The 72,089-nt window shown below is 43.0% G+C and overlaps 3 protein-coding genes across 3 annotated transcripts in view; 2 read left to right on the top strand and 1 right to left on the bottom strand.

Moving 5' to 3' along the window:
* Positions 1 to 17,754: 17,754 nt before the first annotated feature.
* Positions 17,755 to 23,347, top strand: pnp5a (purine nucleoside phosphorylase 5a). Its single transcript, XM_079490873.1, has 6 exons — positions 17,755 to 17,990; positions 19,182 to 19,351; positions 19,852 to 19,955; positions 20,806 to 20,981; positions 21,142 to 21,332; positions 21,495 to 23,347. Exons 1-6 carry the CDS (start codon positions 17,965 to 17,967, stop codon positions 21,710 to 21,712), a joined length of 885 nt encoding a protein of 294 aa, XP_079346999.1. The 5' UTR covers positions 17,755 to 17,964; the 3' UTR covers positions 21,713 to 23,347.
* capn1 (calpain 1) lies at positions 22,950 to 69,027 on the bottom strand. The gene is made up of 23 exons (XM_079490872.1): positions 68,819 to 69,027; positions 60,489 to 61,295; positions 53,380 to 53,449; positions 48,973 to 49,091; positions 39,656 to 39,789; positions 37,885 to 38,053; positions 37,470 to 37,553; positions 36,099 to 36,184; positions 34,738 to 34,812; positions 33,740 to 33,900; positions 33,143 to 33,303; positions 32,640 to 32,651; positions 31,979 to 32,190; positions 31,113 to 31,152; positions 30,662 to 30,727; positions 30,256 to 30,313; positions 29,913 to 29,977; positions 28,339 to 28,407; positions 28,038 to 28,116; positions 26,871 to 26,987; positions 26,385 to 26,443; positions 25,041 to 26,110; positions 22,950 to 24,980 (listed from the first exon to the last, which is right to left on the bottom strand). The coding sequence occupies exons 2-22, from the start codon at positions 60,741 to 60,743 to the stop codon at positions 26,084 to 26,086; spliced, it is 2,118 nt and encodes a 705-aa protein (XP_079346998.1). The 5' UTR covers positions 60,744 to 61,295; positions 68,819 to 69,027; the 3' UTR covers positions 22,950 to 24,980; positions 25,041 to 26,083.
* A 741-nt stretch (positions 69,028 to 69,768) lies between these two features.
* sf3b2 (splicing factor 3b, subunit 2) overlaps positions 69,769 to 72,089 on the top strand; it is a 21,238-nt gene continuing 18,917 nt past the window's right edge. Inside the window, 2 exon segments of the mRNA XM_079491412.1 lie at positions 69,769 to 69,997; positions 70,616 to 70,662. Of these exon segments, the coding sequence (XP_079347538.1) occupies positions 69,865 to 69,997; positions 70,616 to 70,662 (180 nt within the window). The 5' untranslated portion in view covers positions 69,769 to 69,864.

The following is a 72,089-nucleotide window of genomic DNA, read 5'->3' as shown; positions in this document are numbered from 1 at the left end:
CACCCCTGCCCACTTTGACAGGCTTGAATGGCCATGTGCAACCCAGATTCGGCACAAACAGGGACTACATTCTTTTCGCTCCTATGCCACCAAAATGTGGAACTATAGACACACAAAAGTGTCTATTTGTACGTCTCTAAATGTTTTGATTAATTGAACAAGGTGGACCCTCTTGTAAACAAGTGTATTGCTTTATTGGGTCGTCCACTCACAGTCTTTGTATTGAGTTGTGCTTGAAATGTACTGTAATTCTGCAAACTGTTAATAAATATTTCAATCAATCAATCAATAATTAGTTACTAATTTTTCTAATGTACTAATTTTTCAGTGGGCCCAAAAAATCTGTATACTGCTATGCTCTATATCCCTGGGTCATTCACATCCTGCTCAGGTCATTCCCATAAATGTTACCAAGTACACAGCCTTGGCAATACACCACAATGCAAACACCAGTCAACCATTAGTTAACCCTGACCTGCACAAATAGTGCATGTTAGCCTTGTACACAGATGCAGAGATGCACATACATACACACGTGTGTGTGTGTGTGTGTGTGTGTGTGTGTGTGTGTGTGTGTGTGTGTGTGTGTGTGTGTGTGTGTGTGTGTGTGTGTGTGTGTGTGTGTGTGTGTGTGTGTGTGTGTGTGTGTGTGTGTGTGTGTGTGTGCGCATGTGCATACTTGCATGCACACACACGCACACACACGTACGCACACACTGACACACATCGTTGCATCCTCACCCAAACGCATGTACACACACACACACACACACACACACACACACACACTGTAATTCATTGAATAAGCACAGATCGACTCCTTGCAGTACTGTGTGTGCGTGTGTGTGTGTGTGTGTGTGTGCGCAAGCTTGCGTGCGTGCGTGCGTGCGTGCGTGCGTGCGTGCGTGCGTGCGTGCGTGCGTGCGTGCGTGCGTGCGTGCGTGCGCGCGTGCGTAGGTGTGTGTGTGTGCGTGCATAGTCATGTGGCTCTTTTCCCATGTTTCTCCAGTTGCAGCAGTAAGGTGACAGTTGAGTTGATCAGTTACATAATCCCCTGTCTGTCTGTCTCTCTTTCTGTACAGTAGCCTATTGTTGACATGTGAACCAGACATGCATCACGGCTCCAGCAGTGTTTGCAGTTAACCACTTAAACCCTCTATTCCAGTGGTTTTCAACCTTTTTAATATCAAGGTCCATTATTTATTCAGCATTTGAGCCACGGACCACCATCTGATGACATTTATCCTTGTAGACACAAAACTAAAGAATATTTTGTTGTCGTTGAGATGAGATTTTGTCCACAATTCCATGCTGTATTGATGTTTGTACCATTAGGAGAGGTAACAGGCAAACGTTGATCAAAACATTCTTCTACATTCTCTATTGTGTAGACTTCTTGAAAATAAAAGTAAAATGAAACCAAATGGACCCAGTGATGGTCCATTTGGTTTCATTTTACACTCTCAAGAGTTAAAAATCTATAAGGATCCATTTGGTTACCAACTCCATCATTTAGCTGGGGACCACCTGGAACCCCCTCAAGGACCACTGGTGGTCCCCGGACCACTGGTTGAAAACCACTGCTCTATTCTTTAGTCAAACTGACCTGAGTTACAACTGCATGCAAATGTACTTGGACCACTTTTTTCTGTCTGCACTATATCTCTTCGTCAATACATTGTGGATGTACAAGCTCACATTGACTATATATTGGTGAATGTTCCTTCACAGCATTGAACCTCTCTCAACCTAATCTGAATTCCACGTGTGACATTTCAGCGTTATCATCAATTAAAACGTGACCTTTGGCTTTTATGTCTTAAGATCGTTCGTTAACAGATCCTGCATCTTTGGCTCGGTTTTCGTGGTATCGAGTTAAGACTACTGCAGCTTATGTAATGCCACAAATTTGCGCTTGCACTAGAAGATTCTCACTTAGTTGAAAGATTACTAGACATTTTGGGAACGCATGCCACTTCTGTTATGCAATACCTGTATGCAATACCTGTATTGCATAACTCGTATACATACCAGTATCGCACAGCGATTTTGAAGTTCGGTTCTCAAGATGTGTTGGAGACGTGCACACTCTCACACACAGTGATTTTGTGCATGTATATTCTTGAAGGATTTAATTTATTTTTTATTTTCGCCTACAATGACATCCCCAAAATAGAAAGAGTATTTTATTGACATCAAACAATGCACATTAAAAGCACCAACATGTCACAAAGTCACAAAAAAATTACACCTGTGTGAACTGAGCGGTGCAACTATACATTTATCGTTATAGTTACTGTACTCTACTGTGCTCTGTACTGTATTGTAGTGTACTGTGCAGGGGTCCCCGGAACATCCAGACCCCCAGGAACGTGGCCAGGGTGCTGGCCCGGTTCCGGCGAGCCGTGTACTCTGTGCTGTACTGTACTGGCCACTTTAGGTGTTGCAGCTTTCCATGCTCGGACTTACATACAGACACAGGGACAGACATACGGACACACATAGCTCCGTAATGGACCGGAGGCACCGCTCAAAAACCGAAAGCTTATTCGTCCAAAATAGGCACACCAATACGTGAGAGTGTTTAAAGGGCCACTTCACCTCTTTTGCAACCAGAGTTTATTTTAATGATGTTTAAGACACAAGAAACACTTTCTTGGGGTTTTATGTGTGTAATATGTTTTTTTTTTATATTTTAGTTATGAAGCCATGTTCATGACCAAAAACATGTCATGAACATGGTCTCACTTCCTTCCTGGACTACAAAGTCACCTCCATGCAGCCTCCCCCTCTCCACAAGGAGGGGAAGTGCACTGAAGCATTATGGGCATTGTAGGAATTCAGCAGTCCAGTCAAACACACATACTTCATTATTTTTCTGCCCATAGCAGGGTGCAAATTTCAATTTGTGCTACTGTTATCTACTACAAATACTATTACTAAATAATATACTATATGAGTGACTGCAGTGTCTTCTAGCGGTGAAATGTCCCTTTAATTTGGTCCTTGGACCCTGTGCACTTACTGCAAATACACCATCCAAATTGTCCTGTGTGTCTGTGAGTTCTGTTGTCCACGGTAATGTACTGTCAGGCTAACAATGGCCATCACACTCAGACACGGTATTTAGCACAACAGTAAACGCATTGGCCATGACCTAATTGCAGTACATACTGGTCTGTTAATGTTATTATTATCATTATCATTTTATGCAACTTGTGTTTTACTGCTAAGGCAGCATGTGATATCCATATAGAGCATCACAGTCCCGCCCCCTGCGAGGGCACCAGAAGAGAATTTACCATTAATTTCTCCTATAGACGTTTCAAAACGTATTTATTTAAAGACCTTTAAGCCTCGGACAAAGCCAACTCGGCTCCTGACAAATCATGACAATAAACACAATTTTTTGGGCCGAACAAATAATTAGAAAGAAGAAAAAAAGGGCAATGTACAACACTTTATTTCCTTTTTTTTTTTGAGTAGTCACTGCTCTTTTTAGTATTCTTTGTGTGACCTTGCGTTATTAATATTATTATAGACATAATAGGACAGTGGATGCGAACTCTGAATCCTAAATAATGCAGTACTGTTTGTCTGGGAAATTATGTAACCATTCGTGTCTGACAGCTATGGAGACCACAGGCGTCATGGAGATATATGATTTCTTAATGGTGGCATATGTCTGACAAGGCTTTCAAACTGAACTGAGCTGAATCAAATCAAAATCAAATCAATCTGTGCTTTACATTATACTGTACCTTGCTGAAAGTTTTCGATGTGGCTTGATAAGGTCTGTAGCTACACTCAGTGGTAACCGACCAGTGACGTATAGGTAAAACGTACTTACATGTCCAAAAGTCAAGCCTGTTTTCACCCGTTTACCCCAGGCAGCTTGTAATGTCGTTAGTCTTCTCTATCTGTAAAATACTCACCTTTGAGTCAAAATCACAAACAACATTTGCCAAATACAGCAAATGTTGTCGACTTTGGTGGAGTTACACAACGGCAGCACACAGCAATGCACATGTCTGGTTTAGGAACAAGAAAGATACATACTGTATATACAGTGTACAGTAAGGGTAAGGCAGATATGAAAAATGAATGACAATGAATTTGTGTGAGAACCCAAACACGAATAATTACGATCAAAAAGATATAGTGAACAAATGTATGTAGCCAAGTAAGTATATCCCGGCCAAGGGTCTTAACCGTTTTTCAGCCCAAGGAGAGAGAGACCACCACTACTTGTTGCATAAAATTGTGTTGCAGATTTAACCTTTTCATAGTCGTAGTCAACTTACTTGACAGCAGGCTTGGCTCTGTACTTGGGATGTTCTTTTTCCTCCTATAGTGCACAGACTCTCCGAAAATAGCCAATCTACAAGCTCACACACTATGCGTATTGTGAGCTTGTAGATTGGCTGTTTTTGGCTAATGTTCCCCTTCACACAAAGATTTGGCAGACCCCCTGTAGTAACTCTTGAGGACCCCCTAGGCGTCCCGGACCCCCTGTTGAAGACACCTGATATTTACGTAATCTGTACAGTCGTGGTATAAGTGGTAGAATTCACAGGTCAATGGCTCTAGCTCAGTAGAGACGACTCACTCAGCATCACAAATGAACCAGTGTCAAGAACACACCAGCTAAATGGCTAAAATGTAAATAATGTGAATGTCCTCAGATTGAACTAGAGTAGACTATGGGCATTCAGAAACCTCCTTTGTAGTCCGGCAGCCAACAGGCTTCTTTTGTTTAAAGTGGGGAAATTTGGTATATATATATTTTTTTATTGCCGTAAAATATTGTCTATATAGTTTAGTTTAGTTTAGTTTATTTGCACATATGTACATAATAACAATATGGTAAAATAAAATAAATACAGAAAGCAAATATTTCAATAAGAAACAGATTAGTTACATACATGTGCTGGAAGTGCCAAAAAGTGGTCTTCCTATAGAAGCTACCAGTTGAGCTTAAATAACAGAAATTAAGATATACATAGATTCATGAATCTACTTGCTGACCGACTGTCGGTATTGAGCAATTTTTTATAGGAGGATTTACAGTTTGTGACCATACCATTAACAATCTATATTGGCAAGACTCCGGGGCAGACCAAGGCGCAGTTGGAGGAAACGCATCGACTCACTGGCCTTGGAACGTCTCGGGATCCCCCAGGAGGAAGTCACTAATGTTGCTCTGGAGAGGGAAGTCTGGAGCACTCTGGTGGAGCTGTTGCCCCCGCGACCCGACTACGGATAAGCGGTTGAAGATGGATGGATTGATGGATGATGGATTCATTGCCTTATATACTGGGTTGGTCACACATAAACCCTTATAAAAAAAAGCTTAATACCGACAGCCGGTCAGCAAGTGGATTCATGAATATATATTATTGACAATATTTTAGGGCAATAAAGAAAAACGATATACCAAATTTCCCACTCCACACCCCCGGCTATTGCCACATTCTCTCCTTTCAGCTGAAGATACTGTTTCCGTATTGGCCTCGGTTGACTCTGATGGGAGCATGGGAATCTCATTTACAATAATATCTTAATCACCGTCGTTTGCTTGAGATGAATCTTGTGTCTTGAATAAGCCAGCCAGGGCAGGCTTCCCTCCTTGCAACATTTCATCGACAGTGAGTCAACGCCATGGTTCATAAGCAGTCACGGGAGTTTAGTCAGCATGATCGTCATAAATGGGGGAAGGAAATAACTTTTATCAATGAGAAAGGTTTAATGCCTTTTTATGGAATATGTCTGTCTGTCTGTCTGTCTGTCTGTCTGTCTGTCTGTCTGTCTGTCTGTCTGTCTGTCTGTCTGTCTGTCTGTCTGTCTGTCTGTCCTATGTGTATGTTTGAGGCAGTGTTCCTGTCTGTCTTGGATTATGGAGACATAATCTATAGACATGCAGCAGGATCCACTCTTAAATCCCTAGACTCTGTTTATCACTCATCGATTTGATTTATTACGAGTGATAGCTATGGTACTCACCATTGTATCTTATATAACAAGGTTGGATGGTCCTTCCTGACAAAGAGATGAGAACTGCATTGGCACCTGTTCTTGTATAAAGCCATGCTTGGCGATTGTCCTAAATACATCTCATCTTTTCTGAAGTGGGACTCTGAGCCCTATCACACCCGGTCAAGTAGTACCAAAAGTTAGCTCTGAACTTGGTAGATCTGCTTTTGGCTTCTGTGGCCCTAATACATGGAATGACCTGCAAACGACATTGAAACTGATCACATTGGTATACCCTTGAGTCGTTTTAAAACCTTGGTGAGCATACAGACCCCCACAATATGTAACTGTTTTTAGATCGTTTTGAAATTTGTCTTAGCTTTTTATTTGTAAACCTATGTAATTCACATGTATATCTTTTGTTTTTCTTTTCCTGATCTTCTGATGTTTTTTTCTATATGATATTGTATTACTCGATGAATGAGTTTGATTACTCAGTGTAATTTTGAGAATAAACAAAACTTGAATGAATGAATGAATCTTTGCCGCCCTCCCCCCACCACCGCGAACCGTTCCACACCTCTTCGTCCCAGCATGTAAGTCTATCTATCCTTGGGCGATAAACCCCATGCACCTGATCAGTTCATGAAGTGGAAAACAGTGGTTTTCTCATTAACTTGTGAACTGAGTTCATGATAACCTCTGTACTCATTAGATTAGTACACTTAGTACAAGGAAGGCAAGGGCAGGACAGCAGCAGGGTTTGATTTGTAAAGAAAGAAAGAAAGAAAGAAAGAAAGAAAATGTTTTGTTTCTATTTCAAAGCCCACACTAAGGCCTCACTCAGCTAGCATCTAGCATACAACAATGTTGCATGGTAGATGTAAACAAAGGGTAAGTGGCATGGCCGCCCCAATGCATTTCCAATGGAAGTCACATGGTTTGACACAACATTTTTGTTGTACGGCTTTCGGCTGTGTTTCGACTGCCCCCCTCCCCCTCATACAACAAAAATGTTGTGTCAAACCATGTGACTTCCATTGGAAATGCATTGCGAGCTTGCAACAGTCAACAAGTCTCATGCATCAGCTATACAACAATCTGTTGTGCAGGTGTGAGTGAAGCCTTACTCTTTTTTTGCGTAAGATGTTTGGTCAGAAGATGGTTTTGGGACTAAAGATGGGGTTTAGGTAGTGTAGGGATTGGGAGGGGCCAGTCTTACATTGCAGAGGCAACTCATTCCAGAGTTTATGAACTCCAAAAGCACAGGCTTCACCTTGACCTTATGGGTCCATTGCCGGAAGCAATTGGTCATCAAACCTGGCCTGGGTGACCTTGATGATGACCATGATCATCAAGTGTTTGTAAAAGCTCAGAGAGATAGGCTGGAGGCAACCCCACTTAATGATTTGTAGGCAAACAAAGCTTTAAATCGATCGTTAACTTACAGGGAGCCAGCGAAGGAAGGCCTGTACGTACTACGTACCGTATGTGCTCTCGCTTCCATTATCATGTCAAATGTTCGGTTCTCGTACCTTGCGAGGCTCGGTATCCAAGTTTGAGGACACATGGGGTCCCTTCCTCGCACTGGTAAATAACTTACAGTTCCAAGCTATTCCAGATTGAATGAGTTTAAATCTGAATCTGAGCATGCTAGACGTGATCTCCAACGCAGCTGGGTTGTTCAGTATATTTATTATGAGGAACTGCTACGTCCATTATATGTTTTTGAGGGGTGACCACGCCATGTTGTGTGTTGTCTTGTTTTGTCGTATGTTTGTCTTGTTTGTTTTGTTTCAAAACTTGATTCAGGATGTGCTGTGTGTAACTGTCAGTGTCACTTCCCTGTTAGTGTATAGGACTATACAATTTTTTTTTTTTTTAATGCTACCACACTATTTTGCATATGACATTTATATTTAACATATCATCTTTGGTATGTTCCATATGGGTGTGTCACATATATTGTGTTATTTGATTTGATTTACTGTATACCCTGAAATCCCTGAAGAAAAAAGAAAGTTGGGTTCTCGACCCCTTGACCGAGTTTCTCAGCCAAGGGGATTGAGAACCAACATTTTTGGATACATTTTTTGTAATGTTATTCTTTACAAGGGTAAATATCATAATAAAGGAAGTTATGGCTCTGAAAATGCTTCCATTCCATTTTCTTGACATTCTATGATTTTCAATATGTTGCAAGAGTAAACTTCCCCAGAAATGCTTTGGCGTGCATTCAACTAAAGCACGTGGATCACAAATAGGCCACCTCTCCTTTCTGTCACAGCTGTTCACACCACGTACTGTGTAGAGAACACAGTTTCGTCATTGTTTCCCTTCACATGTGACCTAAGATAGCATCAAACTGTGCTTTGAAAAATCCATCTCAAATTGCAGATAAAACGACCATGAGCATTCACTGCCTCCAGAGAAGAGGAGTCTGAGGAGCAAGTGGGCTTTTTCCTCATCTTAAACTACTATTATCTATTTATAAATGCAGTGTGTGTGTGTGTGTGTGTGTGTGTGTGTGTGTGTGTGTGTGTGTGTGTGTGTGTGTGTGTGTGTGTGTGTGTGTGTGTGTGTGTGTGTGTGTGTGTGTGTGTGTGTGTGTGTGTGTGTGTGCAAAGACAACAACTAATGGTCAAGTAAATTCGGAATACTAGACAAGTGGCTATGGCCGAATTTGCGTTTTTTATTTGGCAATGGTCCCTTGTTAATTAGTCCCCTTCAGTCTCAGATCAGACAGATCATCAGATCAGACAATGCAATGAAGTATTTCCGAGTTGTTTGGTTTTTAGTGGGGCTTTGATTTTTTCTGTGTTTGACCATGAGACTGAAAAATGATCTATCCTCATGGAGATAACCTCAGACCTGATTAGTGCATGAAGTGGTTTTCTCATTAACTTGTGGACTGAGTTGATTAACCTCTGCTCTCATTAACTTAACTTGACAATATAACCTCTGTACAACTGTACCCGAGGAAGGGGAGGGCAAAACAGGAGAAGGGTTTGATTTGTAAAAAGAAGAAAAGAAAGAAAGAGAGTTAAATTGAACGGTTGTTGTAAATTAGAAGGCAGACAAAGACACATGCAGGCATGCACACACTGCACGTGCGCGTGCACACACACACACACACACACACACACACACACACACACACACACACACACACACACACACACACACAAAACAACGCACATCCCACCAAACTGGTTGTCTCACAGAGTGAATTCAGAAATCCTTCAGGATTTCGCCTTTAAAGTTGATAGGGCTGCAAGAATTCAGGCCAAGCGATCGGACCCTGCCATTAGATTATATCGTTACGCGTCCGATTGAATCACCTAATCTAAATTTACCTGGTCATGTGATCCACCATGTAACTTACATCAGATGATACCCTCGTTGTCAGAAATCACAGATGATTTACGAGCTATAAAGGAACCGCTTTTTGCAGCCCGCTGTGTGCACTGATGCAGTACACCACACTACAGCAATACATGCCAATTCACCACCACATGCATGAAAGCCTTAGCGTGCATCATGCACGCATCCATGCCACATCAAATGGTATTTGTAGAATATCAAGGGTGCTGGCGCTACTCTCAGACAGTTGTTTCTTTTATTTTCAGTGTGCAAGAAAATAATAACAACGTTATCGATGTTGCTGCATGCTTCGTCACCGTTGCTTGAGGCCTTTCTCTTCATCAACCCCTAAATCAACATGCAGACAGACATAATATGGTACAAGCACCGCACAAGAACACTGTTTTTGATATATAGGTTCACAATGAACACACACTTATTGCAATCAAAATCCATGTGATGCCAATACAGCATGTATTGTATAGAATCGGCCCCATGCAGGTGTTAACGGGTTCAACAGGAACTGAGGCTCTGTTGTGCTTTTATGTAACAGGCTCCAATGAAGTATGTGCAGGGAATGTACATTACAGGGCAGTACATAACACACACCCAGCTGTGTCCACCCCACCGGCTCTGATGGGGTCATAAGTACATGCTTAACCAATGTTTGTATACAAACAACTAATAATCTCAGCATTGGTTTAAGTCGGAGAGTGTAAAAATTGACCCGTGAGGAACCCGTGAGGAACCCGTGAGGAACCTGTGAGTCAATTTTGTCTAAGGGTGCACTCACACGGTTAATGCAATTCTCTGTGCTCGTTGGATCAATGCTGTGTAGTATCATGGCCGCCCAATGCATTTCCAATGGAGGTCACATGGTTTGACACAACATTGTGTTGTATGAGGGGGAGGGGCGCAGTCGAAGTCGAATTGATCCAACGAGCACGAGAATTGCATTAAAGGTGTGAGCTCAGCCTAAGACTTGCAGGATTTTGCTGTGATACACGGAATGAAAGCTGAGCAAAGAACATGTTTGCCATAGAGCTGTTCAATATGATATGCTGGGCTTGTGGAAGTGACTTTTATCTTAAATGAACATTGCTGTAACCTAGATCAGCATTTCTTATGGTAGATACTGTACATACAGTATGCTATCAAGCTCTCATGTCTGTGTCTAATATACTGTAGGTCTACATATGGTCTGGTCATTGGTATGGTCATTGGACAAGGTGCTTGGCTGACATCTCACAGTGGATGTCTTCTCACAACCTCATGCTGAACCCAGACAAGACTGAGCTTCTCTTCTTCCCAGCTAAGTCCTGCCCCATGCAGGAGCTAACTATTTCCATAGAGAACGCCTTGGTAACTTCGGTTCCAACAGCCAAGAACCTTGGTGTTGACCTGGACAGTCAGCTCTCATTCAAAACACACATTACAGCGATCCTGTAGGTTGTGTGATCACTCGATCCTGTAGGATTACACTCTATAACATTTGACAAATTATACCCTTCCTCACCCAGGAGTCAGCCCAGCTCCTTATACAGACATTAGTCATAACAAAACGTGACTATTGTCCTTAATAGTCCTTAATGGCCTAGCGGCATGCGCCGGTAGGCCATTAAGCACAAAGCCTCTCCAATTGATCCAGAATGCCGCAGCTCGTTTGGTCTTCAACCAGCCAAAATTCTCACATGTCTCCCCCCTTCTCCGCTCCTTCCATTGGCTCCCGGTCGCTGCTCGCACAGATTACAAAACTCTGATGCTGGCCTTCAAAGCAACCAAAGGTACAGTATGGCACCCCCATATCTTGCAAGTCTGACCCTACAAACCCTACCGCGCTCAGATCAGCCAACGCAGGGAAGCTGGAAGTACATTCACTAAAAACGCCGGGACAATAATGCTCAGCACGTCCCAAACTGACGCAGACTCAGCCCAATCTTCCGCCGTAGTCTAAAACCCACCTCTTCAGACTCCGTCTTAGCCCATAGCACATGACATAGCACTGTTTTGCCCTAGCCTTGACGACCTCACAGGCATATGCAAAGGCTCAACTTATATAATTTAGCATTTATGTAGAGTGTAGACATAGCACTCTACTCTATAGTATATAGTATACGCATTGATTCATTATATACGGGTAGATATTCCACTGCTGTAGATCCAGGTAGGAGAAAAGACTACAATGCTGGTTACAGGACAAAGAAAGCATCATATAATTATTCTTAGGTAGGGAGTCACGTTTTTTGTTAAATATTGTGATAGTAACTGTCTCTCCAGCTCTTTGATCCACGAATAACACATTCTCAGACGGGTGGCCAACTTTCAGCCAATTAGGAGAAAGTACCCATTTGGTTTGTGTCATCACATCCAATTTCACTTGTTTATCCTTTATCCTTTGTGAATTATCTCTCCTGATTGGAATTGGTATCTCGACCTGAAAATGTTTTCTAAAAAGCTGGAGAGACAGGGAGACCCCTGTTACTGAACATACACTCTATATCAATGATTACTATCATAATATAGAGCTATTTAACACTTATTTTAACAAAGAAATATGACTTACTCTACCTTTAAACACAGCGTTGGGGTAATGAGTCTCAATAAAATGTAATTTCCTTAATTGAGTCAGACAGGCAGATGATGCATTGAAGTACATTTGCGCCAGTTGGATTGCTATCTAAGCATGTTTGATCTATTCTTTCTTATCGGACTCTGATGTAACCAACTCTTTTTTGCAGGTCAGGTATGTTACCTTGATACATATCACGCAGTGGTCACTGGTCAGACATTGGACCAGCTAGAGGCGTGTGTTGTGAGTTCTCATTGGTCGAATTGTGAAAGGGGAAGGAGAAAATAGGTGGGTGGGATAATGGGGTCAGACTCTCCCTCTAATATTTTGTAGATTGACGTTAATCAAATATGACCTCTGCAACTCTGAATAACAACCAGAGATATGAGCAGTGTGTGTGAAAATGTTTGAAAATGTTGTACTGTATCTCGACGACGATGCAAATGACCTCAATGTCTCTCGAGAATAAATACAGGTTTGAATGAGTGTGTGTGTGTGTGCTGCAACAACAACAATAGCACCTGTAGTTAATTATTGCACCTGCAGGTAAAAGGTTAGGGTGAGGTTAGACATTTGACACATTGTACATCAGTTAGTTTTGGTGCTCAAAACCGCAGTGTGCAACTAAATACCATATGACTCAAGCTTTAGGGTGGTAGAAAAAAGTTGTATGATTATTAATTATATGTATGTAATTGTATTTTATAATGGCATTTATAAAATTGCCATCTTAAAATGAACATGTGTATGTATGTGTTTGTGTGTGTTTGTAGTATATACATCAACCCAAGGTCCAGCAGCAACAGCGTCAGAATAGACCTCATCAGTGTTGTTGTGGACGGATGTTTTGATGCATCCATGACTTGCAACATCCCAACATTAGACTTTGACATGTCAGTCAGGGTGGCCCCATACTGTAAATACAGTAGGCCAGTGTGTACAATTGATTGTGATTTTCAGGATTTATTATTTTGTTGGTGCAGCATAGTTTAGTGGGTAGATGGAGAGGTCAGGTTGGAATCCGAAGGTCGCAGGTTTGCCCCTGTCTTTCCCAGTGTAAGTGTTGAAGTGTCCCTGAGCTAGGCTGAAGTGCCTTGAAGTGCCATGAAGGCTGTGGTGCCTTGTTGAGCGGCCAAATGGGACCGCAAGGTTCCCTGTACGATTCCGGGCTCCCCCAGAGTTAGTGTCGAAGTGTCCTTGAGCAAGATTCTGAACCCCTAATTGCTCCTGATGAGCAGGTTGGCCTTGCATGGTTTCCTCCGCAATCGGTGTATGAATGTGTGTGTGTGTGTGTGAATGGGTGAATGTAATGCGCTTATAGAGCACCGAAGTCTGACGTCAATATCGGTAGAGGGCGCAAATCCACAGGTTCATGTAATTTTTATTTGCATTGTAATCCCCATAGGGAGATTTTAGATTGCCTCATATAAGAACTGTGTTGGAAAAATAAACATGTCATTCCGGCCGTTTCACTCATATGGATATGAAGAATCAACTGACTGAGAGAAAACGCTATTGTTACTGCTACTGAATTAGTTACATTTTCGCTAGAAACAGACTGACTGTCGCAAACGATACAGAGACACCTCCCTGACAATACAGCTTGTTGACAAAGACAGCTTGTTTATTTTTGGACGACAATGCTTATATGAAACGATTTTAAGATGACCCCATGTTATTCTCCATAGAGAAATTACTTCCGTGAACCAGGGGAATCGAGGGGATGACGTCAGGACGTTGGCGCTCTATAGAGTGCCGAAGTCCTGACTTCACACATCGTCACAAATCGTCTCATATAAGAATTGTGGTCCAAAAATGAACAAACTGTCTCAGCGATATTGTCCGCGAGGTGTCTCTGTGTCTGCTGAGGGCCAACATCCTGTTATCCTGTTTTCTTTTGGGCAGCGCAAAGGCAAATTCACATGAAAACAAACAGCAGAGGCCGCTGTATTTTCCTTGTTTTGCTGAACAGTGTTTTCTTACCTGATAAGCACTTTTCAAAGAACTCAGGCCACCTCTTATTTGAGCAGGACCGACCCAAACATAATTTCAACATCACAAACAAATAGCATACACTGTCAATTCCTGAGTGTTGATTTAACTTTGAGAGTGTAAAAATGGGACTGCATGGACCATGGGTCTGTGTTTAAGCTGCCCTTGATACCTTGTCAGAACATCCTGTCCCTCAAATCAAATTTAGGGTTGAGAGAGATACATGTTATCAACTACATATTTTTAGTTTGCCAGAGAAACAAAACAAAGCAGTATAGCTTTAGATGTAGTCTCACGTCACGTAGCTTGACGATCAGTGATTGAGGGAGAGGTGCCTCACTTCACACACCATTGAAATGTTCACACGTACCAAACACCAATCAAGCAAATGTTTGGTCGTTTTTTTGTTTTTTTGGGCCACCACAATGCTTTTCCAATGGGAGTCACATGGTTTGATCAAACATTTGTGTTTGATTGCTGATTGCTGGTGGTGTTCTGCAAACAAAAATGTTTGGTCAAACCATTTGACTCCCATTGGAAATGCATTGTGGTGGCCCAAAAAAACAAAAAAACGACCAAACATTTGCTTGATTGGTGTTTGGTACGTGTGAATGAGGCCTTAAAGTGCTCCTTTAAGCAAACGGGTGGCCAAAAGGGTGGCCTTCTGGGAATCATCCTGACTTTATGTTGAAGTGTCCTTGATTAAGGACCATAAGCTCCAACTAGTCCAGAACGCTGCAGCACGTATCATCACCAGAACCCCTGTCATCAGTCACATCACCCCTGTTTCACACCAACTCCACTGGCTCCCCATCAAATACCGTATCGACTATAAGATCCTCCTCCATACATTCAAGGCCATCCATAACCTCGCCCCCCCATACATGTCCGACCTTATTCACGTCAATATTCCCAACCGGTCTCTTAGGTCTGCCTCCTCCATCACTCTGAAAGTCCTCCCAAACCCATCTGTCCACCATGGGGTCAAGAGCCTTCAGCTGCTCTGCCCCTCACCTCTGGAACTCCCTCCCCCTGATATCAGAAACATGGACTCAATCACCACATTTCAAACCCACCTCAAAACCCAATTGTTTAGGCAGGCTTATGGATTGACCTCTGTGTTTTGTGCTGCAAGCTGTACTATATCTTTTTTGCTAGTGCTTTTAACTGTGTTTTTTATTACCTGTTTTTATCTTGTTGTACGGCGACCTTGAGTGCCCTGAAAAGCGCCTTATAAATAAAATGTATTATTAATTTTATCATTATTATTATTAATGCTGAATGAACCTTGAGATCTGTATATGTCTATAGCTCACCAAGGTCATGTCCTCTTTATTTTATCATGGGGGTTTGCAGTTTTTAGCGACCAGACTATGTGCAGAACTTAATGACAAGCACTCGTAATTGTAGGAGTTCTTTTTTGAGGTATTAAAAAGAGGGTCCTCAAAAGTGTCACTGAACTCATGTGGGGACCCCGAGCCACAGGTTGAGAACCACTGTGCTACTGCATATAAAGTGTTTTCTGCTTTGCAGTGTTGTTTTCAAATTTAAATTTTAGTTTTAGTCATAGTCTTTTGAATAGTTTTAATTTAGTTTTGGTCACATTTTATTCACCTGGAACGTCTTAGTGTTAGTCTAGTACTCTAGTTTTAGTCGACTAAACATCATAAGATTTTGAAAATGTCTGATTTTACACTTACTGAAAATGCGCTGCGACGCATTGTGAGTTTGTAGATGCTATTTTCAGCATGCAACCAAGTGTAAAATGACGTGTGTCTTTTACTTACCGGTAAACTGGATCTCTTGTCCACTAGTCCCTTCCTAACATTTTAGTCTAATTTTTATTTGATGACAAAATTGTCACTATTTACTCTTAGTTTTAGTCATCATAGCTTAGTTTTCATTTAGTTTCCATTTAGTTTTCGTCAGTAAAAAAAGGGAATTAGTCGACAAAATCAACACTGCTGCTTTGGTCAATAACCTAAAATAAATACTGTCCTCTCCTTTCATTCAAGATCTGTGTCCTGAAAAAAACTACTGTTCCAGTGTTGCCCTCAAAATGCTTTAAATAGATGAGTCTTTAAACACTGGGGCTGGGATTAATGACCTCAGTATCTCTAAAATGTTGTCTACATTCCCGTGTCTTGACGCTATAGCCACTAACTGGCTACCAGAGCTCAAAATATCACATTCTGGAGGAATGCAATGCCTACAACAGTCAACAAAGTCAGATACAAGCTGAATAATCGTGTTCTGATGTTTGCTGGTAACAAGAAGTTCTTATGTGATTAACCCAGCAACGTTGAGGCAACATTGCATAGTACTCTATATCCAACACTAGCCTCTCGGCAGCTACTTTGGATGAGCAATGTGTTACAATTCATCAATGAATAGAATGCGAATTAATTTGAAACCACAGTCAAACATTTCCCAGGCCTTGATATTTTCCTCTGACAATACCCCCTTAATGAAACACAAGGATGTATAATGGATTGCATTTTTATAGCGCTTTTCCAAGTGCTCAAAGCACTTTACAATGGTCCATTCATTCATACATTGGGAGGTGAACAGTCGACGCCAGCGTCCTCACTTCCCACATTCACACACCAATGGTGGCAAGCTAGCACCGACCGACTCATTGGAGGCAATGTCCTTCCTTGCCCAAGGACACTTCGACATGTGGCCGGACGGGAGGAGCCGGGATTCAAACCGCCGACCCACGGATCATTGGACGACCTGCTCTACCTCCTGAGCCACAGCCGAGAGCCAAGATTTGTTTATCTTGTCCATGGCATTGTCTCAATTATCACTTCCCAATAGAAAAACATTAACTAACAACATACACGTGATGTTCAAAACATGGGAGGGGAGTGTTCCCAACACAGGCACGTGCCATTGAAACGGAACAGCACATCATACGGTAGCCATACTGTAGATATTATCGAGTAATTTATTAGTCACAACTGATAAGGTCTGTGTTGCTCGAATTCTGCATGCCTGCCAGGGAAGAGTTGCACACGTGTTAAAGCTGACATCTGCGATGGTCCGAACAACTCAGGTTTAGCAGTCTTGTTTAACAGGAAGTGCATGAAGTGCAGGGCCACAGGAAGCTCCAGACCTGACTAAATGATGTCATAAAACGCCATGTGGCTGATACAGTGGGCGCCCCTCACTTCACACGGGTGTGATTTTTAAATTGATACATTAATGCACTAATAGCATTAGTCAACAGTATGCCTACAGATAGCCACACATTAGCCGATTTAAATGTTTGCTTTAACAGACATGTGTTTCACTTCAAATTGAAAATGTCTACTTTCAAATTGTTTTATTGGGGCTCCTTTAATATTGTGGCCACTGGCCAAATATAGCTATAATTTAATTATTAGGATTCCTTAAGGTTTGAAGTTGAACCATGGTGGTAGACAAGATCACACGGGACAGTCAGAAGACCTTGGTAGCCTATAGCCATTCAGAATGACAACAACACCTGTTAGGTACCCCAAACAAAGGCATGCTTGTGCTGCAATCTATTTTTGTTCAGGTTCATAGGCCAGCACGTTCTGTGCATTAACCATTAACACAGGTTCAACTAATTTTCATATGCTGAGATTCAGGGAACATGCGATGACGGTGTGTTATGTCTCATGTGTGTTTTGTTATTGCATGGTGGACGGTGTATTGTTATGTTGAAGGCGTGTGTACTAGTGTGTGTACTGTGGAAGGAGGATTGCGGCACACTCACTCACACGCTGTCTCGGCCTGGAAGGGGGCGGGGCAGGGGGCGTGTCGGTTCTATAAGTAGAGCCAGTGACTGGCTGCATGCTTCATTCAATTCACACAGAAGAGTTAACGGTTCTCCACAGAAGAGCACACCAAGACAAGAAGACAGCGCGTTTTATTTATTTGACCTTTTCACATTTGTATTCTTCATATCGGCACATTTTCTTCTTGTTCAACGTTTTTGCCGTCTTGGAACGCTATTATTTATTTCATAGCGTGCAGTCACACATTTTTTGCGATTTATATTTATTTTAGAGGAACAGTCAGACACGCTACAATCAAGGATGTTTCCCGAAGCAAACAAGAGCAGGTGAGTCATCTAAATATCATTATATTGCATGTATAGTTGTTTCAATGGGTCGCAGATCGCTTCACGCAAAACGAGGCAGAATAGGACACGCACTGCCCAACTGGCAGTGATTGCGTTACCATCGCGGCAAGACCCCCGGCCGCTTGCAGCCTGTTGCGCTGTAGCACATTCAGTGGTAATTAAATATTATGCCCCTATACGGCAACACAGGAATGACTGGCAAGCCCAGGAGGCAGCACGTGTTGCTTTTACGACTGTGAATCTGAAGCCATAGCTGCATGTTCAGGGTCCTTTTTTTTGTAAATCAGTGAAGTTAAATTAGAGATGGAGACTACTAGTCTCCATCTCTAATTTAACTGATTTACAAAAAAAAGGAAAACTAAATTCGAATTCGTACCCAGGCTTGAGATACAGAGACTTCCCCGAATTCTGTACTTCTGCAGGAATGTGTTGACACAACCTGCTCTCCCAGAATTCTAAAAAAGACCCACTGACTGACTGGAGAATGATCATATATCACATGAGAATGATCATATCACATGCTAAACATTGTACTATCTTTTTTAAGCTTGATGCAGTATACATTATTTTCTTAACGATTTAGCCATGCAATCCATAATATCATTTGATGTGATTTGTGAGCTGTGCTGGTTCACAGAGGCTGACCACTGTGGTGGTCAGAGATGCCGGTCAGAGAATGCTCCGAACCTTCAAAACTGCCCTCAAAACCCACCTCTTCAATATTACTTTCCTATAGCTATCTCTTAGACATATAGATAGTTGGATAGATGGATAGATAGATAATCTGGATATATTGATATATGGACAGACAGACAGACAGACAGACAGACAGACCTTTATTCATCCCGTAGAGGTAATTCAGTTGCCAGTGGCAGCAGTAGCAGTGAGAAAGAGAGAGAGCATATACAGATGAAATAAAATGAACAGTATCTGTCAATACAGTATCAGTAGAAGAATACACTATCAACATTGTCATGAAAGGGACACAGGGACAGCAACATTATATAGACCATGCAGAGAGAAAAAAGGAAGGGCATGACATGAGTGAGAGATTATTAGACTATAGTGCATTTTCAAGGTTGGAGGTGACTATATACGAAGATTCCGTATAGCCTATAGGTCACCACCGGTCACCCTAACCTGTCATCTTGCTCTGTTGTGTATACACAGCTTCAGCTACGAGGACTGCAAAGCCACCGCTGACTGGCTAATGGCCCAGACCGATGTGCGGCCAATGGTGGGCATCGTGTGTGGCTCGGGAATGGGGGGCTTGGCGGACATGCTGAAGGACCAGGTGGTCTTCAATTACAAGGACATCCCCAACTTCCCTCAGAGCACAGGTGAGTTACTGTTATGGCACACGCAGCAGGGTGAGAGCTGCTGCTGTGGATCATTTATGAATTTATGAATGTTGTATGTAAATGTATGTAATAATATAAAAGAAATAATGTAATGATGATATGTTTTAAGACCCCAGGAAGAATAGCTGCTGTGTCTCACAGCAAGCTAATGGGGATCTAATACATAAATCAAAAATTTATACTTTTTGACCTACAGTACGACTGAAACGTCGTATAATTATATATGTAATATAATTTTAAGTATAGTTTAGGCTTTACTCTTTGAGAGGGCCTAGGCAGTGGAGAGATTGATGAAAACATGGGTACATTCGGGGGAGGCAGGGAATTGTACATACAGTACTGCAGAATAATATTGATGACTGATTAACACTTTCTTCACATATTATAGCCATTGCTAGTTAATTTGTCTATCAGTTATTGTTTGACACTGACTGGTGGTATTGTCATTTTTATTAAAAAACAACCCTTCCCCCATGCAGTTCATGGCCACGCAGGACGTTTGGTGTTTGGGACCTTGAAGGGGAGGCCGTGTGTCTGCATGCAGGGCCGTTTCCACCTGTACGAAGGCTACCCTATCCAGAAGGTAGGTTTATTTGTCTCCATTAGTAAGTAAGGGATAATGTATGGCTGGGTGGTCATTGTTGATATATAAATCGCCATGATTTATATATCAACAATGACCACCTAGGCATCGACCTGAGGCCTAGGTGGTATATATATTTTTTCAAAAATCACCCCGTGTGAAGTGAGGGGTACTCTAATCATCGTACATCATCATCAAGAATGGTGGTCCCTTATTGCTCAGACACATATGACCAAAATTCTCCATTCATTGTCAAAGGCATTTTTAATGTTTGTTCAGACAACACAAACATTAAAGCTGTATATAAGAGGGGCTAGCGCCCCTCAAAAATAGCAGATATACACACGCTTGTAGGTGGAGCGTGGCACAAAGTGACGTGCTTGAATATCCGTCATTTTTGAATAGTCAACAAGGCACAAATCTATAACTGACACGGATGCTTTACCCAGTTTTAATGGGATAAAGTAAAAATTAACCAATTATTTACACATGTTATTTGGCTAGTATGCTCCCCTTCTTGTGAAAGTTAGCCAATTGTTGCATAATATGCCTGCAGGGTTTCAGGGTTCATTATATAACATACAGCACGGCTCAGAGGCTGTTGTGAAATCATTTGGCACTATTTTCTATCCCAAGGCCAGAATAGAGAACTAGTGAGATATGTGACTGTGACTGTAAATCTAATTTAGTACACATTGTACACATTGTACAAGAAAGAAATTCTGTTATGTCAGCATACAACAGCACTTTTGTTCATTTCCACTGTAGCCACCTGTATAAACACATAACATCCAAGGCAATCAGGGTGGAAGCATTCGTGACAAGGTTTATGTTTAATTGATGTACTTAGATCACATTACCCATGAGGATCTTCAAGCTCCTTGGTGTGGAGACCGTGATACTGACCAATGCAGCAGGAGGTCTCAACCAGGACTACAAAGTTGGAGACATCATGATCATGAAAGACCACCTCAACATGCCTGGCTTCGCTGGAAATAACCCCTTAGCTGGACCCAACGATGAGAGGTAGGTACAACTCAACATCAGCGTCGGGTGCGTTGTTGTCTGACCCCCGAAAACAACTTTCTAAATACTTTGACATTGTTGCAAACACCCACCCCGATATACCCCATGGTCATGCAAGAGTGAAGTCTCTCAACTCTCTCACTGTCTTTCCGCTTGGCAGGTTCGGAGTGCGGTTCCCCTGCATGTCTGATGCGTATGACAGGGAGCTCCAGCAGCTGGCTCTGGATGTGGGCCAGGAGCTGGGCTACGGAGACTTCCTCAGGGAGGGCGTGTACTGTGTGCTGGGCGGCCCCTCGTTCGAGACCATCGCAGAGTGCCGAATGCTCCACAAACTGGGCGCCGACGCAGTCGGTTAGTAGCATCATGCATACAGACTCTGTGGCTCTTTGCACTGATCTCATGCTGTACGGTTGACCAACGATACCGTATTTATTAGTCACTTCTTGGCTAGTTTATATTGTCCGTCCTCTGTTTGAGAAGATTAACGATTTCCATCCATCCTTCCCACCACAGGTATGAGCACGGTGCACGAGGTGATCGTGGCACGCCACTGCGGCATGCGCGTCTTCGCCCTGTCGCTAATCACCAACCAGGCCGTGATGGACTATGAGAGTGAGGAGAAGGCCAACCACGAAGAGGTCATCGAGACGGGCAAGCAGAGAGCGGAGCAACTGGAGAAGCTGGTCTCCACCATGGTTACCAGACTCGAACACAACAACAACTATGTTTAAAATGTATTCTTCCATTTGCACGCAACACTATGGAGGAAATTAGGCTTAACTGGGAGGTTTAGTGGTTAGGAGTTTGGTGATGGTTATCCCATTAACTATAACAATTTTCTCGATTATCTTCCCTAACCTTGTTTTCAGTTTTGTCTGCATTTCACAAGGAGAAACAGCCTTGAAAATAACTACTAAGAGTCTAACCGGAAGTGTCTTGCGGTTAGTTAGACACTTTGGGCAGTGGTTCTTGTCCAGGCTTAGCTCCCGTGAGTTACAATGAAAATGAGTGAGGATGGGCTGAGAAGAGTGGAAGGAGGTCAAATGTTAGGCTTAGGTCAAAAAGATGTTGATGAGCACGGTCGTCACGGCTAGACATAACATTGAGGCTACTAAACTAACTCGGGATCAGTCAGTTCTTCTCACAGCTCAAGCCAAGTCATGTAGGCATGTTACCGCAGTGCCTGGTGTCAAGACTGGATGAGGAAAAACATCCACTTTATTTATAACTCATTACTACTTTCAAATAATTCAACCCTTCTTCACCGTTGTTCTAATGCAGTGGTTCTCAAACTTTTTCATGAGAAGGACTCCCAAATCAGCCTGCGGACCCCCATTTGTACGGATCTAGCAATGTTTTTCAAGCGTTTTCATTTCAAGTTCCCCCAGTTTGACATGCATTAAGCTACGGACGCCCATTTAACGGCATTGCTATCTCTGGGACCCCAATTTATATTGTAAAAACGTCCCATACGTACAGTCCCATAAGGGTCCATTTGGTTCCTAACTATCATTTTGCTGGGGACCCCCTGGAACTCCCTCAAGGACCCCTGGGGGTCCCCGGACCCCACTTTGAGAACCACTGTTCTAATGGACAAAACGGCACATTTGTACATTCCCTCATGCAGTGGCTCAAAAGAAAACGGTCTGCTACAGTTTATTTTTTACTGTTTTAAAGTGAATATTTCTGTATTGCTTAACTTAATATTTTTGATCAGCATTGTGTAAATGTCTGCGATTTAACTTAATGAGTCTCTTAATTAATTTTAAGACCGCATTTAATACTTTTTATTTTGTTAATAGATGTACATTAGTTGTCTTAAGGTATTGTAATGTTCTTGGTGTTATTTAGTAAAACATGTTGTTGTTTTTTAGTACAATGTTCATACTAAAGTTAATATTTATTACTGTACAAGAGTGTGGTGTGGTTTGTTTGGGGATGGGAAGAAATGCTGTTGAAAACAATTGCACTGTGACCCACATACTGTTTAATTTGATTTGGAAAAGGTGAGACTTACATTCATCAGTACAGCACAACGTAACACAAATTAAGAATTCCCAAGGGCTAATTTATACTCAGTTCAAAAGTGATACATTGTCTGACTAAGTATAAACTTGCCTCCAGACTCAATAATACATGTCCATGTTTATATTGTATACAAAAAAATTGGCAAATTCATATAGTAAATTCAATTAACTAGATGAATGGCATTGTGAGAGCGTCATACATATTCATGTGGTTTTCTGTTCAGTTAGGGAATCATACAAAAGATTGAAATGAGTCAAGATTAAAGATGGGGGGGGGGGGGGGGGGATCTTTAAATAAAGTGCAAGTGTTTTGTTCCAAAATGACACATACACCATTATTTTAATTTTTTTAATGAATATCTCAATTGCTAGCATGAAATTAAATCATAGTGGGGTACTTACTTACAAAATGCTTATAAGTAACTTAAGCTCTTGGTTGTGAAACAGGAGCTGGTCAATATTTTAGAGATATTGAATAATGTAGTAGCATATTATTTACGGATGGACTAATGTCATGTTGAAATAGAACTCTTCAAAAATATTAAGTGTTTGCTTGCTCCCCTGCTTGAAAGGAAGTTAATTTTAGGCAGGCTGACAACACATCAAACAGCTCACACAGCATGCATACAAAGTATATAATAGTAAAGTCCATATATTGCATAATTGTACTGTATACTTTCACCCAAAAAATATGATTTGTTCCCTTTGGACAGCAAGATGAAAAAAGGGCCACATCCATGACATCTATCTAGAACAATAATATAAAATCCAAGTTTAAAACTTGTTCCGTTGCAAGTCATATATATTTTACAAAACATGTTTGCCACAAAGTGCCATGCATGACGATGGTTTAGGATTGTCCTGGTTCATTCATTCTATAGCATTCATTAATTTGGGATTTAGGTCCCTACCTAGCCAAGTGGATACAGTAGAGAGTGGTAGAGTTGATAATTAGCAGTAGTCTACTGTAGGACTGCCGTTGATAATACAGAGTCCCAGTGAGAAATAGGCTTTGCTGTATAACCAGTGGTTTTCAACCCTTTTCATGTCCAGGCCCATTATTTATTCAGAATTTGAGTCCACGGACCACCATCTGATTTGACCACATTTAGCCTCTCGGACCAAAAACTAAAGAATATTTTGTTGGCGTTGGATAAAATATTTGTCCATGCTGTATTGATGTTGGTAACAGGCAAACGTTGATCAACAGTGTAAAATGAAACCAAATGGACTCTCACAGGTCCATTTGGTTTCATTTTACAACCACTGGTTAAAAACCACTGTTGTATGTATGCGTTATGATGGCACATTCATCATGATGTAAGCAGCCTGCCATTGACTCTGCACGGAGGACAGGCCCAGTATAATCTTTCACTTAGATCTTTTCACTTAGACCTTTTTACATTGAGGCAATATAGTAACACTTGGCACAAGATGTAAACAAAACAAAAACATTTAAGCCAGCAACCTTACTTCTTTCAAGTTTGGTTCTTACAATGTGTGTACACCAACGTTCTTAATGATTGTATGTGGAGTGTAACTAACCATGCATCCCCACTAACTGCCAGGCAGCTCCTAAATGAAGTTTATACGACGGTGGCTGTAAATGCATTCATTAACTATGACCAGAGGAATGTTCAACAAAATTGGCACAATTTCCCCCGTTTGTCAAACATGCAGAAGTTAGCGGTGATTTATAAAACCACGTAAACCCTATATACTTCACTGAGATCCCCAGGGTCTATTCTGTGTCCATTCCGTTTCCCCCGCTAGACCAGTGGTTTTCAACCATTTTCATTTCAAGGTCATTATTTATTTGACCACCATTGATGACATTTAGCCTCTCTTAGACTAAAAGAATAGTTTTTTTTGTCTGTTAATAATTTGTCAAAATAACAATGATTTTACATGCTCTAATTGTGTAGACTTCTTGTCAATTAAGTAATGCATCTATGTTTAACAATAATTGAACCTTTGAGAGTGTAAAATGAAACCAAATGGACCTGTACGTGTCCATTTGGTTTCATTTAACGCTCTTGAGAGTTATTTGGTTATACCAACTCTCCATTAAGCTGGGGACCACCTGGATGGAACCCTCTCAAGGACCACAGGTTGAAAACCACTGCTCTAGACCAAATCCCATTGCCGAAAACAGCTGATCTACAAGCTCAAACACTGCTCGCACCAGAAAACAGTAGGGTTCATATGGTTTTTGTCTTCTTTTTTTGGAAGGAATTAGCAGGGAATTGGGTACTAGCTTCTGTACTTATTTGCTGCTGTGACCATTATGTATAGGTGATAAGTGACTGTAGAGCTGGTTTGATGCAACAGCTTGCAGGGTGTTCTGACACAAGACGCCATACCGCTTTCAACACAAACCTACTGTATGTCACTTATAATCTTATATCATCATATTCAAGCAATTGTTGATTGCTTAACTATTGACTATTTTGGTCAAAATGGAATGCTTTTGGTTCAATGAGAACGCACACAAGGCCAGTTTCCTTGGTCTAAAAATGATTTTGTGTGCTCTGGAACAGGTACATAGTTAGTGATAATGGTGTGAAATGTTTCAATGGACCAAAAGCAAGCCGTTTGAAACAGGTGTTTGTATTGACGAAGAAATATTAATAGCAATCTGCTAGCTGAAACAGTAGGGGTGTGTTTTTTCACAGTCTGTTTAGTTTTCTCTGACACAAATTAAAATTTCAAGCACCACATGCACCCCTCAGGACCACCACACACCTGTTAAGCAGCACCTTGACTAGATGACACACAGAGGGTGGGTGTCCAAGATACACAAATGGTGTAGCTTCTTTCCTTCCGCATATTGGCAAAGTAGGTAAAACGAGTCGAGGCAAACGATTTGGCACATGTTCCCGATACAGGTATCCGCCGTAAACACTTTTCAGAGCATGTTCGCATCAGAGAACATTGGCAGCGAAGGGAGGAGTGGAACAAGGAGGCACTTCTGAGATGCGAGACGCAGGACTGGGGCTAGGCGGGGGGGTGGAGATAATTGCAGTGCAGGAGTTATTATTCACCACATCCGGTAAACAGGAATCCATGACTTCTTTACGCAAACATGGTCAGAGAGATCCACTGTGGGGAGAGACACGACAAGCAGGCCACATAGTCATTAGTGTAATGAAGAAGTCCTGCCTGGAAATAATGCGAGCAAATACGAGAACATATCACAGATTATATATTGTTGCGTTTAGGCAGAAACCTTGTTATCTCCATATTTCAAGTGTTCTTTCGTACATTACTGCCTACAGTGCCCAGATTTGTCGTACAAGAGTGTTCCCAGATTTGTCGTACAAGACGATAATAATGCACATTAACTAGTGGATGTGTTAATCATGTGAGGACATACCTGGATGAAGTTGAGGGATATAACCCCATCGGCGTCAGTGTCCATCGTCTTGAAGGTCTCTGTGAGGTGAGGAGACAAAGACACAAAGTCACTTCACAACAAGCCTCATTACTCTACTGTAGGTCTCTGTGAGGTGAGAGACGAACACAGTCAGTCACTCAAGAAGCCTCATTACTCATAGAATGCAATTCTATAACCATCCTATCAGACATTGATGGAAGAACACGGTCGATGCAGATGGCCGCCCGGCACCCACCCTAGAGTCGGGTTTTGCTTGACGGGGGAGTTTTCCGTTACCACTGTCGCAATATTGCTTGCTCTGGGTGGGATCTCTGTCGGTTTTCTGCTCTATATGTAAAGTGTCTTGAGACAACTTGTTGTGATTTGACACTCAATTGAATTGAATTGAATTGAATTGAATTGAAGGAGTTGCATGGCGACCCTTTGGTGTGGTTTGGGCTTTAAAGTGTAGTAACGGTAACTCACTGAACATGGTCTCCATCCGAACCAAGCAGGTGACAAAGTTGTCAAAGTCAACGGAGAGGTCAGCCTCTGTGTAGCGCAGGATGATGAGCTGGAACAGGTGGTTGGTCAACTTAAAGCCTGGAGAGAACAGACAGTTATACAATGATATACAACTGGAAGGAAACATTGCTTAACAAGCCTTCCTGTAACCCGCTACAGCTGGAATGAAATCAAATATTGCTCAACAAGCCTTCCTGTAACAAGAAACCCTTGCCCTCTTCAAAGGCTCCCTCAAAACCCACCTTTTCAGTCTTGCTTCCCCAGCTAATTCAATTCTCCCTTTTGTGCTTTTTAGTTTTTGATGGGTTCTAGCCCCTCCAATACGTGGCTTTTGTCACGATTATGTGATGTGGCAGCCAAGTCTATGGACTTTAATGTTTGTTTAGAGCACTTATAATGTCGACGTGAGACATAATGTGGCCAATATAAATACAGTGGGTGCCCCTCACTTTTCTTTGCTTAATTTTTAGCCTGTTAACTAGTTTGTATAATTAAGGATATTATCATCATCTGGGTTTTTTCCGATTTTCTACATCAGCTGCGCTACTGAGGCAATAGCCCTTCACTAAACCCCACCCCAAAAAGCGATTGTCCAATGCCAATCCAAATAGTTTAGCAACCGCTGCTATGCAGGGCAAGCTTTCGTCACCTCACAGCTGTCAGTGTTATTTTGCATGGCTTAACACATACACAGCTTAATGTCGGGAAAGTTACACGACTGACCCACCCAGGTGATGGCAATAATACTAATTACCGCTTACCATGCAACATGTTAAAGTTGATGTTGGATACCGTTTCTTCCTCTGTCATTTTTCGTATTCCTAGTTCATTTAAATAATGTCATGCACATTTGTCCAGTGCATATGGCCTACTGCAGGCGTGGTTGACAAGATTTAGAATACATTTTGATGATCTTGCTACTGAAATGATCCATTATTTATATGGAGAAATCCCATCATTTAACATCCATTTCAATGGGTGAGAAGGACAGCTTGCCCCGTCTCCTCGCTGCTAACGTGCCTATTGGACGTGTTGGGGTGGGACTTAGCGAAGGGCTAATTAGGCCTACACCTGAAGTTGCTTTTATTTCATGGGGGTAAATGAAACAAAAGAGGAACATATATGTACCTGCTGCTTCCAGGGCCATTCTCATCTCATAGGAACTCATGGTGCCCGACTTGTCATAGTCAAACTGCCGGAAAACAGTCTAGGCATGATGACAGAAGATAGAGAAAGATGATAAACAAAGCAAAGAGAAGAACGGGGACAGACAGTCAAACAGGGGGGAGACAACAAACGAGAACCAATGAGAACCCGGCGCTGCATGCGGCGGGGCCCAAAATCAACAATGTCAGACGTTGCTGCTACTGCAGAGAAACAGGGTCAAACCATAATATGGCTGGGCTTGACGCATTTTGTGTTTTCATACCAGATATCGCTTGATCTTCTCCCAAAGAACGTGGAACTCGCTCAGGCCCAGCTTCCCGCTGCCGTCAGACTGGGTACAATGGTCAAGGAACTGGATGTGCCAATCTAGATCTGATCTGTCCTTACCTAACTAGTCGTCAAATCAGGTCATGTTGTCAGCACTCTATCCACTAGTGTGGATTTTGTCTTAATGCTATGACGAAAAATGTCCGTCGACTACCTTTTTTCACTGACGAAAACTAAATGGAAACTAAGCTATGATGACTAAAACTAAGACTAAATATATTGACAATTTTGTCAACAAACTAGTGGACAAGACATCCAGTATATGTCATTTTTCACTTTGTTGCATGCCGATCTACAAGCTCACAACGCGCTGCGATGCATTGTGAGCTTGTAGATCGGCTATTTTCAGCAAGTGCAAAATCAGTCATTATGACGGCATCACGTCAATTAAATCAACTGTAGATTTAGTCGACTAAAATGTTATGATATTTAGTCCACTAAAAATGTGACTAAAACAAAATGAAAACTATTCCAGAGACTAAAGGTCTCCACACACCGGGCGCGAATCGGATGCGAATTCGGATTTTTCACACCGAAAAACGCGACCGGTGTGCAACCACCTTAAATCACAGTTTGCAGTAAAAATCAACACTGATGTTGTCGGTGTGTCGGGGGGGGGGGGGGGGGTGGGGGGTAGACCCAGGGGGGGGGGGGGGGGGGGGGGGTAGACCCATCTAAACACAGTTCTCCCATCTTTGCTGCAACAACATTTAGCCAAATGCAGTTGCACAAAAGGAGCATTTTGCCAAAGGAATTTGCCCAAACTCTACTTTGACAATAGTGGCATTTGGGCGAAAGAATTTACCCAAATTATGTTGGACAACGGGGCATTTATCCAGTGGAGTTCAGTTTACCCCTGTTTTCGGAGCCAATTTTAGTTTAGAAGCATCAGCCTGACGTCTGAGAGACAAACATTAATTTATGCTATTCTCAATACATACTAATATACACATATTTTATTAACCTGTCCACTTGGGGAGCGGTATACCGTATCATGTTACACCAACAGGCAGGAATGAGAGGTGTCATAATAAACTGTACCAGTACCACATGGTCAAACTCAAACGGATTAATAATTAATAATCAATAAGGTCTCTCTGTAGCATGTGCACTAAAGCTCAGTTCATACATAATTGCACAACTTGCCGGAAAGAACAAATCTTCAAGCTAAGCTTCGAGATTGAAAATCAGTACTGTGTGAGTACCGGTATATTAATTACGCCGAAGCTCCACTGCAGGCATTGGGCGTCCGTCAGCGTCGCACCATTGTCAACGCAGGGAATGTTCCCTTTTTAATAAACGAAGGGTGCTCCACTGCCGACGGTGGCGTTTTATCGGTGTCCGGACGGCGTCACCCATTCGCCCGGTTCATTTTTTGACGCCGTCCAAACGCAACGCACTCAGTGGAGCACCGACGTCCGACCTTAGGCATAATTGCCACAACCAGGACGGCCATACACGTGCTATTTGTCTACACATGGAAGGTTGTAGCTCTCAAGACAAGGATACATCCATCAGGTTGATCATACTGCGGCAGGCTTCTTTGGAGAAGCCATCCGTCTTCAAGTCTTTATCTGTTTGAATCAGAGAGAAAGAGCATGTGTAAACTTACTTTTAGTAGCAACTAAGCACTTAACTATGAAAGGAAGTATTGAAGAAAAAAAAAGTAATTTGATCACGTTTATTACAAAAGGAACATCTGGTATTACACAAACGTATGGTAAAACATTTTGGTCCACTTTTACAAACTGGATCCTCACTCACTTTAGTTATAAAGCCATTTCTCTAAATTAGATATATTAGGTTTACAACCTAAACGAAACATGAATGAGGATAGTTGTTTGTCACAAACGTTTGCCGATGATTCTGTTGAGTATAGTCTGCAGTTCTGTGACGCTGATCTCCATGTCCTGGTGGCAGAAACAAAGAAGGTCCATTATTTATTTGATGAGATTTAGCCTCTCAGACCCAAAACTTTGAATATTTTGTTGTCGTTGGATAAGATTTTGTCCACAATTCCATGCTGTATTGATGTGGTACCATTAGGACCTTTACAGGCCATGACCTCCCCCCCAAAAATCATATTTGAACTGGGGGACCCCCCACCCTGACAAGCACTTGTAGGAGTTGACTTGAGGCACCCGTTGCATTCAGTTTGATTCGGTTCCCACAGATAGTCCACAAGCTCGGCTATTTTCACAATTCTGTCGATTACTTTTGACTCAGTGATGGTCAGTTCCTGGTGAGCCTATACTTACTGGACCTGCCAGCTGTCTGAAAAGACTCTTGAAGGCTGCATCAATTTGGCTCTCGTCCATCTGAGTCTGAAACACACACACACACACACACACACACACACACACACACACACACACACACACACACACACACACACACACACACACACACACACACACACAGTCAGTCATATATCATATATGAACAGTTAACAGTATATTGTATTTAAACCAGTTGCTGTTCCATTAACCCAAGCACTGAAGCAGTGAGACTCATAACACGGTTTTAACCGTGTGTTTTATGAGTTTCACTGCTTCTTTCACTACGTTAAGGGGACAGCATGTTATGTCATTAACATCCATGAGTACCATTTGTTATTAAGGCAAAATCAAGCCACAATGTTTGCTTTGTAATTTGCTACTATAATCCCAAACTCAGGCGTGATCTGCCGTGAGAGACTGCATGTCTTACCTCAGGTGGCAGTTCAGCTGTGACGTCGTCATCCAGTTCCCTACAGGACACAAAGCTGAAGTCAGATCACTCAGCCCATCTAGTGGCAACCGCCCAGACCAGCATGTGTTGGATGCGTCCACAATACTCTGTCATATTCATGCTTCCAGGTTCACTTTCAGGCTCTGTTTCAGTATGACTTTGCCATCCGTTCACAGTTCTCTAGGACAGTGGTTCTCAACCAGTGGTCCTTCAGGGGGTTCCAGCCTGGTCCCCAAATGGACCCTGGTGGGTTCATTTGGTTTCATTTTATGCTCTCAAGAGTTAAATTATTGTTAAACATCTGCATTAGTTAATTTACAAGAAGAAAATGTCGAAGAATAATTTTGATCAATATTTTCCTGTTATCTCTCCACATCAATACAAGATTCTCAATGTGCACAAAAGGAGTGGTTAGTGGTATGTTTTTTTATCATTGCCTTTAGGCCACTGTGCGCCTATTATTCATTTTAGAATTCAGGGCAGAGGAATGGCAATACTTTTCTTTCCCACTGTGTTGGCTTTCCATTCCTTTTTTTTCCCCCACGATTTTGTAACCCATGTCACCCAGTGTCAATTATCTAATGTAATCCTGGGCTCTACTCTCCCTCCACCAATCTGGGGACTCGAGCAACGGACTGACCTCATGCTTCCTTCAATGCATGAGCGTCCAAGCCGCTTCTTTTCACCCGACAGGGAGGAGTTTACCCGGTTGGACGTAGCGCGTGGAAGGAACGCGTTATTCCAACCAGTTTCTTTCCCCTCCATTAGGCCAGGGGGAGGCAGTATAGAGACCAGGATTCTGGCTCTCAATCCCTCCCATCAAACCCACCACCACCACCACTTACTCAGAGTTGGCAGGCTTCTCAGAGAACACCCTGAGGACGAAGTCAGCCTCCTTCTGGGGTTCAAAGGTAGAGGGGACGACGATGTACTCCCCGGCCGGCAGACGGAGGCGAGAGCTGACCTCCCTCAGGTTGATGAAGAGCTCGGAGCGGGCACTGGAGGCGTTGGTGAGGAAGAAGTCCCTCTTCAGGTGGACTCCCGACCTGCCCTTGTACTGGTGATGAGGACAGGTTGCATTGAAGCAATGTAAGCCATGTAAGCCATGTTCACAGAGAGTGAACTAGTGAGGACGACGGGTGTAAATAAGCTTCAAAAGACGGAGATCTCCGTATTAAAATAGTGTAAGATGTGATAGTGCTAGTAATCACACTGCAACATGGACAATAGGTTATTGGATGGTGTTTGGCCTGAGCACAATCTCGTGAAATCCCCCTGAGGTTGGGTCCTTTGACTCCTTTCCTATTCTTATTCAAGCATACATTGTTGCACTTATGTTAAATCTTGTGATACATGCAGTATGTAGACTAACAGGGATAGACTCCTGCGTTGTTTGCGGCTGATAACGACTACAAGCCCTCCGACCTACTTACTGATTAGCCTAACACACAGGGCCTGGTAAGAAGTGAGAAAGCAGACATAGCAGAGAAGTACTGAGACTCATACCTCATTTGGAACCTGAGAGAGAGAGAAGAGAAGGAGGGAGAGAGAGAGAGTATTAAAAGTTAAATATTGGAAGGGTCTTTTCAATAATTGGAAATAAGCATAAGCTGCAACCTGAATTCTTGATAATCACTCACATGCCCAAACCCATAACGAAATATGTATTTATTTACAGACCCTTTAGTTTAAACCAGTGGTTTTCAACCTTTTTCATATCAAGTTCCATTATTTATTCGTCATTTGAGCCACAGACCACCATTTGATGAGATTTACTGTAGCCTCTCTGACCCAGAATATTTTGTTGTCTGGATAAGATTTTGTCTACAATTCCATGCGGTATTGATGAGAGATAACATGCAAACGTTGATCAAAATAACAATTCTTCTACATTTTCTAATTGTGTAGACTTTTTGTAAATTAACTAAGGACCACTGGTTGAAAACCACTGCTTTAAACTCAGGTGCTACAGAGATAAAAGTGCGCCTGGGGACAGGCAGATCTCTAACCTCGTAGATGGCGAAGCCGATGGTCTCCATGTCCTTGCCCTCCTTGCGTTTCTTCCGTCGGTCCTTCTGCATCAGGGCCACCAGGAAGCTGCACTCTGATTGGCCGGCTGTGTCCGGGTGCTGCAAGGCGATCTTAAACTGGGGGTTGATCCAGAAGGTTGCTGCATGGGGAGGGGAGGGGTGCAGGCGTTAGTTCAGACATACCAAGTGTCCGACAGTTATTAGTCCGACACCCTACCCAAACACTAACCTAACCCTAGCCGCACACGGACGCAACGGGTGATTTGTAACAGGCAACGCATGTCGGGAGCCACAGGTGATAGCGTTTGGTTGTTTTTCACAACCAAGTGTCACTGTTGCGCAGCCACACACACACACACACACACACACACACACACACACACACACACACACACACACACACACACACACACACACACACACACACACACACACACACACACACACACACACACACACACACACACACACACACAAAGGAGGAGAGCCGTGCTGCCTCTCCTCCACTCCCTGGTAGAGCGAGGAGGTAAATTAAGATGGCATGGCATGGCATGGCATGGCATGGCATGGCATTACCTGGGAAGTTCCTGCATCCCCCGGCCGTGCTGCCTCGCCGCCACTCTCCCTGGTAGAGAGACGAGCTCCACTTCTTCAGCTGGTTGTTCTGCAGAGCGTCCGCCGTCAGGTTGCAGATCTCCAGCCGACTGAACTCCCGCAGGAAGTCACTGAATGACATCCTGAGATAAAGAGAAGAGCGACAGAGAGAGAGAGAGTGTAGTCTCGCGTAGCCAGACAACTGTTCCACAATCTCCAAATGCTATATAGAGTCTGGAACTACACCTCCCGAAATCCGAGTAAGGAAGCTGCCATTTCTGTTCACGATAATATATTTTAAAATATCTTTACATTTTTTTTCCTGCTAAGCAGCAAGCTATATATAGCGACAAAGAGAGAATCAATCAGGTGCTCAATGGAGGTGCTAAAAGTTTAAAAGTAAAGTAGACTGGTGCTTCAAAGATCAGTGGGACTGGAATACTAGAGAAAAGGCGGTAATCCGAGCACTCAAAAATGTTTAAAAATGAGGAGAGGGTGGATAAAAATCAAGGTACAGGAGTCTTCCTGTGCGAGTCAAAATATAACATGGGTTGAATGATTACATTGCAAGTACAAAAAAAACACCCTTATTTTGAAATGTGTGTCCACTTTGAGAGGAAATAGGAGGCTATGGGATAATGGGACTCCCATGATGTCAAGCCGGTGTTATGACGGTGCGTGACTAAAACAACTCTCAGTCTCTCTCGTCGACTTTTGCATCTGTTTTCGTTGCATATGGAAGGAATATGGAACATACACTTTTATGAAGCAATAGTTTAACTGCTACTTGGAGTTTAGCCTTGGGGACAGCATGCGTGGTAAAAGAAAAATGGTAACAGAACTGACTGGTCAACATTGCCATAGTGAAATCGCAGACCAATTTTACAGCATGAAACACGACTTTACAGCATGGCTCAGAAACGAATTAATATCTGATTGCTTTCCACATTCCATTATAGACAGACACAATATACACTCACCAAAATTCTCCATCCTCACTTCGATTGTGTAGTTGTCCTCGCACAGAGCTGTCCACACCATCCCATTCCCTGGAGCTGTGGCATTCACAGAGAAAACACTCAATTGTTCAAAAACAGAACTATTGTATGATACACAACAACAAAACATGCATTGTCAGTACAGTGATGGGCTAAGGTTATGGACAACAGCCATGGGTCACATTCTACAAATACTAGGTTTTGATGACTGAGGAAAGATGTTTCACATATCGAAACGTCAAGTCATTCCTGTCCTAGAACCTTTATATCAGTGGTTTACAACCCTTTTCATATCAAGTCCATTATTTATTCAGCATTTGAGCCACGGACGACCATTTGATGACATTTAGCCTCTCAGACACAAAACTTTGAATATTTATGCTGGATGAGACTTTGTCCACAATTCCATGCTGCATTGATGTTGTTACCATAGGAGAGATAACAGGCAAACGTTCATCTAATTGTGGAGATTTTAACTCTTGAGAGTGTAAAACGAATGGTTTCATTTTACATACCTCAAGGACCACTGGTTGAAAACCACTGCTTTATATTAATACACAAGACACTGCAGTGTCCCCTTCTTCTCCACAATGTACAGTGTGTTTTAACTCCAAATAGGCCTTTACAGGTCTAACTATGAGAGTGTACAAATGGAACCAAATGAACCCTAACGGATCCATTTGGGGCGTGTACCGCCGTACCCCGGCCCGGGACTCCATGGGAGCCCGCCCAGCCTTCCATCTGTCAGATGTTCACGATCACACAGTGACAGACCTTTACTTGGTCGCACTTTGCAAAGCCCTGCCTCTTGGTATACGAGAAGCAGGCAGGAGGCCCATTCAAAGCATTATATTAGGGTGCTACAAATGTCTATCTACGTCTACGTAGACTTAGAAATAAAACTGTTGACTAATCATTACAAGTGACTCTTATTTTTGAAGAGGAAGTCCGTTTCGGTTGGTTAGCCAAGCTGCCATGACAAGTTGTTATGATGCCGGAAACCGCTAAACAAGAACCCATGTGGATTAAACACAAGCTTTTAGCCAAAGTTCATATATTTACGATATGAAAAACATGCATATGTGATTTAAACAATGTACACACTTTGGAAGTATGTTAAACACATTGGAACCTCTGCTGCATTAGGTGAGAGTAGTTCATTGTAAGTCTCACTCACTCTGGTAAAATCAGCTGCCCAAAAACAATTAACAGGTAGTCTACAGTACTCGTTTGGGAACCAGTACTCTCTAGAAGAGGAGGCCTCATAATGAAACAGCTGGGGGAGATATAGTCAATGTTCCAACGGCCAGCGGTTTACAAGCTACCACAACCCATGAACTTACTTGTCACTCCAGGCACCGGTCCACTCCACCTCTCCCCAAGGGTTTCTGATGCGAACCAGCTTGGTCCTGGTCCCTCTGTAGACCACCTAAAGAAGAAGTCAAGCCAACAAACATGAGAGGGCTTGTAGGCTTTTAATATCCAGCAATATACATAAAACAGATAACTTGTTATTGTAAGCCACCTTGTATTATATTGTTGGCATAAACCGCTTATCTCCATATTTTAACTTTTTTTGTAAATGAATGCGCTACTTGATCGTCCTACTAGAGCAGGCCTGTCGAACCCATTTTGGGGTGAGGGCCGCATTGGTCAAAAGGTCACTTGATATGGGCCAGAACTAGTTGCGGACCCGCGCTCACACGTATTCACTCATACAGCATTGTTGTCTCCACCAGGCCGAAGGCATGGGGAGAGAGTATGTTTTGCACTCCGTCCGTGTGTGTGTGTGTCCGTCCGTCCGTCCGTCCGTCCTTCCGTTCGTCCGTTACCAGCTAATCTCCGGCACCGTTAACCCGGTCGATGCCAAACTTTGCACACACACTCCCTGGATGCCAACGATGAACCTCTGCCCCACATTTTCCAGAACGGCCTGTTATAGCGCCACCATGAGGCAGCTTTTCACATTTTGTACCTAAAACTGCACCGATCTAACGTTGCATGCACACTCCCTAGAGGCCAAGGACAAACCATTGACCTGCATTTTCCGCATCTGCCTTTTATAGCGCCACCAGGAGGCCGACTTTTGTAAAACACATTTTTTGATATTACTCCTCCAGATTCTGTCCAAAAATCTCACAAATCGTTACACAGTATCTCTATGGTCATGTGCTCAAGTTGGATCTGTCCGATATTTCATATTCCATCCTAATTGGCTATAATTGGCTTTCACAGTTTGCAAGATTGCCCCGTTTTGAACAAAAGCCTCAAATCATGAACGCAGCATGCAATTTACGTGAAATATTTCACACATTTTCTTACTAGGCTGAGGAATATATCCCACCCTTTTCACATTGGCCTGTTATAGCGCCACCAACAGGTTGATTTTAGCAAAACACATTTTTGGAACAAAATGCCTCAAAAACATGTTTATATTAATCCTAAACATTTTGCCAAACATCTCACAGTCCTATCCTCCTGGTGGAGACCTGTGCCCAGAAGGGCACTTTTTCTAGTTTTTCAGTCTGTTTTCTCAGTCACTGCTATAACTACAGTATTATATATATATATATATATATATATATATATATATATATATATATATATATATATATAATATATATATGGAAGACTACTATTAACAAACAATGCAATAAGGGGCCCCAATAAAACATAGTAACTAGAGCGTCACACCGCTTGTGCCATGGCCTCACCTCATGCACCGCAGTCACTGAGTAGGCGTGTCCTTTCACCAGCTTCTTGAAGGTGACGGCTTCCTGGTCTCGGGTGTTGGTGATCTGAGCAGAGACAGAGAGAATGGCACGTTCTGTGTTAAGACCAGTGCAGGCGCAGAGGGTCAGTGGCGTGCTGACCAGTGTACCCAGCCATACACGTCAAGAGGCGGCAAGAAAGCGCCTAGTCCAGGCGTCTCTTCTCCATAACTGGTGGATGGAAATTACGCTAGCAACTCGTTAAGTTGCAGCCGCGCGCGAGCGCCATTTCCATCCACCAGCTAACCCTAATCCCACTGATTTAAATGAACAAACTGGGTTTCACTGTGTGGATACTGTGGAATCTATTATTTGGCCAACAAAGCTGTTCCAACACACTGCTGTGGTCTATACTGACATCTATGGAGCAGCCCAGCAGCCCTCCCCTCTCGATGGCTCTGCCGATGATGCTGTAGAGGTCAGAGGGAGCTTTCTTCAGCTCGTACATCTCCGTCACGCCGCCCGTAAAGTCCTCGAAACCCTCACACGTACTGCCTCCAGACAGAGCCTCATAGCAGCCACTCAACCTGGGGAGGGAGGGAGAGAGAGAGAGAGGGAGAGACAGTTTTAAGGATAGCTAGACCAAACTTTTCAGGCCACAACCCCTCAAAATAATCATATTCAAACTGGGAGGGGACCCCCTACCCTGACAAGCACTTGGAATTATAGGCATTACATTTATTTTGTAGGCAGCCGGACGCGAAAGGCCTTCACATCACAGCGACTGTCCACATGCATTTGTTTTAAATCTGTACAAACCATCAAACGTCTGCCACCGCTTCTGTACAAGGCTACTGTATATTATGAATAGGATCCAGCGGGAAAGCACGCACATCTCAAACATTCTACGGGTGCTGAACAAAACTACGTACAGATGAGAGGAGATGAGGTGTGGCGTAACCCTGTGGCTGCCCATTTTAAGAGAGATATGGTATGCCATATGATGATATGGTCTAAAAGTGTGAAAGACGTTTTTTTTCTTCATTTCACTGGGTCTTTAATCTTTATGCCATTTATGCTGTCCTTATATGCCATGTCCTTTATTATCTGTACTGCAATCGCTGTACCCTATTAATCTTTTCATAGTTTTTCTGGTAACTATTTGTAGGCTTTAAGCTGTCTCTAGCAATATTTTTATGTCTTTTTGGTTTGCAGTTAATTATTTTTCTGTACCATAGTATGACCTCATTCCTGATGAAGACCCGAAGGGGTCGAAACGTTGTTTCTCTACTGTAAATTATGAACATGACTACACATGCTGACAGAGAGCAAGTAAAACAAGTAAAAAAAAAACCCTCAAGCACAAACGTCGCCTTCGGTGAAGGATGCATACATTCCAACATGTGTTCAGAGTTCCCTGCCTTGTTAAGTGCATTCAGTATTTGATCCACATTATTCTAGTGTTTGTCGAGATGAGATTTGTCGTCTTTATTGCTTGATCTCGGTTACTGTTGCATATCAACCCCATCCCACAGAAATATGGCAAAATAACACGGAATTGCAATTCCGTACATACACGCCTAGAAAACCCCCAAATCCATACATATTACACGACTACTGTTTTGACCGCGACGGAGGCGTGGCTTTCACTAGTATGGAAGTGCTATAGTTTTTGCATCTTTGTGTTGTTACTGGAAGTGCTACTTTGCTCGACAGTGACATGGTTCTTACCAGAGCCTTAGATATAGACAGAGTTACGCAAACTGCGTTCACTTAATGCAGGACCAGTCCAATGGCGGCTCTCCTACATAGACTTCTATTGAGAATGGGGATTCGCGACTGTCCTGCACCGGAAGTAGGCAGAAATGCATTGGACTCAGGCAACAGCCCATCTTTAATGATCTTAAATCCCTTTATTTTAGAGTGTTTTGTTGTAATAGTACAAACAATAGTTGTAATAGTACAAACAAAAACATTAAAGAGACTTTAGTTGTTACTGTACAATACTTTAAAACAGTTGTCATGTTGCACACATGCTTAAAATAGCTCTTATTTGCGCCGCCCTCGTTGAAAACAATGTATTTCCAACTCCAGCTTGTCTCAGTTCAGGCTGCATGAACAGCGCTCGAGCGCTCGGTTTCTGCCCCCTCTATATCGTAACTCTTCTATTAGATGGCTCTGGTTCTTACTTGGCGTAGGCCTTCTCCAGCAGAGCGCTCCAGAACTCTCCTCCCTCTGCAGAGTGGACGAACAGCAGCTTCCCGTCCTTCACTGGAAGTCTGTCGTCTATCACCACCTCCACCCACTCACCAAACTGCCAGAACTGAAAGGCACACGATAGTACACACATGTTAGTATTATTAGTATAATACGATATATTTAATGCAGCGGTTCTCAAACCTTTAACATTTCAAGGACCCCCATAGCTCTGAGAGTATACAGATGGAACCAAATCATTTGTACACTCTCAAGAGTTATGGGGGTCCTTGTATAAAGTATACAAACCCTTGAGAGTATATAAATGTGGCGGGCGGTGCCGAAATGAACCAGGCCTTCAACACCTCCCATTGGAGTTGCATTGTGGCAGCCATTAATCACAGACGGAACACAGAACATTCGTTTGATACGTGTGTATGAGGCCTCATAGTTAGTTATGTTGCAGTAGGCAAAAACAGCCACTCGTCCTGTTGAGATATCAAAAAACGGGAATTGTTTTATATCGCAGTGATAAAGCTTGTGTTCTGTCAACGCAGAAGAGAAAACGAATAATGCGCATGTGCGAGTACGTGCATTTATACCCTCAGAGAGGAGCATGTACTACGTCATGAAGCAAAGGCCCATTCTCTTGTTAGTCAAATGTGAGTGTATGAGAATACTTCTGTCTGCGCCCACGATTGGATGCCTCACTTTCACTTATATCTTTTATATAATCACGGTTACTGCGTAACCTCCAGTTATGTTGCAGCAGTGGTGAGAATACAGTTTCAACAGTGTTAGGAATACTGAGTATATACACCGAGTACACTAAACTGCAGCACGTGGAAATAAGCACTGAAGCAGCAATGTTTCACTTTCCTCAACAAGCTCCCATGAAGTGTCATGATGTAGATCACCACCAGAGGGCAGAATTGACATACAGAACAACAAACAAATTAGGCTGAGGAAAACCAAAGGGGGAATACTTTGGAAAAAGCCATGATGACAGGTCATCTATTGGTCACTGAGTACATAATTTCTGCCAACATACATGCACACACAACATGTACACACAACACGCACAGTTGCACACACACACACACACACACACACACACACACACACACACACATCCTCTCCACAACAGCACATAACATATAGACACTGTGCAATGCATGCATACACGTGTGCAAACTGTGCACACACACACACGCACGCACGGACACGCACAACGTATTCATTCAAACAAACCACATACATGACATGCAGTACATGCAGAAGCACTCCATCCCACAATGCAGCACAATATAAATACCAGACCTGAACTAGTCTGTTTGTTAATGGGCTTTTAGGGGAGAGAAAGTGTTCAATAATGCACAGTGTAGTCACATTCACTCGTGCTCATAATAATCCGCATGGCAGAGATAGAAGCTTGGGGGTTCCAAGTTAATAACAATGGGAAGGGAATTTAGTTACGCCGTTGTGATATGAAGGTGATATTTCTCTGTCAAGATCTCTGCCTGGGGGCTGATGCATGGAATGGACACTTGGCAATGAATGAGCCACAGCTGTGTGTGTGTGCGTGTGTGTGCGTGCGTGCGTGCGTGTGTGTGTGTGTGCGTGCGGCATGGAGAGAGCTGGATGCATGGATGAATTTTACATGCCCTGAAGAGCTAAATCTGCATTGTGCCAACCTACAGATGACTGCAGATGAGACCATGATGCCATGGACATACACACTAAGGCGTAGCAATGCATGTATACAGTACCCGTCTGTATTATTGTTGGCATAAAACACTTCTCTATATTAACTTTTGTGTTTTTTCGTAAATTAATGAATGCCCTACTTTATCATACACAAGCTCAAAACGTGGCGCAAAGCAACACGTTTTGATTTTGTGGATCTCATACTTATGCTATTTCTTTTGCACAGACACACACGCACACGCACACGCACACACTTAATGAGTCTGAACACGCATCGCTGTGTGCATGCACACGCGAGACACAATGCTCTCAAGTTCTGACACGCATGTACACACACCAAACACACACACACAACCACACCCACACACACACTGTACCGCTGTGAGAGAGTTTTCCACAATCTGTGTCACGACTTGCTAAGTTTACTCTGCAACTCAGCAGAAGGAGTGGAAGGGGTGGACACACACACACACACACACACACACACACACACACACACACACGCACACACACAAACTCTCTCTCTCTTGCTTTCTTTCTTTCTTTTCTTCTCTTTCCCCACTTCTTAACTGGATTAAGCCCTATGCCAGCAGGGCTCATAATTACATTTTAGGATGACTCATCCAGGTCTCAGCACCACCAGGGGCTTGTATTGTTCATACAGTAACGAAGAACAGAGCAGCAGTTTATGAAGGGCACGTTTAATGACTCAGGCATGCAAAATAGGGAGGTAGGGCTGTCACGGCTTTTATTTTAAGTGACGATTAATTGCCACACAAATAGTTGTAATTTTTTGTTTTTTTACATTACTGTTTGGCTTTTAGGCTTTGAAGTTGCACAGGGCAGATAAGGAAAATAACATGACTGACTATATTTAATAACTTGATACTCAACGCGTCACAATGCTACAGGTTTTGAGCTTGTAGATCGGCTATTTCCACTATTTTTTTTTAATGTTTTAAAATATGATTTTTTTTAAACATGCCGATTCTGCAAAGAATTATTGCAATTATCTAAAACAATTGTGATTAATGATAATGAATTTATTTATATAGCACATTTCAAGACATATTCACAAAGTGCTTTACATAACAGGGTAAAAAACAACAAAAAGCAACAACGTAATCACAGCTACAAGAAGATATCAGTGAATAACAGCAAGCACAAAATGAAAGCATGCACTAATCAAAAAATGGAATAATGTATGTGAAAGGAAATTAAGAGAAGGTCTTAACGTAAAGGTGGGTTTTCAGAAGGGATTTAAAACATGACACAGATTTTGCAAGTCTTAAATTAATAGGTAGGGCGTTCAGGGAGCCCGAATTGCAAATGCCACCCTTTATGATGAGCTGGGCTGTGGGGGTCTCAAGTGTACGTGTAGGATTATAGGGAGCCAGCATGTCAGAGACATACTGGGGAGCCTGACCATTTACAGCTTTAAAAGTAAAAATTTAAATCTTAAAATCAATTCTATAACTAACAGGTAACCAGTGAAGGGTGGCTAAAATGGGGGTGGTTAGTCGATTATGTAATAATTGTGACAGGCTCGGTCTCCCCACCGACTTCAATTTCGACACACGCGTTCCACACCCCCACAGGGAGTCCAGTGCCCGGTGTCAAGTCGGTCAGACCCACGGTTGTCCAGAACCGCCACAAAAGGCCTCTGCCCGGGCTCTAGACAGGGCCCCTGCCCAGGCTCCAAGTCCATATATGGAGCTGGCCTGTTCTGACATCACAAATATGTTCTGACATCTGCATAGACTCCATATTTGGGTGCGCAAGGGATTGAAAGTCCCATAGCGTTAAGGAGAACTCGCAAAACACGCTTCTCGGTTACTTGCATAGTTAATAAGCATTAAGAACAGTTCAATAGTTGCAGCCCTGCAGCCCTTAATCACTGTCAGTCTCAAAGGGCTTTACATGCCCTCAATTAACAAAGAAAACACAACACACTCCCTTCCCTTCCAGCATGGACAGACGTGCAGGGGGTCCCAAGTGGGCTACTAGTATGTATATAAGTAGGGGAAACAGTCACTGTCCATTTCCACTATGGCAGTGGTTTTCAACCCTTTTCATATCAAAGTCCATTCACTGTTTATGCTGCATTTGAGCCACGGACCGCCATTTGATGAGATTTAGCCTCTCAGACCCAAAACTAAAGAATATTTTGTTATTGTTGGATACAATTTTGTTCACAATTCCATGCTCTATTGAGTATTGATGTTGGTACCATTAGGAGAGACAACAGGGCCCAGGCGGTGGCGTAACCGTCTGGGCACCTGACTGGTAATCCAGTCGCAGTGTGCCGCGGGTTCGACTCCCGAGCCCGACACGGCCTTTACTGCATGTCTTCCCCCATCTCTCTCCCGTTTCCTGTCAGCCTACTGTCTGTCCCTTCAAAAACCAATAAAAGGCGTAAGCCGCAAAAAAATATCTTAAAAAAAAAAAAAAAAGGAGAGACAACAGGTAAACGATAAATTAAGTAAGCAGATGTAACTCTTGAGAGCGTAAAATGAAACCTGGTTTGGTTGGTCCATTTTACGGTATCCGGAGAACTCGCCAGTTTACCAACTCGCCGCGATTTAGTGCATTTTAGTTTTACTTCACTTACTTTACTTCACTTCATTTAAATTGCATTGCATTGAGAGAGAGAGGATAGTTGTTTAGAGTTAACATTAGAGAAAGTAGGAATGCTAAAAGTTTAAACACCAAAGTACCGAAACAATGTAATTCATTAGTAAAAAACAATTCCTGAAATGGTAGGCCTACTTATCATTGGTATTCACATACTCACCTTTTTATCATTTTATCATCTAGCTGACCATTTAATTGCACAAAATAATTTAATCACTTTGGAGACTAACTATAACGTCTGTGAGTTAAGACAGCATGTTAGCATAACGATGAAGACATTGATGAAGAATTTTCTCCGTGACGAGTTCTCTGGTATCCCATTTTACACTCTCAAGAGTTAAAGATTTGGCATCATTTAGCTGGGGACCACCTGCAACCCCCCCAAGGACCACTGGTGGTCCCCGGACCACTGGTTGAAAACCACTGCACTATGGGTCCATAACACCAGGCATGGCTGAATTTCCATGCCTGCAATTATGTGTTGGTCATTACTTCCTCATGCAATGGCATAGTGCGTAGGCCTATGTTTATTTCTCTCTGTGTGTGTGTGCGTGTGCGTGCATGCGTGCGTGCGTGCGTGCGTGCGTGCGTGTGTGCGTGCGTGCGTTTTAGTCATACACTAATGAAAGTGGAGGTTTTTGAAAGTGCTTACAGCAGACAGTACAGTATAACTGGAAACAATTGATGCGTTTCTGGCCAAGCACTCTATACTGTTGTCTCTTGGCCAATTTCCTGTCTCTGTAACTGAATAACCAGCTTCAGCAGATAGGGCAAATACTGGAACTGTTGTGTACGTGCACGCGTACAGTTACTGTTTGTGCGTGTGTTGAAGCCAGGACACACAGACCAACCACGCAGCAGCTGTGAGCCAGTTACACATAAACACTGTGTAATATGCTGTAAGTGTGTACACATTACAAGTCAGTAGGTTAATGGCCTTATATTTACATCCTGTTGTCCAGTATATGCGCAAGCATAAAGTGAGTGGTAATGTGAGTTTAACGTTGTTTAACATTGTTTAATCATTAAACGATGTTCAATGACGTTAAATGAAATCAGAAAGTAGTTTTTTGCCACTCAGTCAGTAGGCTATATGTTCCTATAACTTCCGGGTATGATGATGATGCTGTCACGCGCATACCCTTCTGATCACAGAGGCTGAGCAAGAGCCCCCCTGACTGAGCAATCAGGCTGAGCCAACTGACCCTGTATGACCTGTGTGTGTGTGTGTGTGTGTGTGTGTGTGTGTGTGTGTGTGTGTGTGTGTGTGTGTGTGTGTGTGTGTGTGTGTGTGTGTGTGTGTGTGTGTGTGTGTGTGTGTGTGTACGTGTACGTGTACGTGTGTGTGTGTGTGTACATGTGTGTGTGCCAGATGGCTGCCGACCGTAGGCATGAACGCTGCATGCCCTTTTAACATCTAAAAAGGTATGCACTGCCAGCATTCCATCCTGTGGCTGATGCAAAGACCTGGTATAATTAAACACTCCTGGACACATTGGCCAGGAGAATCTGCTGTAGTTTGCTTCTCGTTGCTTTTTGTGCAACAACAAAACAAAAGTGATACTACCGTTTCTTTCAGTGCCTGCTGTGAGTACGCTCTTCTCCCCCCTTCTCTCCTGCCTTCCTTTGATCCTCCCTCTCGCTTCCCCTGTGTCTTTACCTCATGCCACCCCTCCACTCCACTTCACTCCCACCCCCTCTCTACCATCTTCTTGGCTTGGTGCTCTCGCTTCATTAAATGGGGCAGCTGGCAGGAATCAAGTGCTCTGGGACAAGCAAAGCCATCCTGAGATCAAAGGAAGATTGGAAGGAGGAGAGGGTATACTAGGAACGCCTGCCTCTGCACCACACACACACACACACACACACACACGCACACACACACACACACACACGCACACGCACGCACACGCGCACACACACACACCAACAAGAGTATTGACTAATTTATGCGCCGTTGTATGAAGTGTCGTGATGTGCCGGGTTGGCTCATCTTGTACACTGGCCTGTCACAATTATTACATAACCGCCTTTTATCTCAAATAATTGCGATGTCCCCGCAAGTCCCGAAGGCGCCACTGATCGTTGATAAGTGATAAATTGATAATAGACCTACTTCATTCATTTTGAGGATTTGGGAGGGGGGGATTTTAGGGGGAGGGCAAGGGTTACCCTTTGTGTATTTGGCATTTTTTGCATCTTACATTATTCTTTTAAACTATTGTATGTGACCTGTAGCAAATTGAAATGTGTCAAATAATGCATATAACAAAAACTTTATGCAACATTCTTAAGAAATACTTAGTAAGTTCCCAAATACACACTACATCCACTTAGTTTGTTCAGGTTTGTTATTTTCTAGCCATCTCTATTGGGTTTTTCATATTAATCAGGTCCTATTAGATACAGTATATGAGTTTGAAATTGCTTCTTTACATTAAATGGTGCATTTGGTAAATGGTGCATTTGTATAGCGCCTTTATCCAAGGCGCTTTACATAGATTGTGCATTACATTCACCCATTCACACACACATTCATACACCGATTGCAGCGGAAGCCATGCAAGGTACCAACCAGCACATCGGGAGCAATTTGGGGTTCAGTGTCTTGCCCAAGGACACTTCGACATGTAGACAGGAGGAGCCGGGATTCGAACCGCCGACCCATGGATCATTGGACGACCTGCTCTACCTCCTGAGCCACAGCCGCCCTAAGACACGAGAACCATGTTGGCTGCAATATGGGAACAGGCCAAAATCTGTGTCACTGCCACAGGCTGGTCACAGCTGTGTCTGACTGTGTGTGTGTGTGCGTGCGTGTGCGTGTGCGTGTGCGTGCGCGTGCGTGCGTGCGGATAACAGTGTAATTATTGTCTGCGGGAAAATGTCTGTGATTTGTGTCTTTAGTGTATGTCTATGGTTAAGGGCATAAAGTCTGTGTGGGCACTAATGTGTGTACCGGTAATCAGAGGCTTTGGCATGCGTAATGCGTGGATTTGATGAGTGTGTGTATGTGGGGTGTGTGTGTGTGTGGGCGTTGGTCTTGTGTACAAAGCAAAGTTCAGTTGATAAGGTCCAGTAGTCTACCACAGGCTATGGCAGAGATGATAGAAACAGAGTAAAGAGAATAGATTTAAGGCAATAAGAATCTACATTATACAAACCGTTTACTTCAGTGTGTGTCATCTGACAGGCAAGACCTGTTCTACCAGTACTAATTCTACATCGTATTGACAGAAGTCTGTTTGAATTGGTTTGGCAGCAACTCAAATGGTCCTTTTTTGAATCCATCTTAAGTAACACATGGTGAGCTTTTATTGACGCCGCGGTCGAGCATGGAGTTCGCTGTCTCTCCAACTCTGAGTGGTTTTGTGTTAGGGTCAGATTATTGTGGAACAGTGCCCGTGGGAGAGATTACTTAAAAAGAAAAGAAAAGTGAAAAGCTAGGCCTGGAGGTTGTTGGTTTAAATCCCCAGACCAGTCAGGACTCAGGAGTCTGGGCAGGTGAAGATGGTCATGAGTGTGTCGGTGAGTAATGCACAGTATTAAGTCACTTAACCACATAAACCCTGGTGTCCCTAGTCTTGCGTTGCCAGACTGCTGCCTCCCACAATTTCCAAATGCTTCCGGTACAGTCTGGAGCACGGAAGCTCCGTTGATTATTAACACAATCAGCGCCGACATTCTTTCCTGGACTACAATTCCCATAATGTTTTGGTGCACTGCTCCTCCTTGTGGATAGTGGGAGAGCTGTCTTACTGAGACAACATGTAGTCCAGGAAGTAAGTGAGCCCAGTGTCGATGACATCAGAGACACAGGGCTCACTGCTAAAAAATCTAAAATATCTAAAACCACATCATTATTACACACATAAAAAAGATCCCCAGGAAAGTGTTCTAAATCTTCTAAACGTCATTAATATATATTTTTTTGCAAAAAGGGTGAAGTTTCCCTTTAAGGGGGAAAGCGGAAGCCCCACCTCCCCCCACTTCTATTTTGTCTTTAAAGTCACGCAAATGTATCCTAATGTATCTTACCTAGAAATAGCTTATCGTAGCTTAGCAGAAATTAAAATAAAAAAATAAGCTCTAAAGATATAATCTCCGTGGTGTAGTTCCAGACTCTATATAGGATTCGGAGATTGTGGGATAGTTGTCTGGCTACGTGAGACTGGTGTCCCTATTCTGGGACGAACATGAATGGATGGGGCCTATAGACCAGACCCCTGGGGGAATCCGGACAATGAAGAGTAGGGTTTAATTGTGGTTTTAATCCACAATTGTGCGGAGAGACTGTGGTTTGTAATGGGTCAGCATCAACTTGTGAATGTGTGCACGGCACGCAGCATGGGAATGCTGATGTGCAGAGCATCCTTCTAGCTGATCCAGAGTCCATCATCCAGACAGTGGCCTTGTGGTTAGAGTGTCCGCCCTGAAACTGGGAGGTCGGGGTTCGTTCCTCGGCCGGGTCATACCAAAGACTGTAAAAATGGGACCCAAATTCCAATGCCCCCCTGCTTGGCACTCAAATTTCACTGCGGTGACAATTCGTACGACTTTGACTCATCGACAAGAACCCTTATAGGGACAGCAGCAGCAGGTGGTAATGTGGAGCAAACTAAGCGCATAGAACATTCAGTGGCAGCACTGACAGCAAGAGAAAGTACAATGAATCAGGCGTGCTTAAATAGACATAATTTGAACATAATTTGTTCAGCTGCTTGACACTATGCATAATTTATTAGTGCATGCATGTGTGACTTGATGCCATGCGCTGGGAGTGTTTTGAGGCCACACCAAACTCCTATTGGGGCCGGCCCTGCCCTTCATGATAACGCAATGGATAAAGTGTTTACCTGGACACACCTGGTTTGCTTAACCTTTCGGGGTAAAAGTAGTTGTTGTGCTTGCAGTGTAGCTCTGACAGGAACTAAGTGAGGACGAATAAGCTGGACACACATGTGCTCACCTGGAAGTGAAAGATGCCGGCATATCCCTGGGCGAAGGTCTGTCCATGAGGCACAACCCGATGGAGGAGGGTGTCGTTTAAGGTCAACGAGGCGATGGCCGCCAGCAGCCAGCAGTCCCCTGTGTCACCACGACGCACAAGAAAAGACACACACATGTAAAAGCCACTATCATTTAAAAGTCCGCACATATATGGGATTGGTGATTTTCTGTATCTCTGTATCTCTCAGTTCTGCATGATGGGGTGTTTCTTTAATGCAATCAGACAGGACTTTTCTGTTTGGATGTATGGGCTGTCAAGGCCAGAAAGTAGTTTGTTTTGCCACTCAGTAGGCGTTCCCCCATAACTTCCGGGTATGATGATGATGATGTCACACGCATACAGTATCATACCTCAACCAGACATGTTTGTGTTCTAATCTCTAATCTGTTCTATTCTCCTAAAAAAAATAAAGTCCTCACATCCTCACATGTTATGTGGAGTCCCCAATTATTCCTCAACAAAAGCCCACCCCACCCCATCCCACACCCCTGCCTGTGTTTCAGCTACAGTAAACATTCCCCACTGTTTCTAAGTAATTCCTCTGCGCCAGCGTGGGTCAAATTATTATTATTGTGACGTCTATTCTAATTGATTTCAAGTCAATACGATGCATGGGGGGGCTGCGGGCACTTAAGCCCAGCAGGAGAGAAACTTGTAAAAGCTGGAATCCACAAAGTAGGCCTAAAGAGTCTGTAAAGAGAAGGGTCAAGTACTGTTTCAACAAACACGTAATATAACTCTGTAGGGAACAGGAGGGGCAGCCATTTAGAGCACTGGACTTCCAAACTAGAAATGTGGCAGTAGCCATAGAACTGAAACGTGGCTATGCTGTTTTCTCTAGAATGTACAATAATTACATTCATATTTTAATTTGTATTAGGGCCGAGCAATTAACCGAAAATGTATCGAAGCCGACATGTATCTAGTAGAACCAATATAATATGTTATTGAATGAAAACATATCACAGCGCCTTTAAAGCATTCATGGATACAAATTTAAGGACAGCCTTAGTCTAAGCAGTTTTAGCAATCTGACCCTGTTCTTATGTTTTGACAACATTGATTGATTGATTGTTTGATTGAAGTATTTATTAACAGATTGGAGAATTACAGTACATTTCAAGCACAACTCAATACAAAAACTGTTAACTGTGGACGACACCGGCATAAAGCACTACACTTGTTTACAATAGGGTCCACCCTTTTCAATTCATCAGAACATGTAGAGACGTACAAATATACACTTCTATATGACCAAAAACAGGAAATCATCATAAAAGGAGGTAAAAAGGGGGGGAAAAAACCCATATACAGACATATACACTCTTGGTTGGAGGAATAGAAGCAAAGAACAAGACAACTACCGGTATTCCAGGCCAGCTGTGGGAAGGAGTGTAGCCTTATTTATGTTGCATGTACTCTTACTAGGTGTATGTGAACCACCTCAATTTGTCTCATTGTTTCACTTTATAAATTATACAATAAGCCTAGTCGTAACGCCTAGTAGTACCTACAGTACATAATATTACAATTACATTATTCTACTGTAGGCCAATATATAGTTACATTTTTGCAATTATATGTACTAGAGCGGTGCCCGTTGGGCACTGGCCTACTTGGAATGATGCAAGTCGGAAATGGATGCCCCACCCAGTTATTATGTCTGTGTCCCTTTTCTGGCTGCCCATATATGGAGTTCTTTGCCAGGCATGCCCAAATATAGGAGTCTATGCAGATGTCAGAACACGTGATGTCAGAACAGGTCAGCTCCATATATGGAGATATAGGGGTGATCAGGGCCAGATCCCGGACAGAGGCTTTCATGCTGGTTCTGGACAACGGTGTGTCTGACGGACTCGACACCGGGCACTGAGCTCCCGGTGGGCGTGTGGAACGCGTTTGTCGAATTTGAAGTCGGTGGGGCGAACGGTTCTCGAGTTACATGGATTACAGCTGTACCGTACACACGTACGTACACACATACAGTACATACGTACAGAGACGTGGTGCATTTATAGATAGATATGACTGTAACTGAATATAACATCCTCCACGCTCAACGTTTAACTTGTGCAATGTATGCATTTTATGCAAGCAATTTTGACTTACTAATCAAATCCTGCATGTCCTTATACATAATTCAGCTTGTCTGTCTAAAATAGCCCCTGATGAACACAAGGTGTCCAGAAAGAACAATGGGTTCAAACTGGCCCTAACTCAGAAGAAGACCATTAAAAGTGGCATGACATCTCAGTTGAAATATGCTCTGAGAGCACAACAAAGAGCATTAAAAACTAAGCCCTTCCAAGTTTTTTCTTTCTTGGCTCAAGATGTTTGGGGGTATCGTTATGTAACACAGCCCCACCCTCTCCTCCTGAGAGGAAGAGAGAAGTGTTTCACTCTGAGATTACTTCCTTTGCCAACAGTGTGTGTGTGTGTGTGTGTGTGTGTGTGTGTGTGTGTGTGTGTGTGTGTGTGTGTGTGTGTGTGTGTGTGTGTGTGTGTGTGTGTGTGTGTGTGTGTGTGTGTGTGTGTGTGTGTGTGTGCAGTTGTGTGAGTGTACTGTAGGTGACGGGTGTGTGAATGTGTAGTTTTGCGCGTACACGTGCATTTGCTGTGTGTGCCGTGTGTGCGTGCTCTGCCATTGTGCTGCTCGCGTTTCCAAGTTGTGCTGTTTACAGATGTGAGGCAGTGCAAATGGGGGACATGAATTATACATGGCACTGGGTGGTTAGGGGGAAAGCATGTAAAGCAGGAGAGAACGGTGCTATCAATCATTACTGCCGAGGGCAGTCTCACTCTCTCTCACTTACTCTACAATCACCTTCCCTCTCAGTCCGTCTCCATAGCTCGCTTCATCGTGTGTTTCATCATGGTTCAGCACCCTGTTTGACTCGGGTCTTTTTTTTTTTTACAGCCACAGCTTGGAAGTGCAGTTTGCTGCACACGCTCACTGAGCGGCTGTTTCTCATACTGTGCTCACAGTTCACACTAGCAAAGTCTCAAGCTACAAATCGTTTTCAATGGAAGCCAGACATGACGACACCTGACATTTGTCACTGTGGCGCTGCAAAACAAAGTTGAGCTGACGTCAACCTTTTGTCAGCTCTCCAACGACACGTCAATCAATCAAAACATTATTTCCGTCAGCCAGCGCCCTGTTCTTTTGTATAATATACACGTATAATATAAAATATATATATATTTTTTGCTTTTTGAGTGGTGCAACCACTCCAAGGAACAGCAATGTCCGTGTCAACCGTGCGTTCATGTTTGTGTGTGACTATTGTAAGGGGAATTTTAGAATGCCAACTACAGTGCCAAATATATGCATTATTGTGTATTTATCTTCCTTCCATTAAGTCTCTTTGCTCACCAATGTGCTCAGTCTAATTCATGCAGCTGTCAATCTAACAGCTGACTTGACTCCTCCATGCTGTCAGCAAAGGTATACTTATTTGTGTGTCACCCTTATCTTTAGCGCAGATCCATATATGAACATTTTGTATAGCATCTCTGTTAAGACAAGACTATAAGGACTGTCTGGGAATAGGGTTGGGAAGGCTTGCGCCCGGAGGGGCTGCTGGAACAGGCAACGAGGCCTGTTCCTCACTCTCTGTATATTGTTTCTCTGCTGAATCTTCTTAATAAATTCTCAATACTTCACCCTGAAGAACTTTGTCATTCCTTCATCTTTGGACGATTATTTAATCGACAACACTATGAGCACCAGTACCAATGAGTACCAAAAGTGGCGCTGTTGTGCCAGAAACAGAGAGAGAGAGATAGTGCTGCACTGTTGCCTGCTAATGAGAGAGAGGGGGGGGGTGATTTGCAACACTCAGTTCACACGGGTGTGATTTGTGTTATTCGCAGCATTACAGGTTTCCAGCCTTGCTCATGGGCTCACTGTGTTTCTCTGTGGCGCTTGCCCGTTTTTCCCCAGTGAGGGGTTGGAGGGGCTGGGAGAGAGCGGGCGGGCACAGTCAGCGCACACAGAAGTCAAGGCAGATGGATGTTTACTAGTTGAACTTGAAGCACAACGGTCGTGCGCTTAACAAAAATAAAAACGTGGCGAAAACAGAAGCGCAACACAGGGATTCAGGAAACATTCAATGTCCAGTTTGCTAATTCACTAAACTACTACTAGGCCTACTTTGGTGTTGAAACTTTGGTGTTGAAAAAATTCTCTAACTATTAAATACTGGGGCAAGACGGGCAAGCCTCTGAGGCTCTCCTATCTCTCTCTCCACAACCCTCTTCTCCTCTCCTCTCCTCTTCACTTCACATCATCTCTTAGCTGTTCCTCTACTAGCTGAGTCATTAGATAGTAACATTTGGTATGGTTCCCAGTACAGGACTCACCCAGAGCTCCCTGGCAGATGTCTGTACGAGTCGCTCCATCCACAATGAATTGGGGTTGTCTGCAGATCTCCTGTGGAGCGCAAAACACAGACACACGCACACGCGCGCACACACACACACACACACACACACACACACACACACACACACACACACACACACACACGCACACGCACACCACACACACAGTAACAGTTATAGCATGCTTTTTGTGCATTCCTTGTGTGTTCTGATGTTTCCTTTAACACATGTCTGTGACAGCATCCAACGTGGACCTCTAAAAATGTGGTCTAGTGGTGACAAATGATTCACATTTTATTGGACCTCAGCTTTGTATGCAGCCCGGCTCCATAAACGTTTTTATTTAACGTGAATGAAAACAGAACTTAATGGTTTCATTTTTACACAGTGTCAATATAGTTAAATGAACACTCCAGATCTGACTGAGTACCCTGTGTTGACATATAATGAATGTTAACCATAGGAACTTGACCATGATGCAACACACAAAGAACTATCAATTCTACAATAGTTCTGTGGTTTGCTGGGTTACAACACAAAAGGCTGATTCAAAACAGAAGCTGAAATCCCAATGGCCAACGGCTGCAATGAACACCAGAGCATCTGCAAAATACATTCATGTCTCTTGAATTGCATCGGCTGACCGTCATGAATGCATTGTAAAGAAAGACTATGAGTATGTTGTTTTATTTGTGTATTATCATGGTTATTAACAGCGTCATTTCGGTATGACTGTTAACTCTGTTGTTAACCCATTGTCATTTCAGATTTTAGCTGTATATATTGTCTCTTTCGGGTGGAAATCTCATTATGTCTAAAACTGTTACTTTTCAGGATCCAAATAAAAAATAAACTAGGGATGCACGATTAATCAGTAGCATAATCGGAATAGGCCATATCAGCCCTAAAAATGCCATATCGTTATCGGAACGGTTTAAAAATAATACAGATTTAATCGGTTTTCACCAGCAAAAAATAAATCTAAATTGAATTTGTGTACTCCTCATTCAGTAGTCATTCAGTTGTGAAAACTGGACACTTGGAAAAGAGTATAGGCTATTTATTGATTGATTGAATACTTTATTAACAGGCTTTGGGCCAAGCCCCGCCTAGGGCCTAGGCTTGTTTCCATTGTGGTCCTCTGTATAATATCGGAATCGGTCAGAATCGGTATCGGCAGATATGACCCTGCAAATAATCGGAGATCGAATATCGGTCATAATTTCATAATCGTGCACCCCTAAAAAAAAACAGCTAAAGTAGCACATCTACAAGCTCAAACTGTTTGAGCTTGTGGATCTGCTACTTTTGATGCTTTCGTGTGACGACATGATCAAGTAAAGTAATGACTTACGAGAAATAGCACAAAGGTTTAAATATGGACATAAGAGGTTTCTGCCCGACAGCAGCGATATACCCTACAGTTGGGTGCCACCGATATTGTCCCTTATCATTTGACCCATTTAGGCCTGACCTCAAAATTTAAAAGAATCCTTCTAAATCCTCCAGTTTTCTGAAATAAATATTTTCACGATTTTTCAAAAATAGCAGACCTACAAGCTCGTAGTGCGCCACTCGGTGGCGCGCTATGAGCTTGTAGATCTGCTATTTTTCAATAGCTAAATTATAACATAATGTTTAAAACACCAAAAGGGGTTCCCGCCCAAAATGGGTTAACTGTCCTTTTGCGCAGAACACGCAAACCTCAGCAAAAAGAAAAGGACAATATCGATGGCCTCCAACTGTACATATGTTTTTTAATCAAACTGTTACGATTTCGATTATTTATTCCTTATCGGCCTCATGGTCTTAATGATTAAATCTATGTTACGGTTGCTTTGTAAAGTATTCAACCACCAGTGTATTGTATAGGATTTTGATGGTAAATGTTCAGCTGGACAGAATTATTTTTGTCTTTTGGGATATGTTGAAGGTGATATTTAAGAAATGAAAGGCGGGACACCCCTGAATCTTTTTGGGGTATTTTCCCCCATGTGTGAGGATAAATCCTGCAAAATGTGAGGGTTTTCTGACCATTTGCAGTACCTTAATATGTACAATTACATAATTTCCCCAGAAGCTTTTCCCTAAAAGGGTTTTTTTTTGGCCGCCCCTGAGACCAAACGGGATCGAGTTGAGGGTGGTGGATATGAACTCGTAATGGCCCAAGGTACAAGAATCCATAGTGATTTCTTTTTTTTAGCAAAAAACATCCTGAGGGGTGTGTACCTGGCTCCCGGCCTACCTGGGTTGGGTTAGGTTAGGTTAGGTACTGTAGGTTTATGGCATTTCTGACCAAAGTCTGTGCAAACACACAGTCACACACACCTTCATAAAAGCTCATCTGAAACCAAAACCAAAACTATTAGTCATAATTAATCATCAACTATCACCCTGACTGGATGATTTTCATGTGCCTTTTCCACCAGGGTTGATCTGGTTCAGTTCTTTTTTTCCCCTGCCGAATATTGAACCAGTTCAGAGTGTTTCTACTGAAAATAAATGAATTTGTTCAGAACCCTAAAAGTTGGTTCGGAACTGGAACCCCAAAAATGGAAAAATAGAACGGAACCAGTGTAATTTTAGATTTGAGCTAAATCTTGAGCAGAGTAATCTAGTAAGAGAGTGGTGACACGCTTTGATCTCGCCGCAAAGCGGGTACCTATGGGCGATAGTTCCAAACATTGCTCCTATGGCTGGAACTATTCCATTGAGATAGAATGAGCACTTCCGCATTCCATTGTTACAATGAGAGTCATTACTCTCTTTTAAACTACTCTGATCTTGAGGTCCCTATATCTTGAGGTCCCTAGCACAAAACATTTTCAGATGGGTGGTCCGCACAGCCAAATATATTATGATGTTGGGGGTCCTTGCTTGGCACAGTTTGAGAACCACCAGATGGCATTCGTAGAATGAATCGGCCTAAGTAACCAGTGTTAGTGCTATCTAATGAGACTTTTCTGGAGAGACAGTGTTGAACTCTGCTCTGCTGCCTTGGATCTCGTTTCCAAGCACTCTCTTTTATAAAACATCATTCAGTCAGTGAGCCGCGGCACAGAGCGTGAGATACACGATGCTATAAAAAGAATGATTCCACACCTCAGTCTGTCTCGCACACATAAACAGTCGCAGATATGCGTAAACTATGACATGCGTGCACAAACAGACTCAAAATTGTGTTACCCCCCTCATGCATGTTCTTAACGCATTTTGGGCGGGAACCCCTTTTGATGTTAGCATTATGTTATGCTGTAGCTATTGAAAAATAGCAGATCTACAAGCTCATAGCGAGCTTGTAGGTCTGCTATTTTTGAAAAATCGAACGACTGACATAGAAACATAGCTTTTTCAGTCATTTTCAAACAGACATTTTTAGAATCTGATCTCAGGTCAAAATGGGTTAAAAGAGCGCACACACGCACGCACGCACACACATTTTTGGGAAGGCAGAAATGTGCACGGTCTCTATGGTGGTAAATATTACAGCTGCTATGTTGGGGGGGGACAGAAATGCATTATGGGAGATGGGGAGATTCTAAGAGTGCAGACTGGGAGTCGTGTCTGCCTCGCAAACATGCACAGCTCTCACTCCGTTACTCTCACGTTCTCTCTCTCTCTTTGTCGGTCACTGGCACACACACACACACACACACACACACACACACACACACACACACACACACACACACACACACACACACACACACACACACACACACACACACACACACAGTCACACACAGTCACACACACACACACACACACACACACACACACACACACACACACACACACACACACTCTCTTGCATTTCTCTCTCTCTCTCGCGCGCGGCTCGCCACAGAGTTTAACAGTAGGAGCCAACAGCCTGCTGTCACGCTAATGATCATGACGAGAAGGACCTTTCAAGATCCTGACATGCCTTTTTCTGCTCTATTACCACAGAGGGAGCAGTGAGCCAGAAGCCACGCTCCTCCACAATAAAACACAGTGAGCCAGAAGCCATGCTCCTCCACAATAAAACATAAATAGAAACCACCAACAAAAAGAACGGAACTGATAACGGCACCATGCATGCTGTCTTCAGATATGAGCTTTTATGCTCTTTTTATCTGGTTATGCTTGTTTTTTTATATCATGAATTTGTTCAGTTTTTAGGTTTATTGATTTAGATATTGGTATCTAAATGGTAGCCCATTCCCTGATGAAGGCTTAACGGCCGAAACGTTGGTTTCTTGTCTTAATCTGCTGTGTCCTAAATAAAATATTGACACTTTGGCTATCAGCGTGTGCGGCCACTTTCTTTTTTTTCAAGATTCCTTCTCCTATTGATTTAGATAGACATAGAATTGTTTTTCTTTTTTAAATTCTGATGCTGCTTGCAGAGGGAAAGAAAATGACAAATAAAGAAATATGGAATCTTTCAGGACAGCTGTGTTCGAATATGAGAAAGAGAATTGGTTCAAGTCTCACATTATCACGCCACGGTGTGGTATAACGCAGTGAGGGCAGAGAGATGGCGGGAGAGGAGGAGAGACAAATGGAGAGGAAGATGCTCTAGGGAGCATTGTGTGCTAGAGGGCATCTTGACTTTCGCATGAAATCCTATAGTCTTCCGCTGTGAAGAGCACAAGAGCATAAATCTGACACTAACACCTCCCAGTGCACTCTTGCGCTGGAGAACTGCTCCAGCCTGCGGAATATGACACACGTTTTAGGTTTTAAGCAGAGTAGGTTTGTGTGTGTAGCATTCCTCTCTGACACCTGTAAATGGGCTGGACGGGACTAGTAAAAACAGACCTTTAAACCATGGCCATTTATATTACGACTTATGATGGTGACATGAAATCGCTGAAGCATCAATTTTGACTGCCAAACCATCAAAAAACTAAAATCTAAGATCCCTCTACTGTACTGTACATCTTGACCAATTTCAGCCCCGCTAGTGGGGCTAAAAATGGATGGATGGGTGCAATATGTCGGTCGGATATTGTACTTCCATACAAGATTTGCTGTATTTGCTGTATGACATTGGCTGCAAGCATAACAATGCGTGAAGCTTGCAGACGCCATTACGTGCCCAGACAATGGCCCCTACTGATTTTGGTGACCCAATGTCACTTCTGGCTGGGTATAATGAGCAACACTGCCTCTGGGGGCTGCTAGTGGGGCTTTTAACCTCTTGTAAGGGCTTTTCCCAGGGCAATATGGAATGGTTCTTCTAAGAACTGGTATTAAATGTTTCGATTGCATTTCCATTTGTGCTTGGTTTGGCGTAAAGCGATTTAACCCTTGGCCAGCCGGTATACGGTTGCAAAACTGTGCTCAGCACAAACAAACCTACAGCTGTAGATAACCAATTACTGATTTTAGGCCCAGCAGTGGTCAAGGCATGTTTTAAATTTGATCTGTAATGGCTGAATTGAGCTCATATTTTACCCCATTGCTGGGGTAATCTGTTACACATTATGCCATTATCCACAACTTGTGACAGCAAGAAATGTGTTTACCGCTTAGCAGCAGCTAAAATGTTGAACTGGACCTAATTCTGATAACTTTTGACCGCTGTCATGGCAACAACTGGAGCGGAGGGCACAAGACCAGCGAGGATGGATGGCCTATGTTCAATCAATGGCCTATGTTCCTCAGGGAATGTAAAGGCCTAAGCTAAGCAAGACCGTGGGTATGTGGGCTGGGACATCTCTCCCTCTCCCTCTCTGTCTCTCTCTCAGGCTCGTATTGTACAGTACATTGCCAGGCACACACAGGTCTCTTTCCTGGGGATACCTTTGTCAACCAGAAAACCGTGGTTGGTTGGAAAGAATGATGGCATGGATGGCTGCCTTTCAGCAATTCAATTTGAGGACCACAATGGTAACAAGCCCTCTGGGCTTTTTTTGTGGCATCCTTTTATAATAGAACAAAACGGCAACTGTTACAGCAGAATCAGAAGACTTTATTGCCATGACATGTAAACATGTTAGGAGTTTGGTTTGGTGGACAGCAGAGTGCAGTTACAACATTAGGACAAGTGCAAAACAGGACAAGACAGTGCAAAGAATACTGAATAAAATAAAGTGCAGAGAGTTCAAGTGATCAGTTCAGAGCACAAGTCAGTCCATTCCACTCTGAGTGGGGGTGGAGGGAGGATAAAGGGGGGTCAGGGGGGGACACCAGCAGTGTTGAGGAGCCGGATAACCGTGGGGAAAAAGCTGTTTGAATGTCGGGCCTTCATAGTCTTTAGGGACCGCAACCTCCTGCCTGAGGGAAGCGGGGCAAAAAGACTGTGGCCTGGGTGTGCAGGGTCAGCCATGATCTTCCTGGCCCTCCTCGAAGCTCTACTCCTAAACAGGGCCTCATGGGGGGGCAAAGGGCAGCCAATCACCCTCTCTGCAGCACACTAGTCAGCACACTAGTCAAAACACTGTGCAGTGTTTATGCCTGAAGAAGGTCACAAAGTAGTGTGACCTTGGCATTAAGACCTGAGGCCGATTCTAGAATATCAGTGGTTTAACCACTATGGTTTAAATCATTGGTTCTCAAACTTTTTCATGTCAAGGACCCCCAAATTGACATTTATCAGCCTGCGGACCTCCATTTGTACGGCTCTAACAGTCATTTTCAACGTCAACGTCATTTTCAGACGCCCAGTTTGACATGCACTAAGCTACGGATGCCCATTTTAACGGCATATGGAAGCATAAAGCTGCCAAAATTCAAATGAAATAGCAAATACGATCTCTGGGACCCCAATTTATATTGTAAATTTTGAACACAGAGTGTACAAATGGAACCAAATGGACTCGTCAGGCTCCATTTGGTTCCATTTGTACACACTCTGAGTTACAGTCCCATAAGGGTCCATTTGGTTCCTAACCTTTTTCTGGGGACCCCCTGGAACTCCCTCAAGGACCCCTGGGGGCCCCCAGACCCCACTTTGAGAACCACTGGTTTAAATCACTCCACTTCTATGACTTTTTTGTGTGCAAATTGACCAAACAAAAAGCACAACTCTGAAGTTCTGAACTCACCGTGGGCCTCATCCAGAGAACCCCTTGGGTCTAACTCTGTTAGTGTGAACTCACCGTGGGCCTCATCCAGCGGACCCCCTGGGTCTTGGAGGAGCGCGGGCCCAGCTCGTTGAAGCCCAGAGACGTGGACGAGGTGGGGAACAGGGGGTCCTCGAAGAGGGCGCGGCTCTGGAGGCTCCGGGTCCTCAGGGACTCGTAGTCCTGGCCCAGGAACTTGACGGCGTTGTGGTTCTGGCCCAGTCCCTGGTCGCGGTCCCACTGGCTCCTCAGCTTGGCGGCCATGCCCGTGGCGTAAATTGGCTCCACCATCTTTTGGCTTTGATGGTGTTTACTACTGTAACAGAAGGTCACTGTCGCTCCAGCCAATCAAATGGGGAGATAGATCCTGCGACCCCTGGACGGGAAGACGCCGGCGATCGTAATATCCAGCAATGGTAGCCTTTCCCTTTTGTGTTGTTTGTGTGGGTTAATCGATGTGTGCGGGAGATGGTTTGTGTGAGTGAGGGGGGTGTGGGTGTGTTAAGGTAAAGCACTGGTGGGAGGTGAAGATGGCAATGGCTTCCCCGCCGAGGCCCAATCAATCATAAATCAGAACGGGACATCCGAAGGGCAATTAGAAGTGGTCAAATACTGATGGGGGTCTGTCTTAGCTGATGTAGCCGAGTGCAGTGGAAGCAGTCACAATGATAGGAAGGGGACAGAAAGATGATATGGTACAAAGTACAGAGAGAGAGAGAGAGATGTCTTCTTCACAGCAGAGGCAGATCCTCCGGCCACAGTAGCGATAAGCATCAATCGCGGGTTAGTGTTGATTTCTTGTCCTTGATGATGCTTCTTGGTCTGGCGCTTTTCGTTCACACCCTGTACAAAAAGAAGACAAACGAGAAAAAACGTTGAGTTATACAGAATAACTCGGGTGATAAAAACATCTTCACTGGCCATTCTTCAGAGAGAAACAGAACAGATGTTGGTGCAAAAACATAAGTGTGCACTGTGCAGTGCTTACTGTATACTAGCCAAGCATGTTCGATAGACACCAGTGAGAACATGAAAGCTAACATGCAGGTCAATTACACATAAGATTCTGGGCCTTACCCCTAAACTTATTAGCCATATTTTACTATTTTGAAAAACATTTCATACTAGCCGGTCTACTAACTAGCCGATTTACATCGACACGTTGTGAACTTGTAGATCGACTATTTGAACTAGTAGTAAAACCAGAGCCTTAGATATAGACAGAGTTACGCAAACTGCGTTCACTTCATGGGGCCAGTCCAATGGCGGCTCTCCTACATAGATTACGCATTGAGCGTGCAGGGGACAACCAACTGGGCCAAGACCTGGACCGGAAGTAGGCAGAAATGCATTGGACTTAGGCAACAGCCAAGCTTTAATTATCTTAAATCCCTTTATTTTAGATTGTTTTGTAGTAATAGTACAACATAAACATTAAAGAGACTTTAGTTGTTACTGTACAATACTTTAAAACAGTTGTCATGTTGCACACATGCTTAAAATAGCTCTTATTTGCACCGCCCTCGTTGAAAACAATGTATTTCCAACTCCAGCTTGTCTCAGTTCAGGCTGCATGAACAGTGCTCGAGCGCTCGGTTTCTGCCCCCTCTATATCGTAACTCTTCTATTAGATGGCTCTGAGTAAAACATGGCAAAAACGTTTAGGGATAAGAGGCGAGCAAGATAAGGGCCCTTAGTGTTCATTGCACCCAATCGAAGCCACGTTAAATCAGGAACTCAGGTTGTTGTACTGCACACTGCACACAGCTCTGAACCTTCATGGTGCGACGCATGCAGACCAAACCAACTGCATTCCATTGTCTCCACTGTAGTGTCCACCCATAGAGTACACACACATTAGTGGTAGCAAAAGGTAAAGTGAATGATCCCCTCCCTTTGCTCCGCTATTTGTTTCCAGTCATCCATGGACGTGTGCCAGCGACGCATAGCACAGAGATTACTCACGGTACACAGACCCTTGTTACATTGTTACTACAGAGAGAGAGTAGAGGACTGCCACTGTAAACTGTGGGCTGTTTAGAGCCATGCGTGGGTTAATTTGGTTCCGTTGTTGTTACATTAACACTGAGGATTTTACCGTGTGTATTATAGAAACCAGTGAAAGATACTGTTCACAGGGATGGCTATGAGAACAGGAGGAAGTGTTGATAGCACAGTTGGCACGAGTGTGAGTGTAGTAGTGTGTGTATTTCTGTTTTTGCATATTATTTGTATACTGTGGGCTATATCTTGCATCACCCCGTATCCCATATTCCTTAAACTAATTTGCAATTTTTTACTATTTTAAAAAACCTTTTACAATAGTTAAATTAGCCAATCTATAAGCTCACAATGTCTCGATGTAGATCAGCTAGTTGAACTCTTTTAAAAGGTTTTTCAAAATAGTAAAAAATGGCAAATACGTTTAGGAATAAGGGATAAGGGTGGCGCAAGATGGAGCCCTGTATGTGCAAAGTTTGGCTGGCTTTGAAGAGCCACTTCAGACCACCACGATGCATAGCTGTGAAGTCCATTAAACAAACAAAAATTACTTTTGGTCATTTTATCGTCTACTCAGGCTTATGTAAACACCCCAGTTCATTTTAGCTGCCCCGCCCCCTTCCTATACAAACCTATTGTAACTTCAAACTTCATTTTAACCATGATAGATTCATCGAAACTGAATCTATCATGAAAAATGAAAAAACACAGGCACCTCACGCATTAGGACAAATATCAGTCACCAGAAAACAAGAACGGGTGTTGAGTTTGAAGTTACAATAGGTTTGTATAGGAAGGGGGCGGGGCTGTGTGTGTGTGTGTGTGTGTGTGTGTGTGTGTGTCTGTCTTTTTTTTTCTTCAAATTATTAAACAAACATTATGATATGAAATACATTTTTCTTTTATAGAAAACAAAAAATGAAAGAAAAAATACAAAGACAAAAAAGAGAAAGAAATCCCTCAACCCTCCCACCCATACTGCTCAGTGACACCGCATACTATAGAATAAGATGATAGAAAGCTCATGGAAAACATCTGAAAAGAAAATGGCGTACAGTCAACCATATCAATGGTATCCTGTCTATTAATCGTTTCTACTCAGGTAATGGACAAGGGGCAGCCAAACCTTATCAAACTGTCTCTCCCTGTTTCTCAGGAAGTACCTTATTCTCTCAAGATGAAGTGTACTAGTCATTTCATTTAGCCAGTGCTTGAATGCTGGAGGCTCCTCCTTTTTCCAGTGCGTCAAAATTAGTTTTTTTGCTGTAATCAGACCATATGAGAAGAGTTGTTTCTGTGCTCTCGTCAACATAGGCATGGAGTCTGACAAACCCAGAATAATTAGTAGAGGATCGGGGTCAATATGAATACTCAAAATATCAGAGAGCGTCTCAAATATCTTAATCCAGTATCTTTGTATCCGAGGGCAAAGGGCAAAGCTGTGAAGAAGATTTGCATCTATTGCATTACATTTGTCACAGTGCGAAGAAATATCTGGGAATATGTTATGTAATTTTAATTTAGAATAATGGAGTCTATGTATGACTCGAAACTGGTTATGGCAATGTCTGGAGTTGATAGAGCACGCATTAACTTCTTCAAGGCTGTCTTCCCAGAGCTCGTCTGAAATTGAAGTATGTCTTGATGCACAGAAACACAAAGCTAAGAATAAAGGTCTTAAATTAGTTTTGCGCTCTTGTCTCTCTCCGTCATCTTGTTTTATGGCTCAGTTTCTCTCTCTCGTTCTCTAATATTCACAAAGAAGACAGACACAAACAAGCAGGTTTATTTTTAACCTCGCCTTCCATTTCCCTTTCTATTATTGTGTCATCATCACTTCTGACGTTTACCTTCTCATGTCTCTTGCTGTCTTCCCCCACTCAACTTCAATTATAACCAACCCAACCTCACTGTCCCAAACTGAACTTCCTTTTGTCAATCAAAAACAAGGGGCCATTTCTCATTGGTCCAGATAAAGATCCCGGTTCCCCACACACCGACCACACTCTTAATGAGCCCGGCCCACTGGCTGAAAAATGCTCCTAGACCTAGACAGACCGCAGTGTACAATAGAACTCTAAATCCCAGCCCACAACAATGATTTGCAGTGTAACCAGACAGTTGCAGACTTGCAGTTGCAACTAGCCTACTTGCAGCAGAATCCCAAAACGGCGCTGACCTGCAACAGGGCAATTCAGACCACTGCCATTTCTCTCTGCAACATATTGCAATGGTTTTATTGCATTTATGTTTATTAAAGGATCCCCTGGGGTCCTGAACAAAGACACAAATCATTGCTGTGTGCTGCCTGCCTGTGCGGACTGTGCTGAAGAGCGTGGTCCATTTGGTTACACTCTCAGACACTCAGTTACAAATGGACTAATTATCACTGAGGATTTTACTGTGCACACTTCTAACAAAGTCAGTGGTTATAATAACAGATATGTAAATAACTGTTGTAATAACAGGATAGTGTTTGTCATGGTTTTCATAGCATCATTGAATTGCTTGAGTAGAGTTCTAATACAATACAGACATTGGGGTTGTGTTGTGTTGTGTTGTGTTGTGTTGTGTTGGCTTCAATCATTTTAAAATGTTCTCTATTTGAGTTGAGTTGAGTGTAGACAGTATGCAGTCTTATGGCATGTATGCTGGTGCTACCATTAAGGCGGCTGTGGCTCAGGAGGTAGAGCAGGTCGTCCAATGATCCCTGGGTCGGCGGTTCGGATCCCGGCTCCTCCTGTACACATGTCGAAGTGTCCTTGGGCAAGACACTGAACCCTACATTGCCTCCAATGAGTCGGTTGGTGTGAGCTCGCCACCATTGGTGTGTGAATGTGGGAAGTGAGGACGCTGGCGTCGACTGTTCGCCGCTTCACCTCCCAATGTATGAATGAATGAACCATTGTAAAGCGCTTTGAGCATTTGGAAAAGTGCTATAAAAATGCAATTCATTAACTATTTATTACTGCTACCGTCACCACCACCACTACTATAATACTACTACTACTACTACTACTACTACTAGCTTACAACAAAAATTGCCATTAAAATGTTAGCAGAACAGTTTGGGGCAGTATTAGTTACACCCAACCCCACTATGTCAACCCAAATTAACCCATAGAATGCATCTAACTCTCTAGCCTACTTATTTATCTGAAAAAAAGACAAAATAGTCTGGACATGTTCCCATGGATAATAACCAAAGGGTGACGTAGGCATATAAGCCTTTGTCAAAATATTTGAATGCATCTACATACCTTGCTATACCATCTATTTGTGTATTTAGTACTTTATAGCTTATTGAGTAAATAATTGTATACAATGGTCATTCCGTGTAAGTCACCAAAGTCACAGAGAAAACTTCCTCGCTTGCACAAACATACCTGTCAATAAAACTCACTCAAATGCATGTACTGTATATACTCCAACAACACCACCACACATCTACAGTGTCAGGGTGAACCCCTAACCTGACCTCCCTGTGATTTTAGACTCATCCAAGCATGTTGGAGCAGACTGAAGACTCAGCTGTTAGCGTGGCGTGTTGGGGCCAGCGCGAGCACAATCTGACTATATGAATATTTCATAATCCTCACATGTGAAATATGCTTCCGTATCTCCCCCAGCCTGACAGGCTGTAGACTACACGCCCAGACACAATCCTCCTGGCATGCCTCTGCTTGACGATGTTTAGATAAACACTGTGAAGATACTCTAAAGATAAAATGTGGTGTAGGAATTAGAAACAGTCTTTTTTATGTCCAGATGAACACTTGCTGATAGACCTTTGAGGTTCCAGAAGACCTTTGTCTATGTATGTATGTACTCTACTGCAGTACTCCAACTGGCCCATGGCTTGGTGGGGAGAGCCACAATTCAAGTTCTCCTAAACCCTGCAACGACTTTCGGCCCGGTTCTACAAACTGTCAACAAGATGTGATGCCCTCCACAAGTGTGACCTTTGCACTCCCAGAAGGGCCCTACCCACCCCACCCGTAAACATGTGGTGTTGACATGATGATGATGGGTCCTGTCACAGACCATGAAACTGCTATGTAGCTATGGACAATTTCACCAAGTGGCCAGAGCCTGAGCCCTGAGGCATAGGCAGACCCAGACCAGCGTACTGTTACCACGGTAGAGAAACTGGTTGCAAGTTGTTCAGCTGGTTTGGTGTGCCTGAGGAGCCAGGGGTGCAACTTTGAGGCCCAGGTGTTCCTGGGTGTCTGTCTTGATGGTGGTTGTAAGTGAGGACTACCCGTCTGCACCCAAAGAGCAACTGGCTGGTAGAGTGAATTAATCTCACCTTGGCTGAGCTCACCATGCTCTCTGATAGGACCTCCACTTGCCCCTGGTCCTGTGGTCATGACTCATACCAAACTGCAGTACAGGAGTCTACATGCACAACATAAGAGCCACTACCAGTGGCTCTTATGTTCATTATAGAGCTATATTGGAATCCAGTGGAAATTGTGATTGGTCCAGCCAGCACATGAGAGCCAGACCATTTCCCACCAGAGGACTACAATTTAGGCATTTAGCAGATGCTCTTAATCCAGAGCGATTTACATTAAGCAAGAACAAAAAGCATGGCAATACATCACATGCATGTTAGAGTGGCGGACTGGAGGAATTTTATGAACTTTTTTTGGGGAAGACTGCAAGAGACGCATGAACTAAAACATCTGGGTTTCCGAAGCTACGAATGAACTGAGCTGGCCGGGAAGCACTCGTCTATAGGGTGCGCCATAAACGATGATTCCCGATGTACGTAACTGTCTCTAGGGACAACTTGCTCGGGGGGATGTTCAAACTAAAGGATGCTTAGCGGTATATGCCTCAGCAGTCAGCACCTCCAATAGTTTGTGTTGGGTGTGTGGGTCTCTGCGTATAGTTAGATCCCTCATGTACGTAGGGGCTGTGTAGCATCCCTCGTTTTATTGTCATTAATTGTGCTATTTAGTTCATTATTATGGAGAAGGGGAGGGGGGCTTAAGGTGTTATTTTGTTTGATGTAATAACACATTATGTCATGTGTTTAATGATGATAGGGGTATTACAGTGCTGGGAGCAAGCCAGCAAGGGGTGAGTGAGTTTTGTTGAAGCTGTATAGTTGTGTGCTAATATTGAATAGCCTAAAAACCTGTTTCCTGTATAATGTCACAGCACTTACTTTGAATCTTAAACACTTGTAGTCATTAAACATTAAATATATCATGGTCCTGTCTATAATGTTGCATATTTATTGCAAATATGAACCCCATTAATTCAAAACTGCCAACAGCGTGATTATATTCCATCTCATTACTGAACCGAGAACAGTCAGGAAGCAGAGAGAAGGCACAGTCCCTGGTGTCATCTCTCATCTTTGATCTTTTTTCAACAACAACAAAAAACCCAAAACCGATGTCAATATTTCGCGGGCAGAAACGGGAAACGGCTGGTATTCTGCTCCAAGGGTGAAATCTATCTGGTTCTAATTTGAATGTACAGTGACTAAGGACTAATAGCCATGATGGGTGAAGGAGGAGGAGGAGAGGGGGCATAACAGAGGGAAGGGAAGAAGGGAGGTCTTCTTCCTGTATATTAAATATATGTGCAGAGCGAATTATAAATAAGGCTGTGTTAACTTATATAATAGTTAAAGCATTCAAAAGAGCACTCGGGTGGAGTTTCAAAGACTTCATGAAGAATACTAATAACTGTCGTCACATATAATTAAATATCTAAAGTAGCAGCCTCTGCTCTAGGGCAGAAATGCAATGGGTGAATGAATAGCCTATACACAGTATCGCACGCACGGCACATTAATCACGCTGAACATCTATGTCAAGAAAGCGCTGCTTTCTAGAGATATAGGTTACGGGGGATGATGACATGCATGACGGACGGGTGCAATCGGACAGAAACAAACGGGGCATGATCATTTGAGGTGAAATGGAATGCATTAATAACAACGTGCGTCCATCTGTCTCACGGTGGTCCAGTTTCCTCAGCAAGTTTGATCAGCGAGAACAGCTGGTCGTCACTCCCCACTTTATTTCACCACGGAATGGATAGTTATTGTTTCCACACAGCCTAGTACTGCAGTGTGTAAACACTTCAATCAAGATCCAAAACGACCAAAAGGAAACCATTTACTTGTAGGCTACAAGCATGTTCTTCTATAAGCTATGCAACAATACTATACCCCCGTAACGCCTACTGTACCTAGATTAGAGAGCGTTACAGTAAACTATAAAGTATAACAAAACATATGCTAAAAAAACTACATTTTCCATTGATTAATCCAATCCAATTCCACTGCATGTTTACAAAAAAAAGTTACCAACAACAGTGTCAAATAACATGATCGAGCCTACCTTGATATGTTGTTTGCTGCCTTTATAAAGTTGTTGTAATTATTGTACATTCAGTTTGCTGCAGGACTTTTCCGGTGCCCTGGATCCATGCTGTTAGTAGTTTTTTTTTCTTTTCTTTTCTTTTTTTTTTTTTTTTTTACAATCCACTCCCCTCCCTGTTCTGTTTCTGTTCACATACTCTCTCACACAGTCAGACAGCAAACATATCATTTTAGAAACGCCCTGCTGCTCTGCTCTGCTGGGCTGCGCCACTATTTGCCTATACGTTTATGCTCCGCCGTGCGACGGTGCCGCGCTTCCGAAAATAGCCGATCTGCAAGCTCACAACGCGTCGCGGACGCGACGCGTTGTGAGCTTGCAGATCGGCTATTTTCGGTAGCGCAAATGATGTGCGTCTGTCCAATCAGAACCGCGCTCTTCCCAAATTTACTCTCTCTCTAGTAAAAGGAAATCCAGTACTTTCTGTGCTACTTCATTTATTACTATTTTTACATCATTAAATAGGTTTGTTTCTCTTTAACCATAATAGTATGTTATTGTTTATTGGTGTAATACTCCATGTTCAACTGCTGGATAATAGGGGGACCAAACTAACGGGCATTATCGAGCAATCTTTGAGCAAACAGCGACACAATGTGGCCGAATGTTGGAATGTTTCTACTACGATTTAAACTGAAATAATTGCGTTTACAAAACGAAAATTATAGAGAAAATGTCAATTTATTTCATACATAAGCCTAGTATTTTAGGTGGATGTGATGTGAGATCCATCTACTAATTTGTTTGTTTAGTGACCTGTCTTGATTGAATACACACTAAGACTAAAACTGATTAAAAAACATAAAGTGAAAACGAAAACAAAAACGCATACAAAAACAATTCGTTCGCACTACATGTCCCAGTTGTCCTTGCGGTTTCCCCATCGTGCTTTGCGGGCGTTCTGTGTTCTCGTCGCGTCGTAGAAATCTCCCGTTGAATCGCGCGTGTCCAACGTGAACGTATTGCGTGTGTGTTTCTTCTTGTTCATTGAAAGCAATAGCAACAACATGGCGACAGACGGACCGCCGGGGACCACCGACTCTCTCCCGTCCGATTTGGGGTCAGCTATCGCCGCGTTGAACACATGGAGCCACCCGGAGCTGCAGGGCAAACTGGCGGAGCTGGGAGCGCCCAACATGGGTAACTTATTCTGCACCTTCTTCTGAGGGACTGGATGATTAGCATTCAGGCTAATGCTAAGTCAACACTTCCCGTGGAGGTCGGGGTTTGGGCCTGCTCTATTGACATTAAAGTCGTGTTATTATGTATTATCATTACCAACCATTACTATTGTTTATCCACACTGTTTTCGTACTGTATTGTAAAACAGGGAAAGGTGCATGCTTTGAAGAAAAATAAAACTGGCCTGGGTATCTTAGCCTACTACTACTTAACTACAAGTTAGCCCTGGTCCAGTGCTTGCAGCGAGTCTGACAGAGAGACTCGCTGTAAGCACTGGACCAGGGCTAACTACAAGTCTGCTTGTAGTCTGATTGATTGACATTTTTATTTCACAGTATGCAGAATGGGGACATTTCAAACTAAAGCACAGTTCAATACAAAAACTGTTACTTTAGCGACAGGGTCCAGCATTTTCAATTCATCAGACCATTTAGAGACGTGCAAATCAAGTCTGCTTACAGAAATGTCCTGTTGCAGCAGGCATGAAGGAATATAAGGATGCACGCTGCAAAGGATTTCTATATTATGTGTGTGTTCTTATGAGCTGTTCTCAAGTGATGATTTTCTCCTCTCCAGGTCCCAGAGAGGAGCTCATTGACAGACTGAAAGGATATATGATCCAGGTAAATGTTCCAAACTTTTAATGTTAAATGACTCCACCGTTTGATGAGATTTAGCCTCTCGGAGACCCCACAATTCCATGCTGTATTGATGTGGTGTGATACCATTAATTTAGGAGAGATAACGGGCAAACAATGATCTTTGAATGGCCAAGGCAGTGGTTTTCAACCAGTGGTCCGGGGTCCTTGGGAGGGTTCCAGGTGGTCCCCAGCTAAATGAGAGTTGGTAACCAAATGGATCCTTATAGATCTTCAACGAATGGGCCCTGGTATCAAAATAGTTGAAAACCACTGGCCAAAGTATAAAATAATGGTTAAAGTGGTTAACCCATTCAGGACAGGTCGGGAACCCCTTTTGGTGTTTTAAGCATTAATAGCGTTATGCTTTAGCTATTAAAAAATAGCGCTAAGAGCTTGTAGATCTGCTATTTTTGAAAAATCGTGAAAATGTAGTGCAAATCTTTGAATATATATTCTTTCAGACGTTTTTAACTAAAATCTTTGCTTCCGGGAGGTCCCTGGAACAACATATTTTCGGATGGGGGTCGGCGGCCAATTACATATATTTTTGGGGTCCTTGACATAAGAATGTTTGAGAACAACTGACATAGAAACATGGGTTTTTCAGAAAACTGGATTTAGAAGGCATTTGTAGAATCGTCCTCAGTCTAAATGGGTTAAAATATAAAATGACACGGATGCTTCCCCGGTTTTAATGGGTTAATCAAATAACCTGATGTAAACAAACACTATTGCCACAACGCGGTTTATATCAGCGAGGTGTCAAATCGTTTCTGAGTATATTTGATCTGTATTATGGCTGTCAAAATAACCGAGTTAGTTGAAATTAATTAGGTTAAATTTTTAAATGCAATTAATGCATGTTAGATGACCCCGCCCCATACATCCCATAATCCCATCAACTCTGCAGTAGTCATCATAGATGCTACATATACATATAAAGGTAGACGCCTCTTCCGGTTCTGGGGCGTGTGTTCTCGAGAGGGGACAACATTTTCCTGAGACTCCTTGCGAAGCATGAGCGGAAGCATGAGCCAAGCTTTTGCGTGTGCCATCACAGAGCGGCTGTTCGGGTCTGACAAGTCCTGGAAAAGATGCACTGTGATTGGCCAGTAGTCACTTGAGTGGTAGCGTCGCGTAGCGTGCAGGCCCTTCCACACTTCCGGCGCACTTCCGCCCCAGAGTGTAAATTGGTCCGCCCTTCCGTCGACACACATGGCTCCAACGAACTGCAGTGTCCAATGAGGCATCTAATTTTTAAAATATCTATGCTAGTCATCGCTCTGGTATCTGATGGCTGATAGATCCAAACGAGATGGAAAGATAAGCCCTATCTGGATGGGGAAAAGTTGCATACATACGTTAAATGTATATATAATATCCGCTTTCTGTCATTTATCTTTCCATTC

Source organism: Electrona antarctica, assembly GCF_951216825.1.
Source record: "Electrona antarctica genome assembly, chromosome: 21".
NCBI lineage: Eukaryota > Metazoa > Chordata > Actinopteri > Myctophiformes > Myctophidae > Electrona > Electrona antarctica.
This window is presented reverse-complemented; position numbering and strand designations above follow the sequence as displayed.

Excerpts from the sequence above, each read along its gene's own strand:
- pnp5a (XM_079490873.1), top strand. The coding sequence starts at position 17,965 with ATGTTTCCCGAAGCAAACAAGAGCAG. Across the intron at positions 17,991-19,181 it reads CCCGAAGCAAACAAGAGCAG|CTTCAGCTACGAGGACTGCA; the intron begins GTGAGTCATCTA and ends GTGTATACACAG. Across the intron at positions 20,982-21,141 it reads GCTGGACCCAACGATGAGAG|GTTCGGAGTGCGGTTCCCCT; the intron begins GTAGGTACAACT and ends TCCGCTTGGCAG.
- capn1 (XM_079490872.1), bottom strand. The coding sequence starts at position 60,743 with ATGGTGGAGCCAATTTACGCCACGGGCATGGCCGCCAAGCTGAGGAGC. Across the intron at positions 34,813-36,098 it reads ACCGGTGCCTGGAGTGACAA|CTCCAGGGAATGGGATGGTG; the intron begins GTAAGTTCATGG and ends TGAATGCCACAG. Across the intron at positions 26,988-28,037 it reads AATGGCCCTGGAAGCAGCAG|GCTTTAAGTTGACCAACCAC; the intron begins GTACATATATGT and ends TGTTCTCTCCAG.